Source organism: Sesamum indicum, linkage group LG6, assembly GCF_026168435.1.
Source record: "Sesamum indicum cultivar Baizhima isolate 11 linkage group LG6, ASM2616843v1, whole genome shotgun sequence".
Lineage (NCBI taxonomy): Eukaryota > Viridiplantae > Streptophyta > Magnoliopsida > Lamiales > Pedaliaceae > Sesamum > Sesamum indicum.
In genome coordinates, this window is record NC_142662.1 from 3,989,251 (window position 1) to 4,061,339 (window position 72,089).

General features: G+C 36.6%; 4 protein-coding genes across 5 annotated transcripts; 3 read left to right on the forward strand and 1 right to left on the reverse strand.

The window, feature by feature from the left end:
* Positions 1-6,215: 6,215 nt before the first annotated feature.
* LOC105179107 (serine/threonine-protein kinase WNK8) lies at positions 6,216-10,309 on the reverse strand. Of its 2 annotated transcripts, XM_011102703.3 has the most exons (7): positions 9,493-10,309; positions 8,558-8,595; positions 8,191-8,418; positions 7,863-8,083; positions 7,615-7,772; positions 7,115-7,505; positions 6,216-7,024 (listed from the first exon to the last, which is right to left on the reverse strand). In XM_011102703.3, the coding sequence occupies exons 1-7, from the start codon at positions 9,547-9,549 to the stop codon at positions 6,321-6,323; spliced, it is 1,797 nt and encodes a 598-aa protein (XP_011101005.2). In that variant the 5' UTR covers positions 9,550-10,309; the 3' UTR covers positions 6,216-6,320. The 2 variants fall into 2 exon arrangements, with proteins under 2 accessions (XP_011101005.2, XP_011101006.2); XM_011102704.3 differs by lacking the exon at positions 8,558-8,595.
* Positions 10,310-19,721: 9,412 nt separating this feature from the next.
* LOC105179109 (BTB/POZ domain-containing protein At3g05675) lies at positions 19,722-23,264 on the forward strand. Its single transcript, XM_011102705.3, has 2 exons — positions 19,722-19,955; positions 21,653-23,264. The coding sequence occupies exon 2, from the start codon at positions 21,854-21,856 to the stop codon at positions 23,141-23,143; it is 1,290 nt and encodes a 429-aa protein (XP_011101007.1). The 5' UTR covers positions 19,722-19,955; positions 21,653-21,853; the 3' UTR covers positions 23,144-23,264.
* Positions 23,265-27,015: 3,751 nt separating this feature from the next.
* Positions 27,016-33,499, forward strand: LOC105179110 (uncharacterized). Its single transcript, XM_011102706.3, has 3 exons — positions 27,016-27,419; positions 29,080-29,228; positions 33,135-33,499. The coding sequence occupies exons 1-3, from the start codon at positions 27,234-27,236 to the stop codon at positions 33,271-33,273; spliced, it is 474 nt and encodes a 157-aa protein (XP_011101008.1). The 5' UTR covers positions 27,016-27,233; the 3' UTR covers positions 33,274-33,499.
* Positions 33,500-47,255: 13,756 nt separating this feature from the next.
* Positions 47,256-48,132, forward strand: LOC105179154 (uncharacterized). Its single transcript, XM_011102755.1, has 2 exons — positions 47,256-47,649; positions 48,077-48,132. The coding sequence occupies exons 1-2, from the start codon at positions 47,256-47,258 to the stop codon at positions 48,130-48,132; spliced, it is 450 nt and encodes a 149-aa protein (XP_011101057.1).
* The last annotated feature ends 23,957 nt before the right edge of the window (positions 48,133-72,089 follow it).

The following is a 72,089-nucleotide window of genomic DNA, read 5'->3' on the forward strand; positions in this document are numbered from 1 at the left end:
GACCCTCTATCATTTGCAGTTGTTTCTTCATAGGCCTATACTTCTCCATGGGGACGGAACAATGCTTTCTTCCAATCCAGCAATTATTTGAGGTTCTAAATAAGGTGAAATCTTGGTTTTCCCCTTTCCAACATCACCTTTCGAGGTCTTGACAACTTTCTTAACAAAAGCAGTGGTTTTTGGCTTTGAAATCAAAATTCCCTTTATGGCTACAGATCTAAGAGGAAAGTTATCTCCATCATCATCTGCCTTATCAGAGTCATCAGCACCTATCAACTTCCTCTTACGTCTAATAGAGGTCACGACAGGGGGAGAACTTGCCGTTCTACCCTCAACCATAGCCCTCGTACATGTCGCAACAGCAGTAGAAAGCACTGGAGGCGTAGAAAATGAGTTAGACAAAACCACAAGCTAGAATCACTTACACCGCGAAAAGTACCTTCTAAAGGGGAGGGTACCCTGGCTGAAATAGAGCCCATAATAGCATGGTGCCATGGGACAAACCTTGTGAAGAAGATGCCTATAGTTGATGGTGAGCACTCATTTGAATACTCCGTGAAACCATTATAACATTTTTGAGACAAACGAACCAAAGGTTAGCAAATGAGAATGAGAAAACAAGGAAAACGTTAGTAAAACAGAGGAAGAGATATACCAAGGTAAGTAACATCTAGGCTAAAAGACGCTGGAGACAAGCCAAGTAGAGAGAAAACTTGCTCTGTCATGATGACCTTATAGTCATATTCATAGCTAAGGATCCTCTCCCTTATGAAAGTATCATCCCATGAAATAGGCCTATAGGTTCAAGAGGAGGCTTGGATAGACGCCACCTATTACGACTAACCCAAGGTTTGTCAAGAGGAGGATGAATATAGAAAAAACGACTCTTCCAATCTATATATGATCTTTTATTATTACTCACCAATTTTAACCCCTCTCCTACTGTTTAAGTAGAAAAAAACCCTTTTTGCCTATACTGAGGTTCAGCTGATGAAGCGTACAGAAATTATCAACTAAAGGATCAATGCTTAGATGAGCCATCAAAATCCAAAGGCAGAAATAGTCCTAAAAGAACTTGGGGTAAGTTGGGTTATTCAGAAGTGAGAATGATCAAGAATTCCCTTAATAACTGGGTGAAAGGCTAGACGAAGACCGACTTCAAAGTTGGCATAGAAAAGAGTCCTATACTCACAGAGAGGAAGATCTATGCGATCCTCAAGCAGAATAATGGTATAGTCATTAGATATGTGAAATTTTGAACGAAGGAGTTCAACGTCAACGTTAGTTAGAGAAGACGGTAAAGAGAGGAAAGGTTAGTCAAAATCCCTGGATTCATCAAGGAACAGGTCCTCATTCTCATGGTTTATAGTAGGAAATTGATACTGAGAATTCCTAAGTGGGCCTAGACCAAATAAACCTACTGGAGCACTGGTAATAGGTCTCTCACTTGAAGAATTGGACTGTGACATAGTAGACAAATTACCTAAAGATTTAGATAGAGAAGGGAACAGGGGAATACTAATATGATAACGAGAAAGGAAAAGAGGTTGGCTTCACCGGTTTACAAAATCTCAAAAATTTCTCGTGTGCAAGAAATCTGGATGATGAAGGGTTTCTTAACAAGGAAGAGTCAGAATTTAAAAGAAGTGAAGGGTTGCAAAAACTGAAAAACCCACAATGATTCTGATTGGATGCGACACTGCAAAAAAGTAGCTTTGTGTGGCACATGGTGGCAAACAATTGGTTGGCATACCAGATACGCCCAATAAATGATAAGGCTGCCAAACATTTTTGAATTTTCTTGCCAAAATCAAAACAATGAGTTTCACAAAGAACCACGACTGTGAAAAGAAAATACTTCAAAGGTCTCATGGTTCCAATTACCCAATATTAGTAAAAACACATTTGGTAAGTGGGGAGACTTCTGATGTGGGGGTATTTCCTATATTTCTTATTGAGACCTTGGACACCTAATAAGAGACCTACAAAAGTTAAAGCAAGCAGCACCACTGAATGTATGTGTAGTAAACATATGACCTTAGAGGACCTATAGAATAAGATTATCTGAAGGTCTCATTGGAGACCTCTGAAGACAAAAGATAGAATGTTAGAAAAACATTGCTAGAGCCGCCTGCACTACTCTTGTAGCACAGTGTTGGTCCCCTAGACCACTTTCCGTCCTTATCAGCAGCCCTGGTACCATCATGGCTATCCATAGATTTAAACTCCATCCAAAGGACCATTTTACATTATGTAGATCCACCCTTGCATATAAATATGGCTCTCCACCTCCATAACTAGGTTCGAACTCATTACTCTATTCTTATACTCACTCTTATATTTCTAGGATTTCATATTGACTTGACTGTCGGAGAGCCATTGCCAGAATCCCCTCTGGTGTGATTTTAATGCGTGCTTGTCTTGCAGATACTAAAGATAACTCCTCACCTTGCTAACGATTAGACTAGAGACCTTTGGGACCCTTTCGCTTACCTACAGATACCTTCGTATTTTCAGGGTACAACAGTGAGGAAAAGAAATATGGAAAAATAAAGTAAGAGAGAAACGTGGAGTAGCGAGCATAGAGGATTGAGATTATCATTCTGATAATTTTTTTAAGGGAGTATATGAATTAAATGGTAAATTCGGGTATTCAAAAGTTAGTATGACAAAACTTTTTTTTTTTTTTATAGTAGTATATATTTTCTGATCAATTTTTTTAAGGAAAGAAATGAATTAAAGGGTAAATTTAGGTATTCAAAAGTTGGTACAATAAAATAATATTTTTTACAATATTATATATATATATATATATGTGTGTGTAATGTTTGGTGGTTGTATTATCGCCTATAATGTTAGCGTGTTATATCTAGCATGTAGATATTGTAAGTTTTAAATATAAACTTATAAAAGAGAATTTAATAAATTTCATTTGCATCTTGGGTATTGGATTGATTTTAATATCTCCATGATCCATTTGGTATAGTTTTGAACTAAAATTAGGCAATCAATTTGATCGTTGATTTAACGTTGAAGTGTTGGGTTATGTTAAAAATATTATTAAGAAAGATAACTATTAAATGTGATTAATCAAAGTTTGTGAGAGTTTCCTAAAAGATATCATTATGAAAATGAATAATGATAGGTGAAATATATGGGCAACATCTTTAAATTTGACCCAATGTTCTTAAATCGTTAAACAATATATATTTTATATTATATATTAAGAGATAGCACTTTTTTTGTGACTCACTTTTTTCGTTTGCCATTTTTTAAACATTCAATTTCTTTCGAATAATTTATTCATTCTAATACGCGCGAAAATAACCTGGGTCCAACATATATGGACTATTGTTTAAAATTTGGGCCGAAGTGTATGCAGGCTTCAAGGAGGAGCAAAAAGGGATGTTAACACTCCGACGCCCAAGTTAGTATTAAATTTAAGATGGAATAAAGTCAAAAAGTAAACAAATTTAACTGAAAATCGAGTTATGGTGAATGAGATTGATAAAGAATGCAAGAACGCATAAAAGTATGCTTGTAGAGTGCTTAAAACATAGCTTAGACAGTGAGAAAGTCGTCCCCCCACAAGGAGGACTAAACTTGTATTTATAGAGATGGTGCCTCGGTCTGTGAGGGGTCTACCCTAGTCTGAGAAAATAAAGAGAGTTGGTTGGACAAGGGATAAATCATCCTTATCTGTGGCTAGATATGCCTTAGTAGGAGTTTCCTTCAGCCATGCCTACGAGAAGTTCCAGCCACCAGGGATTCCCTCCTAGCTCACGTAAGATATGTTGAGCTGATGTGGTCGGAGGTGGCTGCTGACACTTAGGCCAACTGGATGTCACGGTGGAGTGCGGGCTGCTACTTGCGTGGGCGTTTTAGGCCAAACTATTTGATCCCATCTGTATATTGGTGCAAGAGGCCGTATTCTGAAAACGCAAAGGTGTTCCTGAGGGTCCGTGGTACCATCATATTCGGCTGTAGCCGGGGTATGATAATTAACTAGTAGTTCATCCGCCATTACTCCTTCTATGAAGGGGACACCCTGATGCTCCTCCAAAGGTGCTTCCATGACCTGGTACTGCACGTCTTTCTGTAGGCACTCCAGACCCGCGAGCCACTGGGTAGGGACATCCTGTTGGGCTTGCGAAGGCGGTCCCTGGCCTCTCACGACCAGCGGTGTGGGGAAGGGGGTACCTTATGACCTTCTTCCTCGGGGACATCCACATTCGATGGAGTCACCACGCGGGCTGGAACTATTGTCGCCATTTGCTCTCATACGACCACCACAATCATCTGCTATATGGTCCCTAAGAGGGTTGGGGAAAATTCCCCCGAAAAGGTGCCCAAGGAGGTGCTATGGCATGGAGGCTCAATCAGCTGGTCAGTAGGCCTGGGGGGTCCTAGGAATGTCGTCTCACTAGCGAGAGCCAGGGGTGCCCCTGGCATAACCTGCAGGGCTTGCACTGCCAGCTATCTCATGGCTTTCTGTTTGCTCAACATGTTGCTAGGTGTTTTCATTGCTACCCACATTTTTAGCTCTCTGTTCCCACAGAAGACACCATTTGATGCATACAAAATAGCATGGGTCCAATGTATATGGACTATTGTTCAAAACTTAGGTCGAAGCATATGCGGGCTCCAAGGAGGAGACCTGCAAAAAAGAAGTTAGCACTCCGCATCCAAATTAGTATTGGATTTAAGATGAAATAAAGCAAAAATGTAACAAATTTGACTGAAAATCAAGTTATGATGAATTAGATTGATAAAGAGAGCAAGAACACGTAAAAGTATGCTTGTAGAGTGCTTAAAATATAGCTTAGAGAGTGATAGAGCCGTCCTCGACAAGGACTTCTTGTATTTATAAAGGGGTGTCCCCGTCTGCGAGGGGTCTATCCTGCTCCCAGAAAATCGAGTGAGTTGGTTGGATAAGGGATAAACAATCCTTATCCGTGGCTGGATGTGCCTTAGTAGGAGTCTCCTTCAGCTTGGGAGACCCCACACCTGCGAGTTCTAACCACCAAGGAGTCTTTCCTCGCTCACGTATGCGTCTTTGAGCTGATGTGGTCCGAGGTGGCTGCTGACATCTAGGCCAACTGGATGCCACGGTGGAGTGCGGGCTGCCACATGCATAGGTTTGTTGGGCTTTAACTATGGTTCGAATCATAGGGTGTCTTGGGTCTCTTCCTTTGTTCCTGGGCCTCTTGGACTACCTGGGCTTTCTAGGATTGCCTAGACGAACTGTGGGCTGGGCTACCCCAAACACCCATGTCATTCTGGGTTGGACAACCTCAGGCACACACATCACATTCTATACTATATATCTAACTTCTCATTTTCTCATAATCTTTTAATAGTTATTAATTTTTCTTTTTTGGTCACCACCTTTTTATAAATTTGATATTGACTTATATATTTTATTTAATAATATATATATATCTTATTTTAAATAATACTAGTAATTTATGCACCGACATAAATGTGACACAAATTACTAGTTGTAATTCATGCATTACTAAGAAGTTAGAGTTAACCAATTGTGTCCCTGTTATCGATATTTTTATAATTAAAAAAATAGAAATTGAAAATTGATGAACTTGTTGGCGATATGGGTTGAATCCAAATCATACTAAAATTATCATTTTTTCAGCCAAACTTGTATTTGATCCATTCATTTTAACTCGGGAGTCCATTCCATTCATTTCAAAGCGTATTAGACCCGGTCCATTTTGTAAACCCAACTCGTTTAAACAAACTCACACTAATACACTCATTTGCCACCTTTGCTTTTTACTAAAACGGCAAATGACTTTACTTTTATTTTTGAGGGGGCAAATGTCTTTTCAGAAAGCAGTAAGCGACAAATACATTTTCTAAATAAAGGGTCGTTCTAAAAATGCTACCAAACGTGAGTTGCATCTTCAGCAACTTGGCTTTATCAGGAAGTTGTTCCCAAGCCCACAAGGAGAACAATTCAAGTGGTTTTCCCATTTGGTTTTCCATTCTTAACTGTCGTAAATAAAAACAACTAAAGAAAGAAAGAAAAATGGTATGCATCTGTCTGCGCAAGCAAGATGTTTTAAGAGTCGACATGCTTGCTTGGTAATGCTTATCTTGTTCAACATTCTACAGCCACATTTTATGACCACCGGAGATTGCCACAATGATAGGGAAATAAAAAGCCAATGGTCTTCAGATGTCGGCCTCGTCAATTTAGTGAGAATCACACCTTTCCATAAAACAGTAATGCAATGGTTTAAACAAGAAAAAACCAAGATTCTCAACCCAAGAAATAAAGTTCAATTGCTGGTTATACATCAAGATATTTTCTTCATGATCCACTTCTTTTTGGCATTCTCAATAGCTAACTCCCTCATCTTAAGAAGTTCACGACATCGCTGCTGATATTGCAAATCAATTGCATCAAGCTCTACCTTAAGATCGTCACATAATTCATTCTCTTTGTCAGTCAGACAGAGAGAAGAAATGCTCAAGCTCATATTGGTTGATGCAGTAATCCATGAGCCCGCACAGCTGGTTAGCGAGTTCTTCACACTTTCACTGATCTGAGAATGCCCGTTGCTTGTTTTGTATTTCTCAATGTCATGGTGAACCAATTGGGAATCATTCTTGTGCATAGCATCTGAAGTTGATGGATCAGTGTGAAAAGACGCTCCGACTGATTCTGCAGTACTGGTATTCTTTGATCCGGCGAACTCTGGATAAACACCCATCTCACCAGATTCTTTACCATGAATGCTATGCGAACAATGGTTCCTATTTGGTACAACCTGTTCATTATAAAGTGTAGGAGAGCCCTCAAGCAACCTCTTTGATCCACTCAAACTTCCAGATGACATTCCCCAACAAGGCGTAAATTGTGAAATTAAGCTGTTAATCAGCTCAGCTATGAAAGCAACATCATCTTTGCACAAGTCAAGTTGATTGACCATCTCAGCAGCAATTGACAGTGCAGTATCAGCATTAAGATAAAAGATGAAGTGAACATTCCTGACGCGACCTGTTATAAACATTTTCTTTGTGAACAATGTCCTAAGGTGGAGAGTAAAGCATATTCAATAGGGATGGCTCTGAAGTAAGAATTACATACCAGAAAAGTCCGCAATCCGCAAAGTTAGGGAGATTGAACTATCATCATACTTTTCCCCCTTCAAGGTAAACTCATTTCTCTCAGTACATTTGTGCAGTTCAAGAATCGACATTGAAGTTTCACTCATACTTTCAGGACAAGTGCTACCCGACAGCCTTTTGCAAGAAGGGTCCAGATCCATGGAGGGACAATCTGATCTTAGTGAGTTTAATGATTTGGGTGATAACTGCGGAGGACCATAAGTAAAATCCTTGGAATGTTCATACAGAACGAATGGCTCTTTCAAGAGCTCAGCAGCACTCAACCTCTGCGATGCTGGAACCAAACACTTCTCTATGAACCGCCTTACTTCAGGGTCCTTTACTTTCCCAAAAGCAGCTGGTTTTATGCCCTAGAATATTAACAATAGGATAATCACTTCACCAATGTGAAAAGACGCATCTTAGGACATTGCTAATAACCATATATCTACGATATAAGAAGGAACATGTAATACTTACAGATGTAACCTTCTTGTATATCTGCGCTTGGTTTTTGCATTCGCTGTACGGATATTCACAGGTAACCAACTCTAGCATACACATCCCAAAGGAATAAATATCCACCAATTCATTGTATTCCTCCTCATAGAGCTCTGGAGCCATGAACTCAGGTGTACCTGTGGGAAATAACATATAGCTGAATGTAAAACAATAAAGGAAAATGATGACTGAATAAAAGATTCATTCCTTTCAGGTAGACCAATTACCAATGACACTTCTTGCAGTAGGTCGTTGCATTATTGTTGCCAATCCAAGATCTCCAATTTTAAGTTCTCCATGGTTCCCATTCACAAAGATATTGTCACATTTCAAATCTCTATGAATAATACAAGGATTGTGAGCATGCAAATAGTCTAAACCTCGAAGGATCTGCCTGGCCCAGTTCTTGATGGCCTTCATATCAACATTTTTATGTTTGTTTCTATACCTAAACAAAAAAGAAAACAAACTTTAGTAAGTACTAAGCAAATGAACATGAAAACGCAATACCATAAGAAGAATGAGAACAATCTGAGACAAAATGAGAGAACTCACTGCCTCAAGCTGCCTGAAGTGAACAATTCAGTGATCATGTTAATGGTTTTGTTCTCATCATCCACCCAAGAGGCATATGACCTAATGACATTTTCATGTTTCAGTGTCCTCAACAGATGAACCTCAGAATATAACCTCTCCAGATGTTCAGGCGACTGCAGCGCATCCTCAATGCTTACTTGATTCCAAGCAACTTCTATGCCATCAATTTCATCAAACCCCTTGTAACTAAAGACAGGAACAAGCACAAGTAAATATTTTCACAGGAAGTTAATAATAGAATCTGCTTAAATATTTCAAACGTGGGAGTAATCCATTCTACAGAATAAATAGAAAAACAAAACAGAAGACAGTCCAGGAAGCATACACATTCTTGAATGCTCCTCTCCCCAGGATTTCATTGTACTGAAGGAAGAAAAAGAAAAAGGTAAAAGAACTAAAGGCAAATGGATTAACAAATATCACTGAAACTAACAAAATGAGCAAATGCACAAATTAGCACGTCATTAGACATAATGCCCTTTTCACTGCGTGACTGAAGCAGGAGACACTTTGTTGGTTTCCATCATCCAGGGGCCATTTGGTTGTTTGTCAGTGTTTTTTCACATCTGCCAATGGATGATGGTGGGGCAGAAGGCAGATTGGACCAAACCATACTTGCATATAAAACTCAGGCTTCCCATATGTTATTCTTCTGTCTTTCAAATAATAGAACATTCTTCTACATGTTTTCAGTAAAATACTGACAATACATTCATATTTTTACAGCAATAGGCCGTAGAAATTATATTTACATAGAGTGGATGAATCATAGAATGAGCAAAACCCATTTCTTATCTACAGGGACAAATGACAGTAACCAGCCAAATGACACATTCAATTATCTGCCCTGACCTTCCAATCTTACACTTCTGTCAGTGCCATATTTGACATTCTGACATCTAAACCACCCTTGTGTATAACCCTTTTTCAAAATCTATTGACATTTCAAAACACATTGTAGTACAGAAATTGCTAATTAGTTAGAACAAACTTTAAAGGTATTACTTATATGTGCTCTTTTCAATTACTATACAATAGGGGTCTTTAGTTCTTGAACCTCCGAAGAATGGCATGCAAAGGAATAAATCTAAATCATGAAGAACATTTTCATGAAAAATTCACCCTTTAAATAACTCATGCAGCGATTTGAAAATCACATCAGCTGATAGATTCATCTTTTATAAAGCCAATAAAGTAGCATCAACCAATAACAATACAAAGACTGCCAAGACAAAAGTAAGAGAAAGGAAAGAACTTTACCCGAATATACCGCCCGTCTGGGGATATTTCGACAGCATCAGACTCGGCAGTCTCCATTTCAGATTTCTCAATCCAACGCTAATTATTCCGACAAGTCATAACAGATATTCACAAAAAGGGGGGAAAATGGAAAAGAAAACCAAATCAAACTGTACAATTACGATCCGCGTTACAGAAGGCGACAATCTGAGAAAGCTTCACAGGCGACGGAAAATGAAGTAATGCCCGATCCAAATCGAAATGGGCATCCAAAGAAGTTCAACTGCGGCGAACGCAACGAAGAACTCGAATTCACTTCTCCTCCAGTCACACCTCCCATCTCATTTAATGAATCCTTCAACTGTCAAACAACAATCACCGCAAAACAAAACACAAAAAAAGAAAAAAACAAACAAAAAAATAAACCGAAAATTCGCAGGGGCCAAGAATTAGGGGATAATATGAGAACCCAGAAATCCTGCAACCCCTTCAATCATCATGGAAAATGAAAAAAGAACAAGAAATTGAGGTAAATAAAACTCTAGATAAGAATTGGGCTCAAGAAATCCTTTCAGATTGTCGATAATACAAGGGATCTGATGATGATTTGATAATGCAAAGATTGAAACATGGAAAACGGTGTGAAGTGAGAGATTTTGGGGGTAAAGGGTTGAACAGAATTGAATGGAAAAGCTGAACTCGTGACTTTGAGCCTTCGAACTTAATCGCGTGAATGCTGTAATGACGAGTCCTCAAGATTTGTTTGTGCAATAATAGGCAAATGCCATCATTATTTCAGACTGGCGTTTTCATCAAACTCATGCATCTTATTGAATTTTGAAATTGTCGTCCAACTTGTTCGATTGCTGAGATTCACGCTTTATAATTAAAAGTTGATGGGATTATCTTACAAATATGGGTACATAATTTATTTTTTTAATATATTTATTGATTTTAAATTGAATGTATTGTACCATGCAGTAATGAATTGAATTTTATTAAAAAAATAAATTTTAAAATTAAAAAATGATATATTATAGTGAGTAGTATATATAATTGATGTGTGTATATCACTTTTTTAAAAGTCAAAAAGCAAGAAATAAAAAATCTTTCTATTGTTTATATCTTGAAAAAAATATAAGCAATCCTCTTGTGATATCGCAAATGAGCAAATTATCCCATCATGAAAAAATAAATAGCAATTCCGTTGTATTTTTTACAATATAACAATTTACCCCCTTTTTTAAGAAGGTAAATTGTTTCATTTTAAAAAGTATAGGAAGATAAATTGTTATATATTTTTTATAGATGGATAATATGTTCATTTTGAATATGTAACTTGCTATTCACCCTTCATATCTTTGTACATTTTCTTAAATAAAGAGAGAGCATTTTGAAAAATATATTTGTAATGAATTAATTTATTTAACTACTAAATATGGAAAGAAAACATGTAAAAGAAAGAAGAGAGAAATATCTGGTGGAAGAAAAACCAAAATAGTTTATGAAACATGGAGAAAGCAAAATGACGAAATATCCAAAAATAATTTTATGATGAAAGAATATAGATAGAGTATTTATGATGAAAGAAGTAGATAATGAAGATGAAAAGACATAACTGAGAGGGAGCAAAAACAAAATAATAATTTTTTTTAAAGATATAATGTTATGCAAGAAGACGCCGAAAATGATTTTGAAAAAAAAAAAAAACATTGTAAATACCCTTTTAAAAAGGGCTAAATTTATTACCTATATATATACACACACACATAAACACATATACATACCCAGCCCATTAGGGAATCGGTTGATGCTTCCTTGCAGCCGCTAGTTGCTCGTGAGCCTCCCAGCGAGCAAATCAGCATGGAGGGAAGAAATAAGGGTAAGGAAGTAGTTATATTCAATTCATTTGACGCATTAAACTTCATTGATGATCCAGAAATATCTATGAGGGGTCCTAATATCAACAACCCCATTAGTGGTGACCTATGTTGAATGCTGCATTCTGGAACGTTCGTGGCCTGAACAAGAGGGACCACCAGCTGGCTTTGAAGGACCTAGTGGCTGAGTTCATGTTATATTTTGTTGGACTCTTGGAAACTCGGGTACGTGGGAATAATGTATCTCGTATACAGGCTGTTATTTTACCTCAGTGGAAATGATTTGTTGACAATGGGACTATTGGGAATCGTATATGGATAGCACGGTATGATGATTTCATTGATGTTAATGTACTTGATCTGGGATCCCAGTTTATACACTGTCGTGTGATTGTACGTGCATGCAACGAACCGATGCTTACTATAGTTATTTATGGTGCTATTGAAGTTATTGATCGACGTCAATTACGGGAATCTTTAAATATATTAGGTAATCAGTCGATGAATAAGCCGTGGTTAGCGGGGGGTGACTTTAATGTAGTACGTGATCTCAGTGAGGTCTGTGGCATCTCTGGAGACATAAGGATGGCCATGGAGGAATTTAATGCATGTATTCAGTCAACTGCTTTGCATTCACTTCCTATGCAGGGTGAATGGTATACATGGCATAATTGCAACACGACTTCGCGTAGTCTATGTAAGTGACTAGACTGGATACTTATTAATGATACATGGCTCACAGGATTCCCCACATTGTGCTACACTAGTCTCTTGCACCAGACTTCGGACCACTTGCCGTTTGTATTGAATGGGGATAGGTAGATGGAGCTTGGAGGTATGTTTAGATTTGATAACTACCTTACTCTCTCACCGAATTTTATCCATAGTGTGCAGAATGTCTGGTAACATGCTATTGTAGGCGTGCCTATGTATGCTGTTACATGGAAACTTAAGGCTTTAAAGCCTGTCTTCAGGCAGCAGAGGAGAAATAAGGGTGACCTTTCGCGCAATGTTCAGCTAGCAAAAGGTTTTCTTGAGATAGCCTAAACATTACTGATTATGGATCGAAAGACGAACTATTACTCCTACTGCAACAGGTGCTATTGGATGGTATACGCCAAGGCATGCTACAACAACGGACAAAGATGCAGCAGTGGATGAAGGGAGGGGACCAATGCTCGAAAGTCTTCTTTCGCAAAATAGCCCAAAGAAGAACTGCTCGGAGGATCTTACAGATCAATGACGAGCAAGGGAACACCTATACAGAGCTAGGAGTGGTTATTCATGAGTTTATCTCCTTTTACCAAGCTCTATTAGGAGGGGTACAAAGACAATAGACAATCAATATTGGGTACTTGAGACCATGGACGAGACATGTGCTGACTGAGGAGGACACCCAGCTTCTCCTCAAACCAGTTACGGCCGATGAAGTCAAGCAGGCCGTTTTTGACATCATAGATGACAAGGCACCGGGACCTGATGGATATTCTTTCGGGTTTTACAAAGCAGCCTGGCCGATTGTGGGAACAGAAGTCATGTCAGCTATTCTAGACTTCTTTGCATCAGGCAGGATGCTAAAGCAAATCAACATCACACTTCTAGCATTAATCCCTAAGGTACACTCCCCTATGATGGTCACAGATTTTCGCCTTATTTCTTGTTGTAATGTCCTCTATAAGATTATTGCAAAAATTCTTGCTCAGAGATTGAGTTTGACTTTGGATAAATTGATAAGCCCCTGTCAGGCGGCTTTTGTTCCAAATTCCAGTATAGGCGACAATATTATGTTAGCACAAGAACTCTTTATAGGATACAATCAAGCACGACTTTCCCAACGATGTGCGCTTAAAGTGGACATTCGAAAAGCCTATGACACGGTAGAATGGGATTTCCTCCTAGCAATTATGCACCTATTTGGGTTCCCTGCACAGTTCATTCGATGGGTGGAGGAGTGTATTACATCACCCTCGTTCTCGTTTGGTTTTAATGGAAAACCACACGGTTTCTTCGCAGGGTCACGAGGGTTACGATAGGGAGATCCGTTGTCACCGTACCTATTTGTCTTAGTGAAGGAGGTACTTCATTTACTCTTACTTCAATTGATTGATCAGGACATGCTATTCCTTTCATTGGGAATGTGGACCATCTAAATTATTTCAGCTTGGATTTGTCGATGATGTACTACTTTTCTGTAAAGCTGATATGGACTCCATTGGGGTGTTTAAATGGGGTCTGGATCGATTGGCTGAGTTATCTGGACTTCGGCTTAATGTGCAAAAGAGCCATCTCATTTTATCACGAGCGGCACACGGGATGAGAGACCAGTTATTAGCAGCGCTCGGGTTTCAGGACAGGCATTTACCAATGCGATACATGGGGCTTCCTCTAATCTCTTTCAGACTATCAATAGCGGATTGCCAACCTCTATTGGCAAAAATTGATAGTCACATCTATGGTTGGGAGGGTACGATATTATCATTTGCGGGACAGATTTAGATTATTAAATCCGTTCTCATGGCTTTGAGTATCTAGTGGGCTTCTGCTTCATTCTACCTAAAGGTGTTATAAGGGAGATCAAGAAGAGATTGCGCTCCTTCTTATGGAAAGGTGCTACTAGTGGGGGCTATGCAAAGGTATATATGGAGGGATGTATGTAAGCTAGCTGCAAAGGGAGGACAGGGCTTACGAGACATCGCTATTCTTAACCGTGCCTTAATGAGTAAGAAATTATGCGCTGTGATTCATTGTGATAGAACACCCATATGGGTGGAGTGGTTGTACCATGGGCGCTTGCGTGACAGGTCCATTTGGACAATTCCTGAGCATGGAGGTTCGTGGGATTGGAGAAAACACCTTCGCCTACGTACTGTTATTCGACCATTGGTGGATTACCAAGTGGGTGATGGAGCTGCCTTCTATTTGTGGCAGGACCTGTGGCGCCCCCTCAGACCACTTATTCAAAGGTTCTCACGTGGCCCGCAACTCACTGGTTTTGGACTCTCGGAGAAACTTAATAGGGTCATTATGGATGGGCATTGGCACTGGCCCTCTTCACGGACATGTTTGGAGATTGTATAGAATTTGCCCATAATCCATGGAGACGATGATCGTGTTCATTGGCGAGATACGAATGGACGTCTCACTGTTATATCGCTATATCATATATTACACCCGCCGGGACTCAAGGTATACTATGGAGAAAAGATGAGAAAATTTTCGTGGCTTTGGTGTTATGCAAGCCAAGGAGTTTAGAAAACACATGTGTGTAGTGTGTAGAATGAATTCCAAATTCAAAAACTACAAGTTATTTCTAAGATAACTACAATACATACACATGCACACTATATCCACCACTAAGCCATCATGGCTTTCTCATGTGGAGATGTTGAAACTCCTTCTCAACTTGCTTCAACCTTTGGCTTGGACTTTAAACCATGGACGGATTTTTATTGCTCTTGATTTAATCAAATTAAATAAAGTGCAACCAATATCCATGGATTTCAAATTAATCTAATTAATTTAAAACCTTATAGAAATCCAAAAGTTTATTTCATTCAATTAAATAAACATAAGTTCAAATACTAACTAATTGATCCAATCAATTAATTAAACCAAACTCAATAAATTAATTCAATTAATATAAAGGTATTAAGCTCAAAATTAATTTAATTCAATTAAATTCATTTCTTCTAGAATTATTTTTAAATTAATTCTACTAATTCTATAGTGATTTATGTTGGAGTCTTTAGATTCACCCTCAACTAAAGTTGTTTTGTGTCCAATAGAAATAATTAATTAAATCTAATTTAATTAATTATTTTTAATTAACCATTAATTAGAAATGCCCGCCACCATTGGTGGCCATCTATCAATAGTCTATGGTACTAGAGACTAGGTGAATGTTGACATGAATATTTAGGCTCCCGAATTCATACAGGTACGGTCCTTTCGTCTACCATCTTTTGGCCTTAGTCTAGGGTATGGAATTAGGTGTTGGTTCCCATCTTGTAACCAAAAAACTATGTTGAATACTCAAGATGAGTTTACTATTGATTAACATAGGAAACTATTTTCTATTCGACCAATCACTATAACTATAGACTTAGAGAGTTTAAGCCATTTTAGAGCGCATAGGAGATGTATCCATCATATACTGATAGGGGATGGATTCTATCTTGAGATCCACCATCCTTACTAAATACTCCGACTACACTAGATAAGGTTTATAACGATCACATCAAAGACATTGCCATCTCTCACCAGATCTAAGATATAGCCATCATATGCATGCAACTCTCATGATTCCTCATGTCCGAGAACTAATCCCATACTATTGGAGCAAAAATTCAATTCATACCGACCAAACCTCCAAGATTTTCATATGATGATTCATGTGAGTCAGTTAAATCAATTAACAACCTTGTCAACTAATCCACTAAAATTGTATGGACGTCTAATGTTTGTCGTTGATGAAACACGACACTCATCTAATGAATGCAATACTTAGTGCAAGTCTCCATAGGACTCTTGATGCTCAGTATCGAGATCCTCGATTTGGAATGTTTCGAACTAAATCTCAGAAGTTGGTCCCACAGTTGTCATCCAATGCTTAATCTAACTACATAGATTATCTAATTAGTTTGTGGGCATTTGTTGTGATATTAAAATATCGTTCAATATAAATAGTAAGCACAACAAACACGAGTACCAAAGATGAATGCTTACTACATTCATCAAGATAATATCACATTCATAAATATTGCTAAATAGTTTCCAAAAGCCAATCCAATTAACTTTTTGGTCACCTTTTTAAACAGGTCTGACTAAGAGTATGTGGTTAGACTATGGGGCTTTTATCATTAGAAGGACAAAATAGTTATTAATTGGGCTTAAGGATCAAACTTATTAATAGTTGAAAGACACAGAGCCAAAATTACTACATTCAAAGTTAGAGGGCTGAAATTACAAATTCCTTAAACTTAGAAGATCAAAATTACAATTAAATAGATAATTTATTTAAAAAATAAACTCATTTTATTTGAAATAGTAACATTTAGAAAAATCATTCTTATTCTTGTTTGATGCATATTTTATTTATAATTTTCTTTAATTTTTTAACAATTAATATTTCTTTTTATGACAAAATGAAGATGAAAAATGATTAATTGATGACATTTCAAAAATTAATCTTTCTTGCAAAATTTATTTTATTTGTACCAAACGCAGGATTTGAAGTTTATTTTTCTTGATATCATAAAATAATAGTCTCTAAAATTAATAAAACAAATTATTATTCTTTCCACTCTGCCTTTCTCTGACGTAACCGAACGGAGCCTTAAGACTTTCTATTAAAACCAAATGGAGATAGAAAGTGGATGGACCGCTTTTCAGCATTAGGTGTTGGAGTTATCAAAGTTGAGCATACGCTGTCGGCCGAACTTCAGCCCACTATCTTTATCTTTGTCATTATATTTTTTTCTTTTTTTTTTAATGTAAAAAAAATTAATATTGATTCCCTCTACCTTTCAAGCGATTCGAATCCATGACCAAATCATAGGACATGATCACTATCTTTGTCTTTATTTATTTTTCTATTTTTCAGAATTAATTTCTATTTTTTTAGCAAAAAATTAATTTCTATTCTTAATAATGGAAAACGAACTCGCAATAAAACTAATATTGATATGTTCCAATAATAAAAGATTAATTAAAGAGCCCCATAAACCACTTTTCCGCTAAATTTATGTAAAAAAATAAATAAAAGGAATAACAGTCCTATCAATTTATAAAATATTTTTTAAAGTGGATAAAATATTATTTTTCTTTAAAAAATAAAATTTTCTTATCTTATAAGAAGATAATTTTATAATTAATACAATTTAAAATTATAAATATTTAATAGAAATATTAAGTATAAATTACAAATTTCTTTTTTTTTTTGGATAAATGTAAGTTTCATTAATAAAATAAGATCGTACAGTACAACAATGCTCAACTGGTGGTTTCTCCCTCAACAGGCCAAGGGATACGTCATAATCTATATAACACACATGAACTAACAGAACGAGATAAATTAATACTAATAATCCTCTGTCTAATATCTTCCACAATAATGGTGGCTATTATATTCGGTGGTAGCTCCGTATGCTCAAAGCGTCTCAAATTTCGTTCCCTCCAAATGTGGTAAATGCAAGCAACTAGGAGTGCACGATAAACCAAGTTAATCATATGTTTTCCTCTCCATTTCCTTGCAGCCCACTCAACATCTCGTGACCACTCTCTATTAGGCCATTCAAACCGAACTATCCATCGAATCACTGTTAGGCAACTTCTGGCATAACGGCATCAAAAGAATATATGAGTATGTGTCTCCATTGCGCCCTCATCACATAATATACAGGCGCCTAGGTATGATAGCCATGATTTATCAGTTGTGGATAGTTTCCCCAAAATCGTAAGCCATAAGATGAAATTATGCCTGGGGATCTTCAGAGAACCCGAGAGTAGTGAACACCAACCTATCTTGGGTCCCGGTGGGTCCAATAGCATGTAAAGAGATGTAACTGTAGGTCGTCCCGTCTCAAATCGCCAAATAATGCGATCTGTCTCGCCATGAATTATTGGCAATGCATGCAAAATCTCCAAGCACCCAATATCCATAACGAGAGGCCAATGCCATTGCCCCTCTATAATAACACTGCTGAGCTTGTCCGTCGTCCGAAGCCCAAGCATACGTGGACCCTGTGGGAATCTCTCAATAAGGGGACTACTACTAAAAAAAAATTCAATTACTTGCTACACTATAAATCACTACTACTTAAAAATTAATAATAAAATAATATTATTTATCACGGTTAAACAAAGCGATGCATGAAACTTAAGTTTTGACAAGAATTATGATCATATAGCATGATTTTACCTGTGATCAAAATATTTGTTATGGTTCTTTTAATTGCAACTAATATTTTGACTTTGTTTGTAGAAACAACAACTAGTAACCGTTGCTTACAGTAATTAATTAGTATTTGCTTTAATTTTTTATTTTTAATTATATTTAGTTAATTAGGGTAAATTACATTTTTGGTCCCATAAAGTGGACCTATTTCCAATTTTAATCCCATACTCAAGCCAATTCGCACATTTAGTCCCATACATGATTTTTTTTCTTTCAATTTGAGAACCAAAGGGGGTATTCCGTTCAAAACTTAACGGCAACTGCTTAATCTGTCAGTTGTTGTTAAACCACATATGAGACTAAATGTGTGAATTAGCTTGAGTGTGGGATTAAGTAGAAACAGATCCACTTATAGGATAAAAAATGTAATTTATCCAGTTAATCATAACGAAAAGTCTTTTTTTTTCTAGTGATTACTTTCATTCTTCATTTAATAGATTTTTAAATATTTTATGAAATCATTTCTGAGTTTATAAAATCCTGCCAGACAATATTTAAGATTTTTCATTAATACTCATTGATGTGGCAAGTGGGTGATTTTCTTCTTGTTTTTTTCTCATTCCCATAATTGATTACATTTCTAATTTAAATAAAGGAAAAGCAACTTGCCATAAAGTAATAGTGTCTTAATCCAAGAATCAGATATTAATTGAAGAGTGAATCAACCAATCAAAATCAAGAACAGATGTGTAATGACAAATCATTTGTCACCTGCTATGGGCATATGCTGTCACGCAGTGGCATATGACACTCTCAGTTTATTATTAAAAAATAAATTGAATAAAGTGTCCTCCAATTTCAACTTTATTTTTCCGTACTTTTTACTTCTATTTTTAAATATTTTTAATTTAATTATTACTTAAGTTACAATTTTCTTTGCTTATTCTCACAATAAAGTGGGACCTATTGCAAGCATGCGTTAAATTGTTAAAAAAATTGTAATAAAAAATAAAAATATCTAAAGATAAAAAAATAATATGTGGAAAAAAAAAATAGTTGGAGTATTAGACGAAACAATTTAAAATTAATAAATTTTTATTTTATGAGTTGAAAGGAGAGTTGTTTATTGATTTTGATTTAAGTCGAATTTATTTAAACAATTCAAAAACTGAGTTGTGTTAAAATAAAACTTTTAATTTATTTTCAGCAAAAATTGATAAATACTTATTTTTAAATGTTGCAAACATGTACGTCGTACTCCGAAATCATCTGATTAATTTACGTAGGAGAATTAACAAATAATTCTTTTTTTTTTATTTTTTCAGAAAATAATGTTTTAATTAATATATTAACTTTGAGAAAATAGTTTTTAAATCAAAAGATAAACTATTATATTTTAAACACCTAAGAAACATAGGACGCTTTTTTCTTTTCAGAAAGAAAAACATGATATTGTGAGGATATATTTATGAGAAAAATGAATTTTATATCCTTCAGAGCATAATTTAGCATAAAATAGAGCTCATGTCCGAAACCCTCGTCCGCCATTTTCTTGCTTTCATCTCTAAGCTTTTTGCTAATTTGCTTTGAACCCATTTCAATTCAAGATCATCGGAAGAAGCCCACTTGGCCAGAAAAATCAATCTCCTTTTGGATTTTGAGGTTTTCTTCATCCTCCACTCTGTTGGCAAATATTGGGGTTAAGTGAGGTGAGAACTTTTTCTTTTTCTCTTCTTCTTTGAATCTTGTTTCTTGCGGTGATTCAGTGGTAGTTGTTAGATTCTTGTTGCATTTATTAGTTTCAGAGTAGTTCTTAAGTATTGAGCTGAAGCTGCAGCAGATGTTTCTGCGGTTTTCTTGAGTAAAGAAGTGTCCATTTAGAGTATACTTCTGTGAAGAGTGTGATTGATTGAAAGCGTTTATCATGTGCGTGTGTTGTTGAAAATGAGTTTCATTAGGTGAATAGTAGATGAAATCTCCGTAAGCAATTACGCTTATTAATTTCTACTTGGACTGTCTTTCTGTTACCTTCTATTTGATAAAGTGAATTAATGATATGATATTTTTTGGAAAAATCTTGGTGGAGGAAAATTGTAAAGTAATTTCTCAAGGGCTTCTTTCTTTCCGTGATTTTCGTTGCTAATACTTAATTATGAAGAGCGCGCCTAAGGGGCTTCAATGGTATTGCTCTCTGTGAGCTTCTGTGATGAGTATGAGGAGAAGGTAAAATTGACAAGAATGCTATATTGCTGAAATGCATGGGGTTATTGAATTGGGGAGAAAGAAACCAGACCAACAGACTTGCTGAAATGAATCTTGAAAGACTATTTTGATCATTGTACTGAAAAACAAAAGAAGAATTAAGGACTAAGAGAGCTGAGATTCAATGAAACAAAAAGCATTTTGTGGAATTGCAATTGCCGTTTTTGACATTGTCTGGCCCCGCTATTTCCAGCCTTTGGCCCTTTTCCACATACTGAAGTTGTAGTTTATTCTTGTGAATTGGTAATCCCCCAGACTGCAGTAACTGCCTGTTTTTAGCATACAGCCCGAATTTCGGTAGAAGGGCAAATACCAGTGGAATTCCTCTTCGGCTTATTGTTAGGTCATCTGCCAAAACCTTAGTCGTGGACCGGCTATGGACTACGACTACAGCTGGGACTTATGTCAAATAAAATTATTTAGGGAGTGGATATCTAGTCTTGTGGAGGAGGATAAGTTCCTAATTGGATTGAAACAGGAAAATCAGTTAGACCAACCCCATTTGGTCGAAAAAGAAAGCTGATCATCAACAAAGACCTAGCAAAATTCATTACTCACAAACAGCTTCTCTTTCACAAGAACTCACTTATTCTGAAACCAATTTCAAGGATGAGGCTCACTTTTGGTCATTTGATATTCAGTTTTCAGTTTCGAGTTTTAATGGCTTCCATGTCAGTTGAGTAGCTAGATCCAGGATCTTTTAGAAAAATTCAGGCTTGTTAATTTATTGAATTAATGTCTCATGGGTTCAGGGTGTGGATCCATCATCCATGTATTCAATAGTCGCTTTGTTCTCCACGAGTGTCGCATTTGCATGACGTTCATTATAAGTTAACTTTCCTGAGTGTTCTTATTTTTGTTGGTCCTTTGCTCGTTAACTAAAACAATGTCCTGTCAGCTAATAGGCAAAGGACTGGAGGGGTATTGCTTTCCAGGCCCCCCGAGTCATTTTAATGGGGATTAGATTAAATTCATTTTCTGTTCGGAAAGAGAATCACCTCACTGGTGATATTGGTCTAAAATTGCACAGCTGAAAGAAATTCATGAGATGTAAAACACTTGTCAAATCTCTTATCTGTTATAGCACTAGCAGTCCTATGGACTTCTATCGTCAAGTGATTGATGATGTATTTCTGCATGCAAGGTGTTGTGACTGTCACTTCTGATGCGTCTAACCAAGGTTGCAGATACTCGAGCCTTGGGGGCTTTGTCTGACAAAATTAAATGCCATGATGCAACTTTAGTATAACTGTCTGCAATTTCTTCTTCCACGGTCACATGCAACTGTAACTAGCATGCTTGGAGTTGCATGAAACATGCAAAGTTAGAGGTTCCTATTTGATGTATGGACGGGCACAACGACCCTGACTTGATTAAATTTGGAGATTCGTGCAGAAGTGATATCATTGTACTCCTGAAAAATAGGATAGGAAGACAAGAACTCTTTCATTCACATTCCTTTATCCTTAAAAGCAAGAGCACGTATTTTGCAGATAGACTTTCAGACCCGAGCTCTCAAACTTGTATAGAGATCGAGTGCTCAGAGGTCAATTATAATCACCATCTGAAACTTCTAAAGTGTCTTTATCTTCCAGCAGACTCACTTTCGGATTCCTTTGACTCTGTTCGGTCGGCCCTTGGTGTTCTTCAGGTTGCTGCAGACTTACATTGTGAATCGGTTGTTCACAGCTGTGTCCAGTACCTGGAGGCTGTTCCTTGGGAAGAAAGTGAAGAGGATGAAATTTTGGATGTAGTTTCACGGTTGGGTCCAATTGCCATGCCCATATTGGCAAGAATCCAACCAGTGGATTTGGTTGGCACAAAGAGTGTTTTCATCTCAGCAATACGTTTCGCCACTTCAATAGATGGTCCTTCCCCTCCTTTCGGGGACGAACTTAGAACCTCAGCCCAAGAACAGGTCGAGTACATGCTTGGGGATGATGCAGACATGCCATTGGTTACAGCTGATAACGAGGTACAATTAGAGACGATAACTGGTCTGTCCAAGACTTTTTCTTCGTTTGAAAGAGAACTATCCTTGATTTTTGAATCTGGCATGTGCAAGTTCACAGAGTGTAAAATTTTGCAATCTCTATCTGATCTTGAATGGATGTGCAATGTTCTGCTAAAGATGGGCCTAATGAATGATTTTGTCTCGAAGTGGATTGATATATCGGAAACCATATTACGGGTCGTCGAAGACGAGAATCTCAAATGTATGTGGGGTCTAAAACTGAAACTTGTAGAAGTGACTTCAAAAGTACTCGATGCAGTTGGATACGGGAATGTGATTCTACCAGCTCCACACCGTGTCCAACTGATAAAATCGTGGCTTCCATTTATCAGAAAACTGAAGCCTATTCTTGATTTGATGGGCGATAAAGATGCAGAATTTCCTTACAAGATGGATGAAGATATGTGCCAGAGCATTGAAGGTGCAATGGTTTCCTTAGTTTCAGCACTGCCATCTGATGATCAAGCTGACATTCTTGCTGATTGGATGAACGCCGAGCAGCTAAGATATCCCGATCTGAGCGAGGCTTTCGAGGTATGGTGCTTTAGAACTAAGTCTGCTAAGAGAAGATTAGTTGGGGGCTTGATGGACAAAGTTGATAGTACCACCGTCAGCCTCTGATCTATCTGTCCATTGTTTTTCTTGGTAATCAATTTTCTAAGAGGAGATTACATGCTTCTGTTCTCATTGCTGTATGATTTTGGAGCTAAGCATGATTTTTCACTCTGCTCATTTCCTTTCAGCTTCCTCATTGTCTTTTCCTTCTTAATGCATGCTTATGTCAATGAAAGTTCCTCAGAATTATGATAAAGTCGACTCTTTACTCAGCTAAGAGCTGGGTAAGCCCAGCAGGAACACAATGGTTTGGCTAGTTGGGAGGTACTTGACTGCAATGGCAAGATCTTGACGCATGGATAGAGGAATTAACTCAATCTTTCATAATGGTAAGACAAGATCCATTCATTTGAAAAGTGAAATTACCATTTCACCCTTGAGAAAGTTACCAAACTTAATTCAGCACAAATGGGACATCGGACAAGATGGTATAAGTTCTTTTCTTTTCCTTTTTTTTTTTTGACGCAAGATGGTAAAAGTTCATCACTTATCATAAACACCAAAGTTTATAAATATGGCCTCTCCTATCTCATTTCGAAGGACATTTTGAGAGAAGAACAAGAGCTCTGGCTAGATGCACAGTGAGTTGGGCCAGTTCAGGATCGACACGAATCAATTCGAAGAAGTTCGACGCAGAATCGATCTACTACTGTTTATGGCACGAATCAATTCGAAGAAGTTCGACGCAGAATCGATCTACTACTGTTTATGGCTGATCCTAGAGTGATTTTGGACCTTTAAATGGGTCTAATTAGGTTCATTTTCAAATTCAAGCCTAGTCCATGAATTGCTCTGGTGGAAACCCGAATGTGCTTGGTTTTCTTAAAATAAAATTGAGGATTTTTTAAAAATAATAAATTTATTTTTGTATTATGAAATAAATAATTAGTACTTTCAATCATACAAAAAATTATAACTAAAAAAAAGTAATTCTCAAGACTATATAATAAATTTAAATAATAATTTGGCTAACAAGTTTGTAATACTAACCTTAGATGATAATAATTTAAAAAATAACTTCAAATAAACTTTAAAAAAATAAATGAAGAGTATTAATGACTTAAAGTATTTAAACTTATCAATACAACAATAAAGATAAAAAATTTAGAAGTATAAAAAAACTACTAAAATAGTTAACTTAGAATAACAAAATAAAAATTATATATCACATATTATTATAAGAAAAAAATGACCCAACAGACATTACTCAGGCTCGGTTTAGGATCAGGTGGTCCTGGGCTACTAAACTTGGTTGATCCCATTTATTAATATTTGGGACCGATCCAGGACCAATTCGGTCCTATGCGAGTTTGTATCAACCAATCCGGAGTCAAGCTAACTCAATTTGACTCACTGCACATCTTTAGCTAGCGAGGACAGTAAATTTCAAGATAAAATCCATCCCCTTTCAATATTATGACAACAACGTCTCATATACGCTCAGAGACCCGTTTAAGCCCTTAGAATATATGGCCACAGTAATTGAATGAAAGGGATAGGTTTGTCGTGTTAATCAGTGGCGTGAACTTGCATTCGAGTTATGAGTATAAATGCCTAGACTAGGATAATAATCAACAACAAATTCCATGTTCTAGACTAAGGTTAGGACAATCAGTGGCGTGAACTTGCACTCGAGTTATGAGTATAGATACCTAGTCCAGGATAAGAATCCACGCCTAACTCCTTGCCCTAGGCAAGGTCAAGAGATGGTTGATGGAAGAACTATACTCGTATATGAACTCGGAGCCTAAATATTCATACTACTATTCACCTAGTCTCTGGTATCATGAACTGTTGCTAGACGGCCACCCATGATAACGTGCTATTTCTGATTATCAATTAATTGAAAATAAATTAATTAATTATGTTGATCAAACACGCCCAAGTCGAGCTGAGGATGAACCTAAAAAGTCACATACTTGTTACTGGAACGTGATGGAATTAATTTAGAATTAATTCTGAAAGAAAGGGATTAAATTAATTTCTTGAATTCGCCCGTAGCCATGGCCAAGTCCATTCGAATTCTGCTTGTCATAGCAGCATGGTGTGACTATGAAATATGGCAGATGGACATGAAAACGGCTTTTCTCAATGGTTTCATTGAGGAAGAGATCTACATGGATCAGTTGGAGGGTTTCACTTCCGGTGGAGAAGAACAAAATGTCTATCGTCTCCGAAGATCCATTTATGGCCTCAAACAAGTTTTCCGAAGTTGGAACACACGTTTGGATGAAGTCATATAGGGTTGTGATTTCATCAAGGATGAATTTGATCCTTGTGTATACAAGAAGATCAAAGGGAGTGCGGTTGCGAACCTGTGCTTTATGTAGATGACATCTTGCTCATTGAGAATGATGAGATGTTGGGTGATACTAAAGCATGATTGTCCACACAATGTCCATGAAGGATATGGGTGGGGCCTCTTACATCCTTGGCATCAAAATCTATAGGGATAGATCTAGAAGGATATTAAGGTTGACCTAATCATCATATATTGAGAAAATCTTGAAGAGATTCAAGATTGAGATTCAAACGAGGATTCCTCCCATGAGGCATGGGATTAAGATGTCCAAGAAGCTGCCTCCCAAGATTGATGAGGAACTTAAATGGATATTGGACATCCCCTATACTTCAGCTGCATGAAGCATTCAGTATGTTGTCCAATGCACCAGGCCCGATGTACTATATGACAAAATATTATTAGGTCAACAAAATGAGTATTTGCTAATGTCATTTCATTTGTTGTGCTCATTACATTTATATGACAAAGTATAAAAATTCGTAAAGTTGAGATGTTAAGTTGACACAAAAAATATTTAGATGCCAAAGTACAAAAATCGATTATAGTTCAGATGACAAAATATAATTAACCCTATTTTAGATCGATTAAGATTTTCAGCAATCATTGTGGCCAAGAAAAAGGACAAATCAATAATTTCATATTACTAATAATAAAATAAAAAGCAAAAAAAAAAAAAATTACACAAATTAATCTTCTTCACCGATCAGTTGAAAAAATTAGGGTAAAATAAGAAAGGGGTCAAAACTCAAGAAAAGAAGGAGCCGAAAATGAGGACTACTCCTATACTATCGGAGCCGAAACTCGAGTCATACCGATCAAGCTTCCAAGGCTCTATATGACAATCCCCATGAGTCAGTTAAGTCTATTCGACGGTTAGCCAATTGACCCACTAAGATCGCATAGACGTCCCACATTTATTGCCGATGAAATACGGCACTTATCAAATGAATCCGACTCTTAATGCAAGTTTCCGTAGGACACTCGATGTCCATTCTCGAGGTCCTCAACTTGAAACATTTTAGGCCCAATCCTAGATAGTTGATTTCATGACCGCCATCAAATGCGCAGTCCAATTGTTGCACGGTTGTTAAAGTGGTTTGTAGGCTTTGTTATGATGTTTGAAAGAAATGCAAATAATTTATAACTATTTTTCAATCAAATTTTTTGTTGAGAAAATATTACATGTAGTGCACATGTGATATTTAAAAGTTGTGTGATGTGATATTTCACATATGCATATCATATGATGTTTTTCTTGCAGAAAAATAAAAAAAAAAAGTCGTATATGACAAAAATACAAATTTGCAAAGTTGAGATGGTAAGTTGTCACAAACAAAAGTTTTGACGGCAAAATGTAAAAATACTCATAATTCGGATGGCAAAATATAATTCACCCTTTAAAATATAAAAGATAGGGAGTAATTTGAAGTTAAATCCAAAAATTGGGGACCAAAATGAATTTTACCCTAATTTGCTTAAATTATAATTATGTTACACTTATTATATATTAAAAAAACTGAAAGTAAAAAAAATAATGAATTCAAAGCTTTTCTCATATATTTAAGAGAAACAAAATGAAGTAACAACCAAAGAGGTAAAGTTCAACCAAATCACCACCAACGCCCCCCTATTCGTTCCCTCTTCCCTCCCTCCCTTCCTCCTCCCTTCCTCTCCCAAACTCTATTTCTATACCCACAAAATATCTTTTGCGTCAAGCAGTTGCAGAGGGTCGGAAGATTTCTCAGAAGATTTTTGTGATTAATTGAAGGAATAGAGACGGGAGTTTTTTTGTGAATGGCGAATTTGTATGTGCAAGCGACGCCGACGACGGATCTGAATAAGAACACGGAGTGGTTCACGTACCCCGCTGCGTGGACCACATACATCCTAATATTGTTCTTCTCGTGGCTGGTCGTACTCTCTGTGTTCGGATGCTCTGCTGGCATGGCTTGGACCGTTGTTCATCTTTCTCATTTTGTCGTACGTTTTTGTATTTTATGGTTTAATTTTTTTCACAGTTAATTTAATCTCTTTCTATTAATGCACATTTCCTAATTCCTTAAGACGTGTTCATGGGGCTGGAGGGAGATTCCGATGTTGTTCTGATTGGTTTGTTTTTTGTGGATTATGTGGAGATTGAGTTTTCATTTCAATGTTATTTTGAGATATGATCGGTTAGTTGATGATGCTTTTAGTGGTATTAACACGTTTTTCTCAAACACTTGGGCGTGCTAATTGTTAATGTATTGTCTGTTGAGGTTGAAGTTTGCGTTGGATGCTGATGCATGCTAGAATTTAATCATGTGTGAATTTTGGGATGTGGGTTAGGTAAATGATTGTTGAATATTCGTTATTTTCTGTATCTTATATGTCATTTAGTTCAATGTGGCTGCTAGGCAATTAGGCAGTCCTATTTGAACAAAATCTCCTACGTTGAGAAATATGTTAGCACTTCACTTTCTCCAACTGAGCCATCTAGTGATCCTTAACTTAGTGATGGAAAGTTAGCCCACTCGCCCATTAATTGATCCTAGTAGAAAACCATGTTTATAGAAGCTAATGGGGCGCAAAGGTGATTATAGAAGCTAATGGGGCACAAAGCGTGATTATAGAAGCTAATGGGGTGCAAAGCGTGATTATAGAAGCTAACGGGGCACAGCCATAGATTTTAAAAGTTGAGTTTGAGAGAATTGATTTTTCGGAGTTGTTATAGTCTGAAGTTAGAATAGCATTTTAACTAGGAATAATTAATAGAAGAGTGAGCCATGGAGTAAATCAGTGAATATTCAGCCTCCCAGCTAATTGTCACATAGTGCTACTTTTGGTCTTAGAAGCCAATTCCAAACTCATACTTGAGTTCCAACCCATTCCAGAATTCTTAGATATTTTCAGCATGATTATGCTTTTAAGTTGCATTACAAACAACCATATTGGTTAATCCATGAGGATTAAGCTTCTTGCATACTGCAACCTACTTAACTCCTTTCCCAATCTTAGCCTGCAACAATCGTCTTATCACATTTTCTGCCCGAAATAGTTTTGTCAGTTGGTGAAGAACCAAAGTTATCTTCCATCTTTCATAGTTAAACCTTTTCCACTTTGCAGGGTTTACAAAATGATGCTGTGAGAACTTGTTGCATGTTTTGTAAATTATGACTGATTTCTATCTGCACAAAATTTTGTTTTTCCTTCACGAGTCATAAATATGCAGTTATGTTTCACAAAACTAGTCTGGTAAAAGGATAATGACCTGAACAAAGATGACTAAGTGTTGATGACTGCGAATAAAACCTTTGCAAGTTTTATGTGTGTGAGGCTTTATGCTGTCAATGGTGTACATAACTATTTTATTCGGTTACAGCGTAAAGTCATAAACAGTGTTCATGTATTATCATGGGAACTTGCCTTTAGAACTTTTACTTTCAAATACAAAATGCTTTGTCAGTCTCAAGTCGTTTCCATGGTTCTTTTGTTATACAACTTGGTGACCTCCTGATTTTCTTACATATCAATTCTTTCATTGGGAGGAATTTCAATTGTGAAGTGCTTTGTGAGTCTTAATGCATTTTTAGAGTGCTTTTTTATTTTTTCCCTTCTCTTTTCTTTTCTATAACTGGGTGAACTGGTTATTTATGCTCAGGTGACATATCAATTCTTTCACTGGAAGAAGGGAACGCCATTTTCAGATGATCAGGGTGTTTACAATAGATTGACTTGGTGGGAGCAAATTGACAATGGCAAGCAGCTCACTCGCAATAGGAAGTTTTTGACTGTTGTACCAGTAGTGCTGTAAGTGTTCTGTTAATTGTTTAAACTGGAGTTTAGGTGCTCATTCGCCTTACATATTCATTTTATGAACTGTTGTGTCATAAACTACATATTGCTCTGGATTCATTTGTGCCTAATGCTTGTCAATTGGTTTGAGGCTGTGACTTGTTTTTAGTATTTCTTTTATTCTTAGGCATTGATCCTAAAAGTTAGATCGTCAATGTGTTTGGCTTCTTTTGGGGTGGGGGGGGGGGGTGTTGGGATGGGGTATTATGCAGATTTTCTTTTGTGTATAACAGGAAAGGAAGGGGAAGAAGCAGGAAATTGGGAGGCTGAGGCACCCTCAGATGTTTGATCACAATGTTTATAGTGTTGAAATCTTGATAATTTGTTTACTTTCTCATCCTCACCCGTTTACTTTATTACTTCCATCAAACAAGATGCTCATTCATCCCATCTCTTCCTTAGGATAAGGCCTGAACTCTTTCTGCCTCCCCTCTCCACCTGTGATTTCAAATATAATATAGAAAATAATGTTTCTTAGAGTTAAGCATATAACATATTGTACATTTGGTATTGAGGTTCTATTAGCCTGAAAACAAATAGTTTTGAATCGATCGACAAAATTGTATTACTGCCCCAGGTCTTGCTTGCACTAGCTTCTATTGCCTTGTGATATGGTTAAGTTAGTGAACATTTGATATGCTTTTGCGTGATCCATCGCTCTTAGATCTGGTTGGCAACATCCTTATTAATAATTTATTTTGTAGTTGCTGCTAAATCAATTCTAAATTAACTGGAGCTATTCTTTAATATTCCTCACTTGAAGCTGAAGATATTTCGAGCTTTTTTGTGGTTGAATATAAACAGGCTAAGGAGGAGTTCTCAGTTTGGTTGATATAGAAGACCTTTATTAGGTTGTGTGGAATTTGTAATTTGGTTACTATTGAGTTAGCAGTTTCAATTTTAGGTTTAAATGATCTTTTTGCTAGTTATGTTACTCTAGTCTTATTTTGCCTGAAAATTGCCTTTTTAGTTACATGGTTGACAAAACTTGCATGAAATCATATGTTAATAAGTAGAGATCATGTTTGTATTTCCAGATTTCTTTTCTTATGTTACTTCCACTTCATGATTTATGGGTTGAGATATGGACTGCTGCATCTATAGCATTGCAAATTTTATAATTGGACTATGTCAACTGCTTTTGTTGCCATAGATGTAATAATGCTTCCCTGCATTGCTATGTGTTGCATAGACATGGCTGTTAGTTTGACGATCTGTAATTAAGTAGCAGGAAGTAAATACTTCAGATAATTTCTGTTGCTTGTACTATTTACATTGGAGTTCCATGAGATAATTTCGATAGACATTAGAGTGAAGGATATGCGAATCTATCCTTTTCCCACTCTTTATAAATGTATAGTGACTTATATATGCTCTCATTTTTTTCGTCATCTAACCTTTCAGGAAGTTTATGACGTTATTTCTTAACTATAATCAACATGCTTTCCCTGTTTTGGTAAATTCAACCACACTATCATTTTCCTTATTGGTACAATCTCTACATTTGGAATAAATCATAGCATTTCAATTTTGTTATTTTTGTGTTATGTTCAACCAGTTGTTGCTGCAATTGATAGGTCTACTAGTATGTTATTGTGGATTTCACAGATAGTCGATTGTGTTTATTTGTTCTTTATTTCTTACACTAGCATTGGAAAGTAATGTAAAGGTGTCAGTTCTAGTGTGTCTTCAAATTAGACTAGTTTAACATGACTGAATACTTATTAAGTACATTCGTCCCTTTTCTTTTTCTAATTTGAGACAGCAATGTAGCTTAGAGTATGGTGTCAGGAAGGTATGAACTTGAGTTTTTAAGCTCCATTTAATTCTATATAAAATAAAGTAAAATCATAGAGACCATCTACGCAATGTATGCACATACTTATACAACTTCTTTGAACTCCATTTTGACATAGATGATACTTTATTTTATTTTTATTAATTTAGATTAGTCATCTTTATGGAAAAGAATATTGTTTAGATAAGTTAGTTAATAACTTAATTTAGATTCATTTTTAATGTTTCATATATTTTGTCTTTTTTATACTTATTGATTCATTTGAGCTTAAGTTTTGAATGATTTATCACCTACTCGTTTTATATTGGGTTAATTACACTTAGACCCCCTCTAAAAATGTGAAATTATACTTTCCTCCAAAGAAGTTTTGGAATTACACTTACACGTCCTTTGAAAATTCTCTATTTCACCTGACCTCTTTCCGTCAGAGTTTGGATGAAAAATGTTGGTGTTAGCGAAAAACATTACATAAGTTTTTAATTTTGCTCCTTATTTACATTCCCATATAAATTTTTGAACTTATAAATGGATAATGTTATAAACCAGGGTTTCGTTTTATATGAATTATAAAGTAACGTAAATTCTGGGAAGAACCAAAGTTCAAGATTCGAACTGGTACGCTTTAGAATTTTTTCATTCATTCCCATCCAATCCAAAAATTCTTTTTGGGAGTTTGGTGGATTGATTTCTGGAATCATAAGATAAAAAAGATCTTATTTCGGAATTTTTTGAGAAATATTAGTACGAATTTGAGTATTTTGATTCCTATTGGGATCAATCGTGTGATCCAGGCCTCAATATCGACTTTTTGTCTAAGATCAAAATCAATAAATTTTCCAGTCAAAATATTTTCTATCGGCCTTTTTTTTTTCATATATAGAATATCGACCTTTCTTTGAAACGGAGATCTATAAAAAAAGCATTCCGTTTTATTTTCATAATGGATACTTATAAATACAATAAATTTTATTAATTTGAATTCATTTTCTTTTCCATTCAATAGAGTTCAAGATTACTTCAAGAATGGAATTAGTAACTTGATTTAATTCCCAATAAACAAGTTGCTATATATGTATTTTTGATTTAGTTATTTTACTTTATTCATTCAGTTGAATAATGGAAGTTATCAATCATTCATACTTATAGTTTAATTAAAACTGGTTTTTTATGTTTCATCACCAAAATATCAATTTTTTAAAATTACGATTATGCATGAATAAAATTTACAACTACCAAAAGAATTCAGAAAAATACATCTAGATATGCTACTAAAACAGCACTCTCATTATGAATAGCATACACCTTGTAGCTGTTTGCTGTACTTATTTGATAATTCTAAAAGTATAGAAAACGAATTTTTTGGTGCACTTTACCTTGCATGTTACATTTCAATATGAATTTGCTTTATTTATTTATTTATTAGTTTTTTTAGGACAATTCTTTCGTGCCTTGACACATGGTAATGACAGGAAAAAATGCATTTTCGATCTATAAGTTTGGGAGTTAACACTTTTGGTCCACTTTGATTCCAATTATGCAAGTGAGGATAATAATTTAAAAAGGGTAGTTCATTCGTTTCAATTTTTGCCAGACCAATTTGTCCTCAAAAAGGATGTTACCGGGTGCCAAGAATGTGCTCTTGTCGGGTGAAATTGGCATTTTTTGGCAGAAATTGGAACAAATGTGCTATCTTTTTAAAATTTTTTTTCTCAATTGCAAAATTAAAATTGGAGTGGACTAAAAGTGCCACTCCCACTATAGTTAAAGGACAAAAAAGCACTTTTCTTGGTAATAACTAGTACTGTAGTTATATTGCAAATGTGCTGCTTCTCCATAAAGCCATCTCTATATGCTTCCTCTTGTTGATATTCTTTTATGCTCGAGTACATGCCACTATGCTGGTTGAGTCACAAAGGAATGGCACTTCAGAAATGGAACATCATTCCCTTTTCAACTAATCAAAGATATGTAATTATTGTTTTTGTTTTCATTCGGTTGCTTAACCAATGAGATCAAAGAAATTTTCGGCAACAGAAATCATTTACCCTTTTTTCTTATCGCAGGTACTTGATAGCCTCACACACCACAAATTACCAACATCCTATGCTCTTCTTCAACACAATAGCAGTTTTTATTCTTGTGGTTGCCAAGTTCCCCAACATGCACAAAGTCCGTATATTCGGAATCAATGCCGACCAATGAGCTTAGATTCATTGATACATACCACCTGCAGGTTCACCTTTAGCGCTCCAATGTTTTTCTGTACAGCATCTCAGTATGTTGTGGTACCTACAGCTGTGGAACTGGAAAGAATATATAATACCATTTTGTCAAATATGGGTGCTGCTTACTCTCTGCACGAACTCTTTGTATAAGTTGATTTCTGAAATTCGCATAAGCTATAAGATTCCTTTTACCATTGCGGAAACTTGAGTTGCCTGTTTTCTTGTGGACTACTACTGCTAGTTGAACCCTGTTGAGTTGATTGATGTCCCCATTATGGTTTAGAGAATGTAAAGATGCGCTTACAAACAATTTTTCTTTGTCAATTTTTGGGGTCTAGACTTGGATTTCTTTCCATTAATAATTGCAAAGATGCTCCTAATCCTATCTAAAGGAAGATTTGTGTTGAGAAAGTGTTTATTGTGGGGGGTATGGTGTGTGCTTGTCCTAGATGAATCCTACCAACATGTGGACATTATTATTAATGACAAAACATTAATATTCTTCAAGAAATATTATGGCCATATAGGTACTAATCCGAATGAACTGTGGGCGTTAGATCGAATATTATGTTGTTGCCATGTTTGTACAAATCCACATGGATTGTGAATTGCTGGATCGAGATACGACAAGTGTAATCCAACCATTGATAATGCGGCAGCTCTGTGTGATCCAACTATTGATAGGGCTGTGTCGTTAGCCCTGAAATACGGAAAGTGCACCGGAAATAAGTGCAGCCCTCATACCATTATTGAACCAAAACTGTTGGTCTAACAAGCATGAAATGCGGAGGGTAGATGTGTCATCTTCTCAATAAGGAAAGGTTGTGTGCACATGATAAAGGCCAAAAACGAAGTGGGATTTCACTGTATGAGAGAGAAACCGAAACTGAAATGGAGTTGGGTTGGAAGAGAATGAGAAAGAAGAGGGATTTCACAAATCAGGTAAAATGGTCAGTAGTTAGAGAAAAGTAGCAGCACATGGTGTTCAGTTGCATCGTCGTGTAATGTTTATTGGCCGTTAAGTTGCAGAAACTCCTTGAAACGGACAAAGGAACGTGCACGCCGAATTCGGCTATACGATAAAATAGGGCACTGCCACAAGACAGATTCTCTCTCTCTCTCTCTGCACACCCGGTATGGTTGCATTTAAAGCTCATCTGTACTATCCACAAGTAATGCATTCACGTTCTTTTGTTGTTACATTTATTTTTAAAAGTAAATTACATTGATATTCTTTAAAATTATATTTAAACTAATATACAAACATCTATCTTTCAAAATCACATATACACCTCATTCGAGGGTGTTAGTGTAATGCACCTTAATTAAGGGGTGTTAGTATAGACTTTTGCCAATAAATAGAGAATATACTTGTAATTACAACTATAAATTTAAGGAGTGAAATTATAATTTTTCAAAATATATTGAGTTTTTGTATATTTTAACCTAACCTTAAGAAGTACAATGTAATTTACTTTCATTTCTCAAATAGAAAGCTATAACATTAATTAAGTGTTCACCAAAAAGCAATAAATTTTATTAAATGTACATGACGGGTATGGCTAAAAAACGATTGGCCTAAGAAGAAACACTAGGCGCAAGTCAGACCCACAACCCTAGGATTATAGCGTTTGGCCTATAAAGGAGCTTGCCTCCTCAAGATCAATCCAAGAGGAAGGCTAACTAGACTCAGCCCAAGAAGGAACCCCCCACCCTGAAACTTGTCCAAGAATAAGACTTATGAGCTTGGCCCAAGTGGAGGGCCTCGCTTGAAAGTTTGCTGCTCCTTTCTAAGTCCAGCCCGAGGGAGGAAGGTGTTCTCCAGAAGTTGGACTTCTCACCCAATGAGGATTCCTCACGAGGTAATAGTTCTCACAAAGCAGGAGTCCCCCCTCACCTAAAGACTTGCTGCTGAAGAAACGGATATAGAGGCAGCTTAATCCCGCCTTCCTCGCCAGATGCACCTCCTAGGACTCTTGCCATAGAGAGACTCCTCCTCTATAAATACGAGGGGCTCTTCTCAGCAGACCCCCCTGCCACTCTCAAATAATTCTTCCACTACTACATTACTATTTTGATATTCATATTTTTGCTCACAAAATTTTCATTTCTTTCACGATTTCTCGTTATAATTTGTCTTTAAATTTATCTATTCTTAAATATGGGACTAACTTAAATATTGGAGTACTAACCTTTTGTTTTGCAAGTCCTCTTTCTCAAGAGCTTTCACTCAATTAACCCAGATCCAACCTCAAGAACTAGGAACTTCGAGCCCATGCTAAAATCACACGCATCAATTGATGCTGTCTGTGGAAAGTTGAGTTAAAGGCGTGAGATACTATAGAGACCCCCAACAATCTTTCTAACAAGTAAAAAACAGTTGAGGCACCTAACAACAATCAGTCTTTGCGGTTGTAGCAGTAGCCTCCCTAACACCGGTAGGAGGGTCCACCCCATCCTTTTTAGCTCCAATGCTGCCCCAAAGTGACGGAACCGTTGGTCGACCCTCCAAGGCGAAGAACCTCCTCGGATACCACATCCAACAAGTAGTTGTAGTGGTCGTTTGGGAGTAGATGGCGATACTAGTCCCTGCTCGCTCAGCCCCTGTGCTGGAAGCAATCTCCCTTTAAGGAGGAATGGAAGGAAGCCCCCCTTGAAGAAGGCGTCGCTGCTACGGGGGCCCTGCCTAATGTGGTACAATGGTCCCCTCCAACCACTCCATAGGAAGTTTCTCAACAGTGGTTGACTCGATTAGAGTGCCTTCAAAAGGGCCTCCAGGATGTGCAACACCAGATAGTAGGAGTCCCAAGAGAAGAGCAGCAAGGCGTCCCCTTAACCGACGCTGCGATGGTGAACAAGCTCCCTTCAAATTGCCGCCTTGCTATTGCTGAATATGATGGGTCGACAGACCCCCAAGAACACCTTTCGCGTTTCGAGAATGCAGCCTTGTTGCACAGGTATACAAACGGCATCAAATGTTGAGTTTTTGTCACTACCTTCGCTAGGTTCGGGCAACAATGGTTTAACCAGTTGCCCCCTGGGGTAATAGAAAGCTTCCAAGAGTTCAAATCCATTTTCCCGCACCAGTTCACTAGCAGCCAGAAGCTCCGGAAGACGGAGGTCAGTCTCTTCATTGTACACTAGAAGGACAATGACCGCTAAGAGAGTACATGTAAAGGTTCAACACCGCGGCCTTGGAAGTACTCTCTGCCACACAAGAAGTGAAGACCAGTGCCTTCTCACGAGGCCTCTTGTACGGGGACTTCTTCAAGTCCCTGGCCAAGAACCCCGTTTTGAAATTTGATGCCCTCTTGGCTCGAGCAGCCAAGTACATTAACTTGGAAGACGCCCAGGCTGTCAAGAAGGAAATTCGGGGAGAAAAAAGGAAGGAGGCTAGGGAGGAAACCCCTTTCAAGAAATAGCGCATGAAATTTAGGGATAAGAAGGCACCCTTCGACAAGATCCACTGTTTACAATCCTCTCACAGTGTCTATTACTCAGGCCCTCATAGCGGTTGAAGGAAAATGCTTGCTCACCCGCCCCAGATCGTACAGAGAGCAATCTCGACGTCCTAAGTCCGATAAGTTTTGCTGATTCCACAATGATTACGGGTCATACTACTAAAGAATGCTAACACTTAAAAAATGAGTTAGAAAGGCTTATCTAAAATAGATACCTCCTGTAATACGTCTGCTGGAAAATGCCCGAGGAACGGGACATTACGTCAAGGAAGAAACAAACAAAGGGAAAGAAGTGTAGATCTCTCCTTCGGAATCTTCACTTGACGAGGAGTGAAGAAGTATCTTTGAAGGAAAACCTGAAGCCAATGACCCTCCTAAGAAAGGGGTCATATAAATGATTATAGGAGGACCACATGGAGGTGACTCCCACCACGCTAGAAAAGCACAAACTAGAGAGGCACACAGTATGACCATAAAGGATGTTTGGGATGTTGGTACCATGGAGGATTCCCCCATCATCCAGTTCGGGAGAGCAGCACGCTCGAGTCCCAAAAGCCCCCAGAATGATGCTCTAGTCAACACTGCATTATTGGCCAATTACGAAGTGGGACGCATGTTCATAGATTCGGGAAGTTCCGCTGACATACTGTTTGGAGAAGCATATGACCAAATGCAACAAGGAGACACTCCCATGGAAGCAGTGAAGACCTTCCTCTACGGATTCGCAGGGGAGGTAGTCCACCTTAGGGGCATGGTCTCACTTCCCTTGACTTTAGGCACCGGAGTCACTCGAAGGACGTGTTTGTTAAAATTCCTAGTGGTGGACACCCCTTCATCCTATAATGTCATTCTATGAAGGCTCACTCTTAATGCGTTCCAAGCCGTAATATCCACGTACCACATGAAGATCAAATTCCCAACTCCCGGAGGTGCAGGGGAAGTACAATGGGACCCCCTACATGTTAGAAATGATAACCAGAAAGCCAATTGGATTGGCGATTCTGGAAACCATTAAGAAATCTTTATAAATGTGATATTATCTTGATGAATGTAGTAAGCATTCATCTGTGGCACCATGTGTTTGTTCTGCTTAATCTATACGATCTTAGTAGGTCGATTTGCTAGGTGGCGAATCAACTAAACTGACTCGCGGGGATCATTATATGGAAGCTTTGGAGGTTTGGTCGGTATGACTCAAATCCCCTGCTTCGATAGTACGAGAGTTGCCCTAAAACTTCAGGAATTATGGCAGTCACGTGCGTGCGATGACTGTATCTTGGATTTGTGCGAGAAGTGATTGTGTCTCAAACATGATCATCATAAGCCATGTCCAGTACAGTCAAAGCATGCAACAAGGACAGTGAGTTCCGAGAAGAGGATCCGTCTCCTGTCAATACGTGACAGAGGTATCTCCAATGCACTTGGAGATGCATTCATGCTCTATAAACCTGTGGCCACAGTCATTGGTCGAATAGGAAAAGGAGGTTTCTACTTCAAGCAATTTGGCATAACACAATCTCAACTATTAAGCATAGACGCCTAGTCTAGGATGGGAGCCGACACCCAATTTCATGCCCTAAAACTAAGGCCGGGAACCGATAAATAGAAGGACTATACCAGTATGGACTCGAGAGCCTAAAAGTTCACATGAATGAAGCTCTCTAGTGCCATGGATCATTGCTAGATGGCCACCCATAGTAATGGATTTTCTTGATCAAGGGTTGATTGACAATTATTAATTAAACTAGATTTAATTAATAATAGTATTTAATACTAGCCCAAGTCTTACCGAAAGGTGAACCTTAAGAGTCACACACAAATCATCAAGAAGGGACGAGGAATTAATTGAAAATTAATTCCATAAGTAATTGGATTTACTTACAAATGAGAGAGATCCATTGGATGGAAGAGCCTAAGGATAAATCAATAGGATTAATTTATATTGAGTATGTCCTTATTATTTAATAAGTTGGACTTATTAATTAATAAAGGCTTATTGGGCTCATGTATTTAATTGGATTAAATACATGATGGGCTTAATTATATGGATTTTAATTAAAATTATTCGATCCTTGTATTTTATCTCAATAAAATCGCCAAGCACCTTAAATAAAACTCATTGGATAATTTTAGGAAAGGAAATAATGACTAGTAATTCTCACTTTTGGAAACTGCTATGTTAATCATTTTTTATTTGAAATAAAAAATATATTACCTTATGGATTGTGGAATGAACCTAGATACATTCTAGTTCATCCATACAAGGTATATATGTTAGTTATTTGGAATAACTAATAAGATTAGACAACATAAAAAAATTATCCTATCCAAGAACACTCCAAATCGGCCGCCCCCTCTCCAACACATTTGGTGTGTTTTTTTCTCCCTTGTTCTCTTCTATCAAAGGGAAATAAGGGATCTCATATTTCAGTATAGTGTGGACGTGTCTTTAGAGGACTTCTACGTTGAAGTCTAGCGTGAACGAATCAACAAAAGAAGTTTGAGGTAAATCAAACAAAAAGATAATCCTTGATTTATGTTTCTTGCATTTCTCGTTTTAATTTCACCAAAAGCCCTATTTTAGTTTTATCGTTTATTTCATTAACTACATCGAACGCCTGGGAACTCCAAGGGTACACCCATTGGAATCATGGTTTTATTCTATTTGATTATAAATTTATGAATTTTTATTTACAACATTTGCTTGCACTTTCCCCGGCCGATCCACTCGCATGTTTTCTTGCTTTCAAGTGCTATTAGAGTTCGGTTTGATGTGGGGCTATGATTTTATGTGAATAAGCATGATAGCGTGATTTTTATTGCTTTCGAAGCATATTATTTGATTTGCTTATTCTTGAATAATTTTATGAAAAAATTAACTTGTTTATTTTTTGAAAATTTTGGATGATTTAGTATTTCAAGAAAATTAGATTTTATGGTAAAATACTTGGTTTTACTTTCAGTTTATTGTGTAGAAATAAAAATTAATTGGTACTTTAGTAGTGCATTGCTGACTGGCAGTGCACAGCGTGCGCGGGCGAGAGCCTGCACGCAGCCTGGCTAACGCACACAGGCAGTGGATGTAGGCAATGCAAAGCAGTGCGCGGGCAAGGCCATGCGCGCCGGTTGGGCCGTTTTTCATCGTTTCTTCCAAAAAATTGAATTTTTTAATTTTTGCACATTTTTTGAAAGATATTAATTTTTGCAGATTTAGTTTTGGATAAAATTCAATTTTTTCCTAGAATTAAATTGCTTTAATTAATTTGGTTTGTTTTGCTTGCATTGGATGCACCGAACTTTGTCATCCTTTCTGCATATAATTGTATGTCGTGATATTGGATATCACATTATTTTTCTTGGAATTTTCATTTTCTTATCTAGCATGATTAATTGATATTATGTGCTAGTTGAATGTGGATGGATGATCACGGAGCCCTAGACTGCATGTATGACTTTTAATTTTGTTGGGTGTGCCCGTGTGCCCTTGTGATTTATTTTTCTCCTCTCTCTCTCTCGTTTTATGCCTTGGAATAATAAGGCTTGCTCTTCACCCAACTATGACTCCCCCAGACTTTTGATTGGGGTTTCTTATTTCAATTGTAATGAGTGTAACACAGGTTTTTCGGTGAGGTTTTACAATTTCTAAGTAAAAGCAAGCCCATGGAGATGAAGGCTCGCTAAGAAGGAAGGAGTCTGAAGGCCCATTTATATGTTGATAGGTAAATCACTATTGTAATAGCAGAGGGATACCTTAGACAGTCTTTAGACTCACTGCGCGCTCAGTGGGTCGCATAGGCTGGGTTAGTGATCATCCAACAACGGTATGCTAGGTTTCATTATATGCGATGCGTTTACTTAATACTTTTTAAATATTTGATATTTATTCATGCAATGTTATTTTGTGATGAAGTCTTGATCTAACACTTAGTATTAACTCTCACTTGGTTGGACCAAGTTAAGTATTAGGTCCATAATGGACTTGGATCAAAATGGTTTTGATCCATCCAAGTCTTCCATCCACAGCAATGTGGTGAGGAAGCTACTGATACCTAAGTGTGGTCTCACGAGTTGTGGTACATTTGGGATAGAGAAAGTTGCACCATTGTTGTGAACAAAGAAACATATTCATCGTTTCCTTGTCTCACGAAACTGGGGGGGGGGCGATGAATGAAATGTAATTTGGTTGATGGGTCGAGCCTAACACCGAGTAATATGATTCGCTTGGAGTCCTCGCAATCATATGAAGAGGTGAGGTAAAAGATTTTGGGAATCTCATAGAATGAGAATGGTATTAGATACCTTTCATGAGGCTTTTGCTATTTGAATCATAAAAGCAGGGCATGGTAAATTCACTTGTGGATTCCAAGCCACTAGGAAACATTATTCCCAAAACTCCACTTGAGAATGGTGGGCTTTCATATAAATAGTGGGAGAGTTAAAGACTAAAGACCAAGTCTTTAAGCTTAATTCATAATATTACAATCATTCTTTGATTTATGTTAATTTTCTATTTTCTAGAAAATGTCTAAGAACCCTTCAACCATGACTATGGAGACTAACAAACTTAATGGCATGAACTATAATAATTGGTTGCTAAATCTGAGGATTGTCCTAGATTTCAAAAAATAGGGCTATGTCTTGCACAAACTGCTCCCAATGCCTTTGCCAAAAGGGTCCTCGCTCGGAAAGTGTGTTATGTTCAAGAGGTGGCTTGAGGACAACTGCAAGGTCCGTAGTATCATATTGGCTTTGATGTCCAATATGATAGGCTGGATGATGTTCCCTCGATAATGCTCCGCATGAAGGAAGTTTATGCAGTTCCTGATAAGCATATTAGACATGCCGTCACAAAAGCATTTTTCAGGACCAAGTGTTAGAAATGGTGACCAAAAAACCAATTGGATTGGCAGTTTTGGGAACCATTTAGCATCTTTATGAAGGCAATATTATGTTGGTGAAGGTAGTAAGCACTCATCTGTGGCACCATGTGTTTGTTGTACTTACTATTTATGTTGAACGGTGTTTTAACGTCACAACAAATGCCCACAGACCAATTGAATAACCCATGTAGTTAGGTTGCGAATTAAATGGCAGCTATGAAATCAACTTTTGAGAGTTGGTTTGAAACGTTCCAAGTTGAGGATCTCGACACTGGGCATCGAGAGTCCTATAGATACTTACATTATTGCATTCATTGGATGAGTGTCGTGTTTCATCCGCTACAGACATGTGATGTGTATGCAATTTTAGTGAATTAGTTGACAAAGTTATTTAACTAATTGAACTGACTCGCAGGAATTTTCATATGGAAGCCTATGAGGTTTGGTCACTATGACTTGAATTCCCAGCTTTGATAGTATAGGATTAGTCCTTGGACTTGAGGAATCATGGCAGTCGCATGCATATGATGGCTATATCTTGGATACGGAAAGAGATGACTGTGTCTTCAATGTAGTCATTATAAGCCTTGTTTAGTGTAGACGGATTATGTATTGAGGACGATTCATTTGAAGATAGAATCTGTCCCCTATCAGTATATGATGGATATATCTCCTATGCGCTCCAAGATGGTTTAGACTTTCTAAATCTATGGTCATAGTGATTGGTCGAACAGAAAATGATTTCCTTTGTCGATCAATAGAGTAAACACATCTCAAGTACTCAACATAGTTGCCTCGTCCAAGATGGGAACCGACGCCCAATTTCATGCCCTAGACTAAGGGTAGGAGATGATCGACGGAAGGACCGTACCTGTATGAAACTCGAGAGCCTACGCCGATATTCACCTAGTCTCTAATGCAATGGATCGTTGCTAGACGGCCACCCATGGTGACGGGTGTTTCCAATTAATAGTTAATTGAAAATGATTAATCAAATTAGATTTAATTAATTATTTGTATTGGACACAATGCCCAAGTCTAGCTGAGGGTGAACCTAAAGAGTCACACACAAATCACAATAGAATCGTGGATTAATTTGAAATTAATTCGAGAAGAAACAAATTAATTTAATTGGATTAATTAATTCAAGGAGAACATATAAATGATTGGATCATTTATTTAATAATTCATTTGATGGATAGCTCAAGAATTAATTAATTTTGTGCTTAACACCTTTAAATTAATTGGTTTGTCTTATTTAATTCATTGGATCAATTAATTGACTTTGGGCTTAGATTTATTAATTGGATTAAATTAATTCAAGGAGAATATATAATTGATTGGATCATTTATTTAATAATCCATTTGAGATGGCTCAAGAATTAATTAATTAGATTAATTAATTTTTAGCTTAACACCTTCAAATTAATTGGATGGATTTATTAGGTCTGGCTTAATTAATTGATTGGATCAATTAATTAGTGTTTGGTCTTAGATATATTTAATTGGATTAAATGAATCTTTGGAATTAGATGGGCTACAATTAATTTAATTAATTATTGTCCAATAGACTTTGGTAGGACTTAATTTAATTTGATTAAATCAAGCCCGCTGCATACTTGAAGTCTAAGTCCATTTGAAGGAGGTTGGAGCAAGTTAAGAAGAGTTGAAACTCCTCACCATGATTAACATAATAGAGTGGTTATTTCATCATGGTTGGAGGTTTTATGCATGTGTGTGCATAGGTTGCCTTGGAGACAAGCTTGGTAGTTATTGAATTTTGAATTTAATTATATGTAATATACAAAACTACACATATATCATGTATAACCAGCACCTAAGCCACGAAATTTGCTCTTTTTTCTCTCCAAAAATATTCTCCTTTTTTTTCTCTATATTGAATTGGATTCAATTTAGAACATAAAATATTCCAAAAGCACTAATCAATAGTGTTAGTGGAGTTATTTTTTCTTTTTGTTCTTTATTCTATCTAGCAATAGAAAAAAAAATTTATATATATTCACTAGTGTGGTGTGGAAAAATTAGAGGGTTTCTAATTTGGATCCTAAAGTGAAGGGGAGAACGTAAAGGGAACAACGCACGTTGCTACTCAACTATTGAAACAAAAGGTAAAGTTTCATGTTTTGTTTCTATGCATTTTGTTTCATCCTTCAGCCACTTGTCGAGCATGTTAATTTATTTATTATTATGTTTTTGAGAAACATCGAACGCCATGGAATTTCAAAGCGAACACCCCTTTGAACCATTTTAACAATTTCTTTATTTCACGCTTCCACCGCGCTCCCGGTCATACTGATTCTTTCAGTCGTATTAGAGCCCGATTCGGTGTTGTGGCTTTAGGATTAACAACATTAAAATGTGTTGATCATGAACAACGTGTTTAATATGCTATTGGATAACATGTTTTATGACTTTGTTGTATGATTATATATTCAGAAAATGTGTATTAATTTTGCTTTTAAAGGCAAAATATCTCTTTTGGTCCCACTAGATAGCGCCCTTCTCACTTGCAGTCCCACGCTTTACGCGTTCAACACCTTTAGTCCCAAGACCCTATTTTCTTAACAAAAATGGTCCTATTCCGTTAACAACTAACGGAAACGGCATGTGACTTGTCACGTGCTGTTAGTCAACTGGGGAAAAATTTCACTGTTGGTCCCAGTAGATAGGGCCCTTCTCACTTGCAGTCCCACAATGTTCAACATCTTAAGTCCCAAAATCCTATTTTTTTAACAGAAATAGTCCTGTTCCATTAACAACTAACGGAAACGGCATGTGAGTTGTCACGTGCCGTTAGTCAACTGGCAGTTGGCGAGAAAAACAAAAACTAGGCTTTTGTTCAGTTTTTGGAGGGAAAAAAAGGCGCCAAAAAATATTTTTTTGCTATTTATATATGTGTAAAAGGACTAATGGATATGCCTTTTTTGCAAGTAATTATAGTTTATGTTGTGTTTAAATGTGTAAGCATAAATCCTAAAAGCAATAAAAATGGAAACTAAAATTGCACAAAAGCCCTAAATTGCAAAAAACCAGAAAATATACTGAAATTCACTGATTTTGATCATTAATACTACCACTTTACAAACCCAAAATGTGCCAAAACATCCCCCAAAAGTCTTACAGTACCTTGCAACATTTTGTTCCTTAAAACATAACACAATATTTGAAGAACTTTGAGATATTTGTGACATCTTTTAGCCTATTGTTCTCAAGATTAAGTGATAAAAAAAAGATAAAAATGTTATGTGGTGTTTGTGGGTTATTTACATATATAAATAGCAAAAAAAAATTTTTGGCGCCTTGTTTTCCCTCCAAAAACTATATACAAGCATGATCTTATGTTTTTTTCGCTAGCTGCCAGTTGACTGAAGTCACGTGCCGTTTCTATTAGTTGTTAACGGGATAGGACCATTTTTGTTAAAAAAATAGAATTTTGGGACTAAAGGTGTTGAACACTTAAAGCGTGGGACTGCAAGTGAGAAGGGCCCTATCTATTGCGACCAAAAGTGATATTTTGCCACTTTTAAATTATGGATAACTATGCATTTTTTAAAATGATTTTCTGTAAATGTATGACTTTATTTCAGTTTTTAATTGTAGAAATTCAAAAAAAAAGTTTTGAAAAATGGAGAACTATAGCTGTAGCTGCCCTGTCGGCCGGTACTGGCCAGCAGCGCGCCCGCTTGCGTGCGTACCGGCAGTGCGACAGCGCGCACTAGACGTGCGGCAGGGGCGTGCAAGTAGGGGCACCTGCACGCCGGCATGCGCGGCCAGTAACAACCAGTCGTCTGTTGTTCCGAACGGTTGGGCTGTTTTGTGCTACTTTTATTAAAAAAATTGGATTTTCCTGATATTTGCAATTTTTCTTAAGTTATTAATTTTGGATAATTTTAGTTTTAGTTAAATTGGATTTTTTAAAATTAAATTATGCCATAATTAATTTAGAAATGATTTCCAATAAAACAAAAAAAATTGTACATTGGATGTATGGTTGATATCCATTTCTTAATTGCATTATTAGTATGTTATTTTCTACATTTAATTATGTTTTTTGTATTAGATATCCGATATCTATTGTAAAATACATGTATTGTATTTATTTGTATAACATATTTATATTTCATATAAATGTGTTAATTATTGTTTATTGGATAAGCAATAGGGATGATCACAAAGCCCATTAGCCGAATGTATGATTTAATATTATGTTGGGTGAGGTTTGCATGCCTCTTTGTTTTAATTCCTTCTTTTGTTTTTAGCCTTGAAATAATAAAGCTTGTTTTCTCCCTCCTTTTATACTCCCCCCAATTTTTGATTCGGGTTTCCAATTTTAGTTGTAATGAGTGTAGTTAAGAAAGTGAGGTTTTATTTATTTTGAATAAATATAAGCTTCCAAGGAGATGAAGGCCTAGGCCCATTGGACGGTGCTCGGCGGAACTCACGACGAAAGAAGAACAAAGAGGAAGACCCATTAGAATGATACTTAGTTACTACTTTGTAATAGTTAGAGCCACACCCTAAATTGGCGATAGACTCACTGCGGGCTCAGTGGGTCACTTAGGATTGGGCTTGTAATCATCCAACAGGGGCGTGCTAAGCTTGTTTTTGCATGTGGTGTATGTTTTAATATTTAGAGTATGATGTGTTTAGAATGCATCTGTTTATACTCAATTATTAAAACTGATGCATGCAAAATCTTATAATGATGAGGTCTCGGTTACAACAAACTTAACTCTCACTTGGATAGTCCAAGTTAAATATTAGGCCCATAATGGATTGAAATTCAAATGGTTTGATTAAATCCAAGCCTTACATCCACAACAATGTGGTGTGGATGCTACTTTCACCCATTCATGGTCTCATGAGTCATGGCACATTTGGAATGAAAGAAAGCTACCATATTGTTGTGAACGAATGGAATATACCCTTGTTTTCCTGTCCATGAGTCATGGGGGATGACAGTTAAGATATTCGTTTGGTTGAAGGGACGAGCCTAATGTTGAGTAGCTTGATTCACTTGGAGTCCTCGGGATCACGTGAAGAGGCGAGATAAAATAACTTGGGGTATCTCATTGGATGAGAATGGTTGGCTACCCCCATAAAGCCTTTTATGTGTGAATCATAAAAACGGGGCATGGAGAATTGCGTTTGTGGACTCCAAGCCCACTAGAAAATGATTTCCTGGAAACCCCACTTGAGAGTGGTGGACTTTTTGAAGAAATAGTGGGACGGGTTAATGACTGAAGACCAAGTCTTAAACTTGATATATAATATTACAATAATCTATTAAATTTCTGTTTTACATTTGATATAGATGTCTAAATCCACTCACTGCAATTCTTGAGACCAATAAATTTAACGGAACAAACTACAATGATTCACTACGAAATATTAGGATTGTCCTTGATTTTGAGAACCAGACCTAAGTTCCAGATAGGTCTCTTCTTCAGGCCTGGCATGGAGGGTCCACATGCGAAGAACGTTTGACGTTCCAGAAGTGGCATGAGGACAACCAAAAGGTTCGAAATATCATACTGACGTCAATGACCAATGACATCCAGAAATAGTACGATAGGCATGATGATGTCAAATCGATAATGCTCCGCATAAGTCAGGTTTATGCGGTTCTAGACCAGCATATTAGATATGCTGTCATAAAAGCATTTTACAGTGCCAAAATGATTGAAGGGTCTTCTTTACAGGAGCATGGGGTTAAGATGCTATCCCTTGTGGAGAAGCTCAAGGACCTTAAGGTTGGTCTTGAAATAGAGACGTACATTGATGTGATCCTTCAGTCTCTTCCTCCCTCCTTTAACCCGTTTATCATGAACTATAAGATGAATGAGCTTCACAAAGACCTTCATGAGTTGATAAAAATATTGGTCCAGTACGAGACAATAATTGAAAAGTCTACACCGTCGGTATTGGTAGGGGAGGTTTCAACCTCAGAAGAGAAAGGCAAAGTGGCGGACCGTTGGAAGAGGAAGAAAGGTAAGACAGGATGAACTACTGCAAGTGCTCAAAGCGCTCCTGTCCCAGCTGGGCATGGGCAAAGGGAAGAGGAAGGCGGTTCGGCAGTCATGGATTCTAAAAGATGTTTGCATTAATTGCCGTGAAAAAGGGCCAGATGCTGGGAAAGAGAGAAGGGAAAGGGAAAAGCCATCACAACCATTCCTAGCACTCCATGCGCCCCTACTACCCCAGTGGGAATAGGAAGGGAAATGGAAGCTTGGTGGTTAACAGCAGTCGAAGGCAAATAATGTTTGCATGCATTGCCAAGGAAAAGAACATTAGAAGAGGAAGTGCCTACAACTCCTCTCTAATCAAGGTATGTTTGTGTTTAAGTGAATATGATAACTAATTATGTTTCTTGGCTATCGATACCTGTTGTGGAGCTCACATCTGCAATAACTTGCAGGTGTTGGAAAGGAACAAAAAACTAGGGAATTACGAGATGATACTGAGACTAGTTGATGGCAAGGCCATTGCTGCGGAAGCTATGGGATCTATCAACTTAATTATTAGTAATCACGTTCGGATTGAATTAAAAAGTTGTTGTTATGTATCGACGATGATCAATAATATTATTTTCACTCCAGGTTTAGACAATAATGGTTATGCATTCACGAGCAATAAAGGCAATTTTTATTTGATGTAAGATAATGTCTCTCATCTGCTTGGTACATTAACAAATCGTCTTTACATTCTCCAATAATCTAATTGGATTATGACTGTCCAACACAAAGAAAAATTGGATAATCATGATAACACACAGATTTGGCATGCGAGGCTAGGCCATATCTCTCAAGATAGGATGAGAAAGTTGGTAGACACAAAAAGTTTGACTTCTATTATTGGAAGGAGGGTTGACTAATTGCACTTTTGGAAACTGCAAACTTGGCTATATTTGGATTCTCTATATGGCATGATTTGACCATATAGGAAGGGGGTTGCCTTGTAGATAAGTGGAATTTATCTAGACACATTTTTACTTATATACACAAGACTGTATATATATATATTTGTGTATAATCATAATGAGATACAACACATAACACAATAATCTTCCTTCCCTCTCTAGCAAATTCGGTTGCCCCCTCTCTTCTCCATAGAGTTCAACTTGAATTTCTTCTCACAAAAGATCAAAGTCTCTTCCTTGCGGTATGGAGTGGATTATCTCTAGAGCATTCATTCGTTGGAATCTAGGGTGAACAAATCAACATGACTTGCAAGTTGAATTACGCATCCTTTTCGTTTAAACCATAGCCTTGTATAATTGCTCTCTATCTTTATTTTTCATACTAAATTGAATGCTCGGGAACACTAAGGGCACACCCCTTGGTTGGACAATTAATTTCTTTTATGCATGAATTTTATGCTCTAACTCTCTTGCTCGCTTCCGCTAGAGCGTTCTCGGGCCGATCCACTCTCCCTTTCACACACTGCATAAGCTTCTTAACTTCTACTTGTTGGGATGGAAGGGGATCTATCACAATGTCCTTCCTATTGCCTCCCTTCAGGGACTCTACATAGCATTTTCATGCTATGTATTGTTGCTTATAACTTTTTCCTACCCCTCCTCTAGTGGGGAACTTTAGTTTCATGTTATAGGTGGAGTCTACAGCTTGAAATGCATTTTAAGGTAAATAACCTTAAAATGAAATTAAATCCTGAAAGCATGTCCACTAGGAAGAAGCAGATCATCTTGGTCTTCCTATTATGTTCTCTGTCATCATGTGGATCACCCCTTTGGCAGGTACATTTTTCAAGCTTTAGTCCTCAACATGAGATTCTGCTCTCTCTTGGTGGGATCAGCAAGTCGCTCCTCGCTTCTGTGAGAATCTCGCTAGTGCGAGTGCTCCTCTCCTTGTTTACGACGTTGATCTTTGTCAACATAGTCTTTTAAGTAGCTAGTGTGGATGAGCCATTCTATTTCTTGCCTCAGTTGGGGGCATCTATTGGTGTCATGTCTATACTTCTTGTGGTACCTGCACAAATATTTACATTTGGAAAGTTGTAGGCTTTCCTCAGTGCCTTTAGGCCATTGTAGAGCAGGATATCTATCTATGACTATCAACATCCATGATGGGCTAGTAATAAGCAGGGTGAAATGCTTGTTCTTTAGGTCGAGGGAATTGTGCTCTCACGGCTCCCCCTACTTCTTTGAGAATAGATGGTGTCATTGTCCCTCCTCGTATCACAGTTGTCATCCTTCTTCACCAGTCATGAATCTTCAAGTTCATGTATTTTTGCTACTCGTGCTAGCAAGTCATGGAAGTTGGCTTCAAGTTTCTTTGCCAATGATTCGAAGAGAGGTCCGACTTGAAATCCCTATGTAAGAGCATTAATCAACACTCCAAGGTGTATAGCTGGAGGACGTCGTTGTTGAAGCACTGTATATATGCACTCAAGGTCTCCTTTGCGTCAGGTCCAACTCTAAAAAGGTTGATAGCCAATTTTCAATATTTCTTGCTTTTAGCAAATTGATACAGAATAAGAGAGCTAAACATTGCAAAAGAAGGTAGTGATCTAGCTGGGAGCTGATCGAACCAATGTTAGGCAAAGTCAGTTGGTGTAGTAAGAAAAACATAACATCAAATACCATCATTATTCCTGTGCAATAGGACTGCATTTTCGAACTTACAAATGTGCTCAGTAGGGTCTGTAGTTTCGTTATATGCAGACAAGTGTGAAGGCGTCCTAAAATGAGCAGGGAACTCATCTGCAATGATATCAATGCTGAAGAAGATTCCTCGCTCGAGTAGTGGGGCTTCTAACCTTACCTTTTAGGGAGTTCCAACATTTCCTTTATAAGAAAACTCCATATCTCAAGAGCTTCTGGGTTGGTTCCTTCTTTGCTGGCACGATCAACAGGTTTATCTTCATCCTGCTGGAGCATAATGGCATCAATCCATCATCTTTTTGCTCTTCTTGCATGCTGTGTTTCTCTTGTTGGGATGATTGTCCTACCCTGCTAGCCAGGTAACCCCGATGGGTCAGGTCAATGGTGTTGGAATGGGTGACCAAAAGCCAATTAGATTAGTTGTTTGTCATTATCCAATCTATATCAAATAATATTAAAATGATGGAAACGGTAAGAATTTATCAAGTTGGCAGTATATTTCATTGTGCTTACCGCTGATATTGAATGGGATTTCAATGTCACAACGACAAGCCTGCTGATCAAAAGGTTAAACCCATGGAGTTAGGTTGCGTATAGGTTGGGCAGCCACGAAACTTAAGGGTTAGTCCCAAACGTTTCAAGTCGAGGACCTCGAGACAGGGTATCGAGGGTCCAATAAAGACTTGTACTAAGTATTGCAGTTGCATTTCATTGATAAGAGACGTAGGTCGTCTATGCAGTTTTAGTGGGTTAGTTGACAAGGTAGTCGACTGACTTGTGGGAATCTTCACATGGAAGCTTCTTAAGGTTTGGTTGGTATGACTGGAATTCTTGGTCCCGATAGTATGAGATTAGTCTTGAAACTTGAGTAATCATGGCATTCACCGTATGAGGACTGTATCTTGGTTATGGCGAGCAGTGGTTGTGTCGTGAGGCATGGTTATCATAAGCCTTATCCAGTACAGTAGGAGTATGTAGCAAGGATGTTGGATTCCAAGAGAGGATCTGTCACCTGTTAGTATATAAAGTGAGTTGTCCTATGCGCTCTGAGATGGTTCAAACTCCAAAAGTCTTTGGCCAAAGTAATTGGTCGATAGGGAATAAGTTTCCTAAATTGGATCAATAGTGTAAACACATCTCGAGTATCAAGCATGATTGCGTAGTCAAGGATAGGAACCGACACCCAATTTCACGACCTAGACTAAGGTCGGCAGACGGTTGACAGTTAGGCCGTACTCGTATGGATTCGGAACCTAAAATATTCATACCATTATTCACCTGATCTCTAGTACCATGAATTGTAGCGAAACGGCCACCCACGGTAACGGGCCATTATCGATTATGGGATAATAAAAAATAATTAATTAAACTAAATTTAATTAACTTTGTTGGTCACACACACCCAGGTCTAGCTGAGGGTGAACCTAAAGAGTCACGCCGCATCATTATAATGGGATGAAATTAATTTAGAATTAATTTCAGAAGAGTCGGATTAAATTAATCTTTGGAGAGAATAAATAATTGGTATATTTATTTAGACCAATCTATTGGATGGATAACTTAAAATTTAATTAATTGGAATAATTAAAATTTTAAGTTAGTCATTCAAATTAATTAGATTAATTTAATTGGGCTTTTGTCCGATTTCTAAATTTTATTGATATATTGAAAGAGATATAATGAAAAGTTTGGGTCCTTTAATTAGATTAAAGGATGTTTCAATGTTGGGCTTATAATTACACTAGGTTTAATTTAAGTCCATGAGATGTGAGCTTGATTAATCCATTGAATACAAACCCAAGGCCATGTTAGACCTTGGCTAAGTCAAGGAGGACAAGAATAAATTGGCTAATGTTGGGGCTGAATTTCGCGGGTGAAGGGGTTGCGTGCCTCTTATTTATGTTTTTAATTCATGTTTTGGAGCCTAACTAGGTTAGGACTCCTGGTGTATGTATGACTAGGCCATACATAAACCTACATCTAACCTTAGCCACACACACAATGCATACTAATCTCTATATTCTCCAAATTTCATCTTCTCTTTCTCTCTCTCTCTTCATCTCCAAGTTTCTCTTTTGGTCTTAGAGATTAAAGAAAAATGAATTCGGGATCAAAACACGTAAATTAATATCGGTTGTTTTGATCTTCACTCTTTCATGGTCGTTCTTGCTAGCATGAGAAGACCATGTCCTTGTAGTGGGAGGGCGGACATTTTAAGAGGGTCTCGTCGTCGAGATCTATCCATGATCGGATCCGGAAAAAGGAATCAAACGCTTGAAGCCGATCGAAGAAAAATAGTGAGGGTAAAACTCTTTTAATGTTTTTTTGCCTCTTGTTGTATTACCAAACAGGCACAGGCACGGGCGAGGGCTAGAAGTGTCGGCGTGCGCCTAGCTGTCGGCCAACCAGTCAGCTAGACCAATGTTTTTTGTTTTTTTATTTTTTTTGAATATTATGCATAGTTTTCTAGAATAATTAATTTTCGTAAATTTTATTTTTTGTTGAGATTTGGTATTTTCCAACATTAAATTACTAAAATTAAATGGAATGGATTTTTCAAACAAAAATTAATTTTTGCATAGGTTGCACTTTGTCCATAATTAAGTTGCATTATCTTTCATATAAATTTCTTGGATTGGATATGTAATTAATTTATGATATTAGGAATCATTATTTTAATGCATGTCTTGCGTTATATTTTTGGTGCATCTTTATTTTATAAATAAATGTGTTATTTTATTAATTAGATTAACATGGATGATCACGAAGCCAATTGGACCTTGTGGATGGTTTTATTTTCTGTTGGGTTCGGGCTTGCGGGCCTCTTATTTCTTATCTCTTCATTTTTAGCCTAATGTATTTAAGGCTTATTTTTCTCTATTAATGTACTCCCCCAATTGTTGTTTGGGGTTCCTTTTAATTTTTAATGATTGTAATAGGTTAGACAGAAGGCTTTTTTTTTTATTTTTTTTAATAATTATAAAGAGCAAGTCCAAACGATGGAGGCCTATGGAGAAGGCCATAAGTCACCATGGGCTGGCCCACAGAGACCCATGAAGAAGATGCCCAAAGGACAGAGCCAACGATAGAGATGAAGAAATAAAGAGAGATTACGAGGCAAATAAAATATTAATGGGTTAAATAGCTTGTAATAGTATTGGCCTACCCTTACACTGACCATAGATTCATTGCAAGCTCAGTCAGTCGCACAGACTTTTAGGCTTCTAATCATCCAATAGGGGCGTGCTGGGCTTATATCTTTTATGACGATGTACTTCAATTATTACTTTTAATATTTAGAGTATTATGAATGCAAAATATTCATATGTGATGGGATCTTGGTCAAACAATAAATAACTCTAACTTAGTCGGACCAAGTTAAAATATCAAACCTAAAAAATAGAATTAAGCAAAGATTTGTTATTCCATGCTTTCCATCCACAGTAATGTAGTGAGGAAGCTGATTTCACCTAAATGTGGTCACATGATTTGTAGCATGTTTGGACTTAAATGAAGCTACACTATTATTTAAACGAAGTGAATACGCACCTATTTTCCTGTCGCATGTCGTGAGGGGCGATAATCTGTGTTATTCAGTTTATGGGTCAAGTTAACACCAAGTAATATGATTTGCTTGGGGTACTTGGAATCACGTTAAAATTGTGAGACAAAATATATTGGGAATCTTGTAGATTGAGAATGGTATTAGATACCTCCGACGAGGCTATTTCCATGTGAATCGTAAAAGCAATGCATAGAGAATTTCGCTTGTGGACCCCAAGCTCACTAGGAAAAGGTTTCCTGAAACTCCATTTGAGAGTGATGGGCTTTCATAGAAATAGTAGGAGGATTGATGATTGAAGTCCAAGTCCTTAACTTGAATATAATATTATGATAATCTACTAACTTTTCTATTAACTGTAGATGTCTAAGAATCCACTTAATTCCATACTTGAGGCAAGCAAATTTGATGGAACAAATTATTCATATTGGCTGAGAAATCCAATGATATTCCTCGATTTCTAGTACCAAACTTATGTTCTGGACAAGTTTCTACCTCGAACATTATGGGAAGAGTTCCTACCAGGAGAATATTTGACATTCAAAATATTTACTAAGTGGCTTGAGGGACATCAAAAAGTACTCAGTATTGTAGTAGACTCGATGAGTAAATAGGTCCAAAAATAGTACAAGAGGTTTGAAGACCTCTAGTCAATAATGCACGGCATGAAATAACTTTAAGCGGTACCGGATCGACATATTAGATATGCCGTGACGAAGGCATTCTTTGGAGCTAGAATGATTGAAGGGGTCATCCATACGAGAGCAGGGAGTGATGATTCTAGCCCTAGTAAAAAAGGTCAAAGAACTCCAGGTTCTGAGAAGGAATAAATGTATGTTAACGTTATCCTATAATCACTACCTCCCTCTTTTGATCAATTTATTATCAACTACAACATGAATGGACTTGAGAAAAGATGTCATGAGTTGATTTATATGTAGGTCTAGTATGAGGCAACGATTGAAAACTCTGCACCCCCGGTACTAGTGGGAGAGGCTTCAACCTCTGAATCAAATGGCAAGCTTGTCGGACTTGTGAAGGGGAAGAAGGATGAGACATCTTGTACTACTGCTAGCACTTCAAAATGCTCTTGTTACACTGCCAAGCGGTAAAGGGAAGAGGAAGAGGGTTCATCAGTCAAGGATTCTAAATGATGTTTGCATTTATTGCCGAGAGAAGGGCTATTGGAAGAGGGAGTGTCCTAAGCTCCTCCTTGATGACGGTAAAATCTTTAATTGATAATTAACATAATCACCATTCTACTCTTGGTATTAGATACCAGTGAATTCCCAATCTCAAATGATTTGCAGGTGATTAGAAGTATAAAAGTTGAAAAAAGAAGGTCCTAAGGCTTAGCGATAGTAGGGCTGTTGCTGCAAAGACTAACGACTTAGTTAGACTTAGTGGTGATCATGTTAGGATAGTGTTTATGTAACCTAGAATGATTGGGACAATTGTGATTACATAATTTTGATCAATGAAGTTTTCTATTTGAAATTGAATGGGATTCATGTCTATTAGGTGAAATATAAATTTTATACTATCTCATAATTGGATTATGCATATTCAAACAAAGAATAAAAATGATAATTAGAACGAAAATTACAGTCCTGGTAGGTTAATCTCTTCCTATTGAGGATGAGAAAGAGTGATGGATTCGAAGACTACTAGAAATAGGCTATTTGGATCCATTAACTTTCAAAACCTTTTCTAAGGAGGAGAGAGAGCGCAAAAGCTTTTGTGTGGGACAAAATGAGTTTACCAGTTGCATGTTGGATTGGATCTAATATGATACTAAAATGCACAAGATCAATGTGGGGTTCACAAGTCTATTTGATGAGGTTCAAGGAATTAGGCACAGAATGGTGAACAAAATTGATTAGCTTTCGATTGGATTGAGAGGGCGTGAATTTAGTGGGAGTTCTTGAATATCGAAAAATGAGCATGTGATTCTCTTTCGGTTAAGTTCTTCCTCAAAGGATCACGATTGATCAGTCTCTGATAAGGAAGAAATCAAACTAAGTCGGACTTTGTTTGATTGGTGTTTCACTAAAATAAGTCGGCCCTTGTACCACAAACCTCATCCTACAAAGTACTTCAGTTGATAGGATATTCCTATACACATCAAGGAAACAATGGGGGTTCAATTTCGTACAACTTTCTCAAAAACATCATTTGCAATCGCAACTATCTCTAACTGACCATATTCTAGTCCTTAGTTGTTCGAGTGATTGGATTATAATCCAATAGGACATAAGAATGTGGGACATCATTCATAATCAATGGCTTGGAGCCTAAGGATTCATTACAAAGTTCAAAACTGGATTTGAAACTTCACATAACTGGAATATCCGATTTGTCAAAAGATCATACTGGGTATGATTTGATAAAATGAGCTAAAGGTCAGTGGGAGTTGGGTTGAGTTCCAATGTGTTTAGTGTATGAACGTCTTACTCATTTGGATGAGGTTAAGATGTTTGGAAAACATTAAGACACAAATAAAATTATTCACAAAATTCTCCATAAAAGGAATTACATTCCAATAAAGTGCTGAGCTATTCAAGAATCATTCATGGGAGACTGATGAAAAAGCTCGAGTTGTTCGAGACTCAGTCATGATTGACTGATGATAAAGTTGAAGCTGTTCAAGACTTAGTTACGTCTAGGTAATGAGAAAGCTCAGATGTTTTGGACATCCCCTACATCTTTTTCATAGGTAGTGCGAAAGCATTGGATCAGAGTGTTTGACCTGATGTTATGTATGCTTTGGGCATAACACAACATATATTGGGAATACACCAATGTAGCATTAGACAATTGTCAAGAGCAATTTTTAATACTGAAATAAGGATTAAAGAAGTGTTTCTGACACACAATTTGTGAAGAGTTCATTCTGGAAGGTTAAGCGATACTAGCTTTCAGATTCATGTGAATAATGGATAAGTCCTCAAAGTATAGGCATGTTCGGACTTGATGGTGGGCATGGTAGCTTAAAAGGATTTCAAGCAGATGTCCCATTTTAAAATTTGATTGTGGGACAACTTTAACAAGCCAGTCATGAAAAGTGGTGTGAATTGAAGAAACACATCTATTGGATGGATATGGTGCCTAGCAACTATAGCCTTGGAAGCAAACGACAACGCTAGGGTTAAAGCCTTTGGGCCCGAGATCTCAACACAAGATCCAAGAAAATTCTTAGATATAAACAGCCATCCACAGGTAGCGATGGTGACGAAAAATACACGATTGGACCGTGTAGATCTAGAAGAAAGTAAAGTAGACCCATGAAACTGAGTCGATATCGCAGAGTGCTCATACTTAGAAGGTTCTAAATGACATAAGTAATTGGCTTAATGGTCAAGTGGAAGATTGTTGGAATGGGTGACAAAAAACCAATTAGATTGGTTGTTTTTCATCTAATCTTTATCAAATAATATTAAACTGATGAATATAGTAAGAATTCATCAAGGTTGCAGTGTGTTTCGTTGTACTTACCGCTGATAATCAATGGGATTTCAATATCACAATGAAATGCCCACAGATCAAAAGGATAAACCCGTGGAGTTGGGCAGCCATGAACCTAACTCTTGAGGGTCAGTCCGAAAACATTTTAAGTTGAGGACTTCGAGACAGGGCATTGAGAGTCTAATAGAGACTTGTACTAAGTACTGCAGTTGCCTTTCCCCAGCTGGAGACATAGGTCATTTGGGCAATTTTTGTGGGTTAGTTGGCAAGGTAGTCGACTGATTGTACTGAATTATGGGAATATGAAAGCTTCTTAAGGTTTGATCAGTATGACTGGAATTCCTAGTTCCGATAGTACGAGATTAGTCCTCGGACTTGAGGAATCATGGCAGTTATGTGCATACGAGGACTGTATCTTGGATATGGTGAGCGGTGGCAGTGTCATAGGACATGGTCATCATAAGCTTTATCTAGTGCAGTCGGAGTGTGTAGCGAGGATGGTGGATTCCAAGAGTGGATCTATCCCCTATTAGTATATAAAAGTGAATTATCTTATGCCTTTATAGATAGTTTACACTCCAAAATTCTTTAGCTAAAGCAATTGACATGTCTCGAGTATCAAGCATGGTTGCATAGTCAAGGATGAGAACAAATGCCCAATTTCATGTCCAAACTAAGGCCGGAAGACGATTAACAATAGGACCGTACTCGTATGAATATGAAACTAAATAGTCACGCCACTACTCACCTAGTCTCTAGTGCTATGGAATGTTGCTAGAAGGTCACCCATTGTAACTGGCCATTTTTAGTTATGGGATATTAAAAATAATTAATTAAATTAGATTTAATTAATTGTGTTGGTCAGACACGCCCAAGTCTAACTGAGGGTGAACCTAAAGAGTCACACAATGCCACTATATTGGGATGGAAATAATTCTAGAAGAGTTGGATTAATTTAATTGGATAAAAGTAATATTTGCGGAGTATAAATTATTGGATCATTTATTTAGATCAATCCATTGGATGGATGACTTGAAACTTAATTAGTTGGATTAATTAGAATTTCAAGTTAGCCATTTAAATTAATTGAATTAATTTTATTTGATTTGGTCCGATTTATAAATTGGATTTATATATTGAAAGAGAGATAATGAAAGTCTTGGGTCCTTTAATTAGATTAAATGATGTTTTAATGTTGGGATTATAATTAAACTAAATTTAATTTAAGTCCATGAGGCGTGGGGTTTGATTTAATTGAGCTTGGCCTATTTAATATAAGCCCAAGGCCTTGGTTAGACCTTGGCAAGTCAAGGAGGACAGTTTTGGGGAATTATTTGGCTAATTTTGGGGGTGAATTTCGTGGGTGAAGGGTTGCTAGGTTTAGGGTTAACTTTTTGGAGCCTAACTAGGTTAAGACTCCTTGTATATGTATGACTAGGTTATATATATACCAACACCTAATCTTAGCCACACACATAATACACTAATCTCTGCATTCTCCAAATATTGTCCTCTCTCTCTTTATCTCTTCTATCCATCTCCAAGTTTATCTTTTGGTCTTGGAGATCAAAGAAAAATGAACCAGTGATCAAAACACGTTAATTATTAGCAGTTGTTTCGATCTCTACTCTTTCGTAGTTGTTCTTACTAGCACGAAAAAACCACGTCCTTCTAGTGGGAGGATGGACGTTTTTAGAGGGTCTCATTGTCGAGATCTATCCTTGAACAGATTTGGAGAAAGGAACCAATGCTTGAAACTTATCGAAGAAAAACGACGAGGATGAAACTCATTTTATGTTTTTCTCCTATTCTTGGTTTTCTTTGTTTTCAATAGCCCTATTTTATTTTTATTTTACACCAAACGCCCAGTAATAGATCAAAGGTACATCCCCTGATTGAAATTTATTTGTCGTAACTTTTTTTATTTTTTGGATTTTTATCACGCTTCCCAAGCCTATCCACTCCTTGCAGATGGTCTCAACAATGAACTGAAAGAACTACTAAAAAAAGAGCAGGTTGGTGGCAGTAAGAAGGTTGTTGGATCGAGAGCGAGAGCAGGGCCATTGAGGCCTCCTAGTGCCTCTTTCTGGAGCTGGAACAGTAGAAACTACTATAGTAGGCAGGGAAGTTTTTCATTCAAAAGAGTCATTATCAACTCCGTTGTTTGATATAGCCATTTTTCACGCCTTTATCTCAAGTGTTCCTAGAGACAATGCCAATGATGGGTACCGAGGTCCACCAGCACCATAATGATCGAAGAATCTTCACAAAATCCTAAAATCAAAGGAGAACTAACATGCAGAATAGGGATTAACACTTTGATGGTTAAGTGGCTATTTGAATTATTGAATAAATGACTGAAATAGCATAAGAACAATGGTACAATAGTGACATGATAAAATATCGAGATAAAGTGATAATAATTGTGTGGAGTAAGAAAATATGCGAGTGACTTGTTGAAATTGAGAAAAAGAGTGTGTGAGAGTCAATGATACTTGTCACTCTTATGGTTGCACGATAACCTCTATTTATAGGTCTATTAAGAGCACAAATCTAGTCATGAGAGCAGTGTACGATATACCATTTGATAGCTATGCAACTCATAAAAAAATGCATTGTAATTTGAACTTGTCAAAACCAATATTCGACAGTCTGAAGAAGTCATGCCTGTTGGAATTGGTGACCAAAAGCCAATTAGATTGGTGGTTTTGAGAACTATCCAAGCAATCTTTATTTAAGCAATGTTGTCCTGGCGAATATGGTAAGTATTCGTCTTCGCACACGTATCTATTATACTTACCAAATTATATCAAGCACTGCTTAGACGTCACAACAGATACCCATAGACCACTTTAACAAATCGTGCAACAGTTGGACTGCCATTAGATGGCGGTCATGAAATCACCAAGGGTTAGATTTGAAATGTTCCAAGTCGAGGACCTCGAGATTGGACATGAGAGTCTTACTGAGACTTGCATTAAGAGTCGCATTCATTTGATGAGTGCTATGTTTCATCGGGGACAGGCATGAGATGTTTATGCGATCATAGTGGGTTGATTGGCTAGGTGTCGAATCGACTGAACTAACTTACAGGGTCGTCCTATAGAAGTCTTTGAAGCTTGGTCGGTATGACTAGAATCCCCGACTCTGGTAGTGGGAGTAATCCTCAGACTTGAGAAATCACGGAAGTCATATGTAGGTGATGATTGTATCTTAGATTTGTGTGGGACGTGATCGATTCTCAGACATGGTCATCATAAGCCTTGCCTAGTGCAATCAAAGTATGTAGTGAGGATGGTGAGTTCCAAAAAGAGGATCCATCCCCTGTCAAAACGTGACAGAGGTATCTCCTATGCACTTGGAGATGTGTCTACGCTCTATAAAGTTGTGGCCACAGTCGTTGATCGAATAGGAAAAAGAGGTTCCTAAGTCAGCAAATTGGCGTAATGCGATATCAAGTATTAAGCATAGACGCCTATTCCAGGATGGAATAGCCAATTCCATGCCCTAGACTAAAGACAAGAGACGGTAGAGGGAAGGACCGTACCCGTATGGATTCGAGAGCCTAAAAGTTCACACGAATATTCGCTTTGTCTCTAGTGCCATGGACCGTTGCTAGACGGCCATCCATGGTAGCGGGCTTTCTTGATTATGGGTTGATCGAAAATTATTAATTAGATTGAATTTAGTTAATAATAGTGTTTGACATTAGCCCAAGTCTAGCTGAAAGGTGAACCTAAAGAGTCACACACAAATCACCGAGAAGGGACGAGGAATTAATTGGGAATTAATTCTATAAGTAATTGGATTACTTATAAATATGAGGAATTCATTGGATGGATAAGTCCAAGAATAAATTAATAGGATTAATTTTATGATGGCTTGCCTTTATTATTTATAAGTTGAACTTATTAATTAATAAAGGTTTATTGGGCTCATATATTTAATTGGATTAAATATATGATGCACTTAATTAAGTGGGTTTTAATTAAATTGGATGTAATTTACATTATTGGACCTTGTATTTAATTTAATAAAATTGGCCAATGCAAATCCATAATTAAGTTGGTGGAAATTCTTAGAATAGAAAATTATTGACTAACAAATTCGCTTTTGGGAAGTGCCATGTTAGTCATTCTTTATTTGGAATAAAGGATTTTATTATCTTATGGATGGTTAAATGAACCTAAACATATTTTAATGCATCCATACAAGGTATATATATATATATATATATATTAGCTATTTGGAATAACTAATGAATGAATATATACAAAGAAAACAATTTCCTATACCCTAATTCCACGTCTCAGCTGCCCCTCTTGAATACGCACTCGGTGTGCATTTTTCTCCCTAGTTTTCTTCTAGCAAAGAGAATTGAGGCATCCCAAATTCCATTGTGGTGTGGATGCAACTTTACAGGATTTCTACATTGAAGCCTTGAGTGAACGGGTCAAACAGAGGAGGTTCGACATAGATCAAATCAAAAGGTAATTCTTGATTTATGATTTATGCATCTCTCATTTTTTTCATTCAACCATTAGCCACATTTATTTTATTTTTATTTATTATTTAACTACATCGAACGCTCAAGAACTCCAAGTGTACAACCCTGGAATTATAGTTTTACACCTTTCATTTTAATTTATGTATTTCGGTATTCCCGTTGTCGCTTGCGCGTTTCTGGGACGATCTGCTCGCATTTCACAGTGCTTTCAAGTGGTATCAGAGCCCAGTACGATGTAAGGGTTATGGTTTTGTGTGAATAAGCATGACAATATGTTTTTATCACTTTTGAAATATGATATATTTTTGTTTATTCTTGAACAATTATGTGAGAAAATAAATTTGTTTAATTTTTGAAATTTTGGATGATTTAAGTATTTTATGGAAATTGATTTTTTTGGTAAAATAATTGATTTTAATTCCAGATTAATGTGTGGAAATCAAAAATCAAAAGTGGTACTGTAGCAGTGCACTGCTGACCGGCAGTGCGCAGCGTGCGCACGGCCAGGCTAGAGCTTGGCGCAGCCTAGCTAGTGCGCGCGCACGTAGCCGGCTGTTGTTGAGCTGTTGCTGCTGTTGACGGCCGACGGCTGGGCCATTTTTTCGCTTTTTTTCAGGAAAATTGAATTTTTTAATTTCTCCTTATTTTCTACTAAATATTATTTTTTGCTGATTTAGTTTTGGAGAAAATTGGATTATTTTATAGAATGAAATTGCTTTAATTAATTTGGTTTATCTGCGTGCATTGGATGCATGAGGCTTAATTAATTAATTTGGTTTATCTGTGTGCATTGGATGCACGAGGCTTAATTAATTAATTTAATTTATTTGTGAGCATAGGATGCACGAGGCTTAATCATCTGTTTGAGTTGCAAATTTTAAACTTATTATTTTCTGCATATAATTGTTTGTCGTGATATTGGATATCGCAATAATTTTTGGAATTATTATTTTCTTCTCTAGCATGATGAATAGTTATTATATGCTAGAATGAATGTGAATGGATAATCACGGAACCCTAGATTGAATGTATGTCTTTTAAGTTTTGTTGGGTGGCCGGTGTGCCCTTGTGATTTTGTTTTCTCTCTCCTTCTCGTTTTTAGCCTTGGAATAATAAGGCTTGCTTTCTCCCTCCTATGTACTCCCCCCGACTTCCAATCAGGATTTCTTTTTCAATTGTAATGAGAGTACTATAAGATTTTCGGGATTCTTTTTATTTTAAACAAGCCCATGGAGAAGAAGGTCCATGAAAGAGGAGGCCCATGGAGTAGGTGGCCCATGGAGATATCACAAGGCCTATTTATATGTTGATGGGTAAAATACTATATAATAGCATAGAGCCACCTTAGACTGACCATACAATCATTGTGGGCTTAGTAGGTCACATAGGTTAAGCTCGTGATCATCTAACAGGGGTATGCTAAGTTTTATTGAATGCTATGCATTTATTTAATGCTTTAAATATTTGATATTTATGGATGAAATGTTTGTATGTGATGAGGTCTCGGTCAAACCACTCATAATTAACTCTCACTTGGTTGGACCAAGTTGAAATGTTACGACCAAAATGGACTTAGATCAAAACAGTTTTATCTGTCCAAGGTTTCCATTCACAATAATGTGGTGAGAAAGTTGCCATTATCCAAGTGTGGTCTCACGAGTCGTGGCACATTTGGACTAGAGGCAAGCTGCACCATTATTGTAAACAAAGGAACAAGCTCACTATTTTCCTGTCTCATGAGTTATGGGGGGCAATAGTTAAGGTGTGATTTGACTGATGGGTTGAGGCCGACATAGAAAAAAATATTAAGCCCATAAACGGACTTATATCGAAATGGCATTCCAATCTGTCCAGGCCTTTCATCCATAACAATATTATGAGGAAGCTACCGCTATCCAAGTGCGGTCTCACGAATCGTGGCACATTTGGTGTAGTAGGCAAGTTGCATTATTGTTTTGAACAAAGAAATATGCTCGTTGTTTTTCTGTCTCATGATTCATCGGGGCGACAATTAAGGTATGATTTGGTTGATGGGTTGAGCCTAACACCGAGTAGCATAATTCACTTAGAGTCCTTGGGACCCATGTGCAGAGGTGAGGCAAAATATCTTAAAAATTTCATGGAATGAGAATGACATTGGTTGCCTCCCACAAGGCTTTTTTCATGTGAATCATAAAAGTGGAGCATGGTAAATTGTTCTTGTGGATTCCAAGCTCACTAGAAAAGGATTTTCTGAAAGCCCACTTGAGAGTAGTGGAATTTTGTAGAAATAGTAGGAGAAGTTAATGACTAAAGACCGAGTCTTAACTCAAACTCGATATTGCTATAATCTACTTACTGTTTCCGCTTTGCGTTTAGAATGCATATTTAGGATACCGTTTTTTAATTTTTCTTTATTTTAAGATTTATTTAATGGAACATTATCGATTAAAATTAACTGTGGAAATCAGAGGATTGTCCTCGATTTCCAAACTTGGGTTTATGTCATGGAAAAACCACTTCCATCGGGCTTGCAAAAGGGGTCCTTGCTTAAGGAACATTTGACATCGCAAGGTACATAGCATCATACCTGCTTCTGTCATTCATGAGCGGTATGACAGGCTGCACATTGTTGGTTCAATAAATGCTCCATACAAATCAATTTATGCAGCGTCGAACCTACATATTGAATATGTTGCGACGGACACATTTTTTGAAGCCAAGATGACTAAGGTCATTTGTACATAAACATGGGGTTGAGATGCTATCCCTTGCAGAAGAGCTCGAAAACCTCAATGTTGATCTTGAAAGGGTACATGAAGTAATCCTTCAGGTCCCTTCATCCCTCCTTCGACCTATTTATCATAAACTCTAAACAGGCTTGAGAAGACCATTTCATGAGTTAATGAAATGGTTGGACCAATACGAGACAATAAATGAAGAATTTACACCGTCGGTATTGGACTTAGAGGCTTCAAGCTCAAAAGCGAAAGGCAAGGGAACCGAATGCCAAATGAGAGAGAAGGATGAAGCTAAGTCAGTCGCTACAAGCTCTTTGAGAGCTCTTGTCGCCTTGATGGGCAAGGGTAGAAGGAAAATGGAATAACAGTTCGGCAGTCAAAATTTTCTTATGATGTTTGCATGAAATTGCCAAAGGGCATTAGAAGAGGAGTGTCGTGAACTCCCTTTCACCCAACTATGGCATTTGTTGAGCAAACATGATTACTGTTCTTGTCCTAAGTGTTGGACACTTGCTCTTGAAATGTATTTCTGTAAATGATTTGCATAAAATGAAAAGGAATAGAATGCTAAATCAAGTAGTCTTAAAGCTAACGAATGGTCAGCCCATTATTGGAAAGGCAATAAGACTAAATAAACTTAGCTATTAGTATTCATATTGAAATAGTATAGGATTATGCAACCTAGCGTGATCAAGTCATTAGTCAATTGTTGGACAAATTAGACTATAAGCTTGAACAATAAAAGATTCTCTTCAGTCTGTTGAGTTATTAAATTGTCATATTACATAATTGGATTATGGATGATCAAAAGAAATGACTATAAAGGATGATCAAGAACATAACTTACAGAGAATGGAATGCATGAGCTAGGGCCATATCCCTCTAGTTAGGATGAGTAGGTTGATATATTCAAGAGTCTAGCAATAGATGATTTGAGTTTACTAATTTATGAATCCTTTCTGAGAAGGAAGAAAATCGTGAAATCACTTTGTGGGACAAAGAATGCTTGTAAAAAACGATCTATTAGATTGGATCCAAAATGGACATCAGTAAGTTACTAAATACACAAATACTAGTAGAGGGTCACAAATCTAAGAACTTCTAGAAAGTTCAGAGAAATTAGACTTGAGGTGGAGTACCAAAATGGTTATGGAAACAAACCCCTCGATGGGATCGAGGTGATACGTATAGGAGTTCTTGAAAGATTCAAAATGAGAATGGAATTCTCATTCAATGAAATTCCTCCAAAAGAGATGATGTTGAACTGTCTCTAGTAAGGGATAAATCGAACCTTGAATGGACATGGTCCAATCGGTGTTTCACTGAACTAGTTGCACCATTTGGATATGGACTTTCAAAAAATTATCCAGTTGTAAAACGTGGTGTTTTCTTAAGTCGCAATCCAGACACCATATTTGATATGGAATGGCAAACCTATGCCCTACAAAAATCTTGAGTATGAGGAATGGTCCTGCATACGTTAAAGGGTTATTGGGAGGAATATTAGACTTGGAGTTTGATTTATACAGCTTCGTTATACAATAATGCAAATATCACTAGTAATCAAAACTTTAACTAACCATATCTAAAGTTTTCCAAAGGACGATCAGAAAACTCTGATTACCCTATAGGTACGAGTTTCTATAATCGAACAAGGAGAAGCAATGCAGGACATCGATTTGGATAAATGGCTTGGAGCCATAAAATCGGCTATGGAGTTCAAACTAGGTTTGAACGCCCTACATACTTGTTTTGACAAGATCATGAGGTATATGACTTGGTCAAGAACAAAGTGGAAGGTCAGTGGGAGCTCAATTGTGTTCCAAGTATTTTAGATATTAAAATGTCTTTGATCATTTGGAATGATAGAACGATATTGTGGAAATCAAAGACACGAACGTTGTTCATAAAATTCTTCATAATAGGAATTGGATTCCTATATAGGGATAAGTTGTCCAAGATTCTGTTGTGGTAGACTGATGAGAAGCTTAGATGTTTGACATCTCCTACGTCTTTGCTGTAAGCAGTATGGAATGTTGTTCAGTGCACTGAACCTGATGTTGCTTATGCTTGTTTAGAATAACAATGGATATCAAGTGTGCACTGACGAGGCAACAGATAGCTATTGAAGAGCTATATTTAATACTTGAATAAGAATTGAGAAGAGCCCTTGACCCCATTAATTGTGAGTTGGTTTTGGAAGGTTATAGCGATAGTAGCTTCCAGGATCATATGAATAACATTTAATCTCAAAACGAATGTACATTTGAGATTTATAATAATGTGGTAAAATTGAAAAGGTTCTAAATGGATTACCACAAGGAACTTTATCATGGAACATTGAATGTATGGTAATTTTGAAGTTATATTAAAAAATGGTTAAGATAGAAAAACAACGCCTAATTGTTGGGTATGCTACTTAGCACAGCTACACCAATAGTCACCTTGGACAATGACAATTGGGCTATGGCACAAGGTAAAAAGCCCCAAATCTCATCACAGGTCCAAGGAAAAATCTTAGACACCATCATCTTCGTGGAGAGATGATAGGAAGATATAACATGTGTTGGACCGCAGGACATCAACATTAACAAAAGTAAACCCATAAGCCTAGATGATATCGCAAACTGCTCATATCAGTTTAATCTGAAAAACATGAGTAATTGGCTTCAAGGTCAAGTGGGAGATTGTTGGAATATGTGACCAAAAGCCAATTAGATTGGCGGTTTTGAGAACCATCCAAGCAATCTTTATTTAAAAAATATTGTCCCGACGTATATGGTAAGTATTCGTCTTTGGCACTCGTATCTTATGTACTTACCAAATTACAACAAGCACTGCTTGGACATCACAACAGATGCCCACTGACCACTTTAACAACCATGCAACAGTTGTTTTGCGCATTGGATGTCGGTCATGAAATCAACTGCCAAAGGTTAGGTCTGAAATGTTCCAAGTCAAGGACTTTGAGACTGGGCATCGAGAGTCTTACTGAGACTTGCATTAAAAGTCGCATTCATTTGATTAGTGTTGTGTTTCATCGGCAACAGACATAAGACGTCTATGCGATCTTAGTGGGTCGATTGACTAGGTGTCGAATCGATTGAATTGACTTATGTGGATCATCATATGGAAGCCTTGGAGGCTTGATCGATACTCGAATTCTCGACTCCGATAGTATAAGAGTAGTCTTCAGACTTGAGGAATCAAGGCAATCATGTGCATGTGATGACTGTATCTTAGATTAGTGTGAGAGGTGATCATGTCTCAGATATGGTCACCATAAGCCTTGTCTAGTGCAGTCAAAGTATGTAGTAAAGACGGTGAGTTCCAAGAAGAGAATCTGTTCCCTATCAAAATGTGACAGATGTGTCTCCTATGCACTTGGAGATCCATCTACACTCTATAAAGTGTTGGCCATAGTCATTGATCAAATAGATTGAAAGAGGTTCCTATGTCAAGCCATTTGGTGTAACACGATCTCAAGTATTAAGCATAGACGCCTAGTCTAGGATAAGAACCGACACCCAATTCTATGCCCTAGACTAAGGACAGGAGATGGTAGACGGAAGGACCATACCCGTATGGACTCGAGAGTCTAAAACTTCACACGAATATTCGCCTAGTCTCTAGTGCAATGGACCGTTGCTAGACGGCCACCTATGGCAATGGGCTTTCTTGATCAAGGGTTGATCGAGAATTACAAATTAAATTGAATTTCATTAATAGTAGTGTTTGACACTAGCCCAAGTTTAACTGAAAGGTGAACCTAAAGAGTCACACACAAATCACCGAGAAGGGACGAGGAATAACTAATGTATAGTATTAGTTATTTGGAATAACTAATGAATGAATACATCACAAAGTAAGAAATAATTTCCTACACCCTAATTCCATCTCTCGGCCACCCCTCTTGAATACACACTTGATGTGCATTTGTCTCCCTAACTTTCTTCTAGCAAAGAGAATTGAGTGATCCCAACTGGTGTGGACGCAACTTTAGAGGGTTTGTACGTTGAAGCCTTGCGTGAACGGGTCAAACGGAGGAGGTTCGACATAAATCAAATTAAAAGGTAATTCTTAATTTATGATTTATCCAATTCTCGATTTTTTCATTCAACTATTAACCCTGTTTATTTTATTGTCATTTATTATTTAACTACATCGAATCGACGGAAACTCCAAAGGTACACCCCTTGGAATTATGATTTTTATTACGTTTCATTTTAATTTATATATTTTGATATTACCGCTTTCGTTTGCGCGCTCCCGGGCTGATCCACTTGTATTTCCGGTGCTTTCAGTGCCCAATCAGTCTGAGTTCGATGGATTTTGTTTCACATGTTTCTAGGTCAACTGCCACAAATCTAAGGGGGATTTGTTAGAAACTTTTTAGTATGATGTGTCCTAAGATGATAGGATTAAGTGTGATATGGAATCCCTACTGTCTGATGAGTCATCTGCTGAACTGGATCTATTTTCGAGCGTGTCAGGTTTGTGTAAATACAAAAATTATGTGATATATTTTAAATGTTTATTCATGTTATTGTGAAATATACAATTTAAATAAAAGAAAATTTTATTTTTATAAAATAATATGCATGATATATATATATATATGTGGTTACATCACGGTTCAAACATATTGTTGCAAATTCTGAGTTCTAAATGTTTTACATTACCTAATTTATGATATATATTAAATACTAAGTTTCAAATAAAATCACTAGAAAATGTTAATGGGAAAATTTTGTAGTATACACATTTAAGGGGTAAATGAAAAGAGTTTAGAAGGTAAGTAGAAAGGATATTAATTTTGTTCTATTAATGATAAATTATTTTCTTGAAAGTATTGTTACCTTTCATTTTTTAAAAGACGAATGCGATTATATGTACTCTTTATGAGTAGAAAATGTGTTTGATCCTAAAAAGACATACTTTTCATTAGAAACTTAAAAAGGAAATCAAGCATGGATTTAGGTTTCAACTAATTTTATTTTTTTTCAAATTAAGAAATTACAGAAAAAGATTAAACGCCAATAAAAGCTAATTTTGAATTGGGGGAAAATATGTTGTTACTGTGATACCCCATACTGCCCACAGGAAAGTGAATCATTAATGCATCAGCTTTTCTCTCTTTCTCATCACCAAAACAGGAGAGAACATAATTGAGGCTCAAAACTGGAAACCACTCAAAATAGACTCATTTATTTACCCACTCAAAATAGACCTCAATGGTTGTGGACTGCTACTGCTACTGCTACTGCTTGAGAGAGGAAGTGTGATTATGTCCACCCCACATAATATGTATAGTGCTTTACAGCAAAACAACAACAGACATATATTTATATATATATATAGAAATGATCAAGTGGTTCGATAATAATATTTTATTTATATAAAGATATGCCATCAGTTCGAGTTTTAAGGAAGAGTTGGAGAACTAATTTTAGTCAACCTTAAAAGAAATATTATACATTTAGATTTATATGACAAAGTAGTTCAATGGGTACATTCAAAATAAAATTTTTGTTGTATGAATTCAATATTCACAAAATGTATGGACATACGTTTATTTGGTTTAATATATTTTTATCCAATAACTTAAATTATTTAGTATTTTTATCTTTTAATATTTTGGGGTAGCATTTTCGACTTGTATCTTTTTATTCGTAATTTCAATCCTTTATCTTTACCCGAGCTCACCTTCTTCATCTGAAAAATATATATGTATCTCACGCGACCTTTTAAAATTGAGGTTACTGTTCTTATTGACTCATTTTTGCCAATGTTTTTATCCTTTTAACTTTCTAAGGAAGCATTTCTGGTCCTATATCTTTTTAATTTTCTCGATTCTAGTCATTTTCTTATTAGAGTTTACCCTTCTCGTCGGTGCAAACGAACTCCAGCCGAAAAAGGGACTGAAATTACGAAAATTAAAAAAATATATAACTAAAATACTATCCTAAAAAATTAAAGGACGAAAACACCAAATAATTTAATTTATAGAATAAAAAATGCATTTAACCGTTCCATTTTTTTATGATAATCAATTGTCCATCTTTGATACTTGTCAAAGGGTAACTAGTATATTGTCTCTTAATTTCCTATTCGAAATCACTTTGAAATTTATTTGTTAGTTTCAGCGTTCATGAATTTTAATTTGGTCTCTTTAGCCATTTTTTATAAAAATATAGTCGAAAATGATCAATTGATAAGCACATGACTTATCTATAGGAGCATTTTTGTTATTTTTATTTTTAAAAAGACTAAAAGTTGAGCATGACCTGACGTTCTAAGACACGGGCCTGCTTTTCAAACAAGCACAATCAACATCCAAACTGAGAGTTACATGCCCAGATCATATTGCACGACATGTCCATGTTCTTCAATGTAGAACTTCAACGCATGAACATACAAGAACACAATCAGATCATGTTCCACCTCTAAGTGGAAAAATTTGTTTTAGCATAAATAAGCTAATTTTATTTTATCGCATACACATTTACAACTTAGTTCACATACACCATATACTTAATATTAGATGTATATTTCTAAACACCTCATTACATTTTCCATATCACGAACACAAGTACACAAGCTAGTACCAAAAGCATCTTTATATGTTTTGTGCTTCCTGGGGCTTCTGTATATCATTTTTCAATCTTTTTTCCTTTCATCAATAGGCCAAGAATAAATTCCTTAGCAGGTTCACACGTCGGCAAGATGCAAAACCTTTTTCACGTAAGAAAGAGAACTAATTTGATAATTTTATAGATTTAAAAAATTAAAAATGAGAAAAAAAAACTTAAATATTGGCTAGTTTATCCTAAAAAAAGTTAGAATTTGGTAATATTTTCATCAAAAAATGGTTAGAGGAACCAATATGTGACTAAAACTAAAGTTCAAAATGCTAACACCGAAAAATAAAGTTATTAGACTATAGTGATTTTAAATGCAAACTTAAGAGACTAGCTGTAATACTTACCCTATAAAATATTATTTGAAAATGTGTATTACCAATAATATATTGAGTAATAATTCAAGAATTATCATTAAAAATATATATTAAATAGTAATAATTTTGATCTTATCACAACATAATTATTCATGATAAGAACTGTACATGAAATTGCCACTATAGACAATTAAAAGCTGATTTATAGTGACATAAAACAGATGTAATTACGAAAAATAATTTTTATCACTAAATTTTCATTATATATATATATATATATATGCATCATTAATTGTTTCAATGATACGTTTATAATACATAATTTCTTTGTCACTAATTTTTGTGAGTAAATATATATACAATAATTCTATTAAAATTATAAAATTCTGTGTTGTAACAAAATGAATTTTTTATTATTTATATAAAAATAATGATAATTTTAAATTATTAATTATTTTGTTTTAACTCTAATATTCTATTTTTTTTATTTAGTGTATAAAAATGAAACGCGTATCTGGGTATATATGTGGAATTACAAGAAATAATATCATTAGTAATAATACAAATTTCTTATAAAATAGTGGCATTAATTGCTA

Excerpts from the sequence above, each read along its gene's own strand:
- LOC105179107 (XM_011102703.3), bottom strand. The coding sequence starts at position 9,549 with ATGGAGACTGCCGAGTCTGATGCTGTCGAAATATCCCCAGACGGGCGG. Across the intron at positions 7,773-7,862 it reads TACTGCAAGAAGTGTCATTG|GTACACCTGAGTTCATGGCT; the intron begins GTAATTGGTCTA and ends TATTTCCCACAG. Across the intron at positions 7,506-7,614 it reads TATACAAGAAGGTTACATCT|GGCATAAAACCAGCTGCTTT; the intron begins GTAAGTATTACA and ends TTAATATTCTAG.
- LOC105179109 (XM_011102705.3), top strand. The coding sequence starts at position 21,854 with ATGGACGGGCACAACGACCCTGACTTGATTAAATTTGGAGATTCGTGC.
- LOC105179110 (XM_011102706.3), top strand. The coding sequence starts at position 27,234 with ATGGCGAATTTGTATGTGCAAGCGACGCCGACGACGGATCTGAATAAG. Across the intron at positions 27,420-29,079 it reads TTCATCTTTCTCATTTTGTC|GTGACATATCAATTCTTTCA; the intron begins GTACGTTTTTGT and ends ATTTATGCTCAG. Across the intron at positions 29,229-33,134 it reads ACTGTTGTACCAGTAGTGCT|GTACTTGATAGCCTCACACA; the intron begins GTAAGTGTTCTG and ends TTCTTATCGCAG.
- LOC105179154 (XM_011102755.1), top strand. The coding sequence starts at position 47,256 with ATGCTCCGCATAAGTCAGGTTTATGCGGTTCTAGACCAGCATATTAGA. Across the intron at positions 47,650-48,076 it reads CCGTTGGAAGAGGAAGAAAG|GTGTTGGAAAGGAACAAAAA; the intron begins GTAAGACAGGAT and ends AATAACTTGCAG.